The sequence below is a fragment of the Amblyomma americanum genome, chromosome 5, assembly GCF_052857255.1.
Source record: "Amblyomma americanum isolate KBUSLIRL-KWMA chromosome 5, ASM5285725v1, whole genome shotgun sequence".
Lineage (NCBI taxonomy): Eukaryota > Metazoa > Arthropoda > Arachnida > Ixodida > Ixodidae > Amblyomma > Amblyomma americanum.
Window position 1 is genome coordinate 80,519,417 of NC_135501.1, and position 72,089 is coordinate 80,591,505.

At 46.4% G+C, this 72,089-nt stretch overlaps 1 long non-coding RNA gene across 1 annotated transcript; it reads left to right on the forward strand.

Annotated features, from left to right (window-relative positions):
• The first annotated feature begins 1,082 nt into the window (after nucleotides 1-1,082).
• On the forward strand, nucleotides 1,083-41,592 carry LOC144134841 (uncharacterized). Its single transcript, XR_013315277.1, has 3 exons — nucleotides 1,083-1,163; nucleotides 20,124-20,278; nucleotides 41,288-41,592. It is a non-coding gene; the product is annotated as an uncharacterized LOC144134841 (long non-coding RNA).
• The last annotated feature ends 30,497 nt before the right edge of the window (nucleotides 41,593-72,089 follow it).

Sequence of the window (72,089 nt, forward strand, 5' to 3'; positions counted from 1 at the left end):
AGAAAGAACCGCAGCGGTGGCCTAGTGGTTTAGCATCCGCCTCGCATGCGGGAGGTGCGGGGTTCGATCCCCAGTGCCGCCGGGCACCCATCGGTGATACAATGGGTACAAGCTTTCCCTGGCCTGGTGCTCGGCTTAAGTAGTGTGAAATCCTTGGGAAATGGCCTATGATACCTTCTGCCATGGCACTATTTGGGCGCAGATGCCCTTGCGGCATAACAATTCAGTATCTTTATTATCATGTAACGTCTGCTTTGCTTTATTGGTACCAGATTTTCTTTTACGCACACAAATGCATGTTCAGTCTTTTTATGTTAACCATCAATGGACTGCTCGGTCCAAAGCAATGACTCTTCACCGCATACGAATACATTATATTGCCGGGAAAGAACTTATTCACTACAAGAAAGAAACCTTCGCCGAAGAAATAAACGAAAACAGCGTTCTTAAAAAACAACAGAACAAGTCGCCGAATTAAAAAAAAAGATGTGGCTGTGGCTCAATCCAGCTGAGTAAGGTTGTAAGGATTGAAAGACAACCGATGATCGCGCAGAGACGCTGGCAGCATCCACTGCCTTTTTCCACTTGAGATACTCTTGTTACCCGCCGCGGTGGCTCAGTGGTTAGGGCGCTCGGCTACTAATCCGGAGTTCCCGGGCTCGAACCCGACCGCGGCGGCTGCGTTTTTATGGAGGCAAAACGCTAAGGCGCCCGTGTGCTGTGCGATGTCAGTGCACGTTAAAATCCCCAGGTGGTCGAAATTATTCCGGAGCCCTCCACTACGGCACCTCTTCTTCCTTTCTTCTTTCACTTTCTCCTTTATCCCTTCCCTTACGGCGCGGTTCAGGTGTCCAACAATATATGAGACAGATACTGCGCCATTTCCTTTCCCCCAAAACCAATTATTATTATTATTATGCCCTTGTTGCCTGTGTCGTTGCTTCTCCAGACAAGCCTTCAGTTCTTCGTCGGTTTCACCAACTCCACGAGCCCGCTTTCGTGAGTTCTCTCTTGCCAACGTGGCCTCGTGACGCTCTCTGTCGTAGGGATCGCTAGAAGCAGCCCGGCGCCTCTAATGCTCTGTGGAAGAACTCGTCCCGGAGGCAGGTTCTGGCTCCACGTCTGCGGTGTCTAGGCGGCGAGCGCTGGCCTAGGAGCAAGCGGTAAGTCGCGTTGTATGACGACACAACCACATCTAAGGAGAGCCTTCAGTTAGGGTTCAAATTGAAGCGTCATTTGACCTTCAGCTTTGCTTGCGAGAAGCGGAGATTTTCGCTTTAAACCTACCAATCTCGGAGAGGAGCAGACACACTTCAAGAACGTGGACGATGGGGTGTTCGACGGAGGCTGAAGCCCCGTGTAAAGAAGCAATGCCAGCTCGAAGCAACGAATTGAACGGGAGAGAGTATGTATAGTCGTAGTGCAGTGAGTTCGTGCAGTCAAATTCTCAGTTGGGTTTATAAAGTTTAATGACAAATGATGCGCCAACCATCCTGTTTGTACGCGGCTGTTATAACGATCCGGTGAAAACAATACTTGCGGGAACTATCAAAACGAGTAGAGGAGCTGAATATTGAACGGCGACATATCGTTGCGCCTGTTCTGTATTGCGGATGGAGCCGGTCTCTGCACTTCGCTACACCATGTCTTCGTAGCCAGCGCGCAAGACTGCAGCGGTTAAACTAGAAAGGCGTGCTAAGTTAGCTGCAAAATATAATCGATGCTTAATTCATCTCCACTCATGACACAGCCCTAAAGGAGTGGCAGCCGTTTGTTAGCTAGGAATTGCGCAGTCATCCTAAAAAAAACTTGCCGTTCAGTTTATTCATTGGCTTTGGCATTAACAACTAGCTCCCTGGGTCAGTGGACGCCTCAATCCTGCTTTGAGGTATGTGGCGGTAGTGAGAGAGGGATATAGTGGTGGTAATAATAATAACAATAATTGGTTTTGGAGGAAAGGAAATGGCGCAATATCTGTCTCATATTTCATTGGACACCAGAACCGTGCCGAACAGGAAAAAATAAAGGAAGGAGTGAAAGAAGAAAGAGGTGCCATAGTGGTGTGCTCCGGGATAATTTCGACCACCTGGGGATCTTTAATACTCACCGCGGTGGCTCAGTAGTTACAGCGCTCGACTACTAATCCTGAGTTCCCGGGTTCGAATCGTACCGCGGCGGTTGCGTTTTTATGTAGGAAAAACACTAATGCGCCCGTGTGCTGTGCGATGTCAGTTTACGTTAAAGATACCCATGTGGTCGAAATTATTCGGGAGCCCTCCACTACGGCCCCTCTTTCTTCCTTTCTTCTTTCACTCCCTTCTTTTTCCCTTCCCTTACGGCGCAGTTCAGTGTCCAACGATATATGAGACATACTGCGCCATTTCCTTTCCTCCAAAACCAATTATTATTTTTATTAATTTATGGGTCAAAGTGAAGCGTCATTTGACCTTCGGCTTTGCTTGCGAGAAGCGTAGATTTTCGCTTTAATCCTATAAATCTCGGAGAGGAGCAGGTACACTTCAAGAACGCGGACGACGGTGCGTTCGAGGGAGGATGAAGCCCCGTGTAAAAAAGCAATGCCAGCTCGAAGCAACGAATTGAACTGGAGAGAGTGTCTATCGCCGTAATGCAATACGTTCGTGGTGTGGAATTTTCGCTTGCGTTCATAAAGTTTAATGACAAATGATGCGCCAACCGTCCTGTTTGTCCGCGGCTGGTATAACGATCCGGTGAAAACAACACTTGCGGGAACTATCAAAACGAGTAAAGGAGCTGAATATTGAGAGAGAAAAACATTTATTGAAATCTCAATGAGATTAGCGGCGGGCTGTCGTCTTCATCTTTGACGTCTGGCCTCTTCGCAAGGTCGGGCCGCTATTCCAGGGCTCCGCTGTCTTGCTGCTTCGCATGCGTGCTGCACAAGGCCCCTTTGGGCTGTGAAGTCGCTGCTGATGAGCAGACCCTCCCATTGCTCCGCACTCGGGGTTTTGGGTTTGTGGAATGCATAATTGCGTTTGCACTCCCATGTAATATGGTATAGCCTGGGGGTTGGCCCGCACCACGGGCATGTGTCCCTGAATTGTGTAGGGTACATTTTGTGTAGGATGTATAGTTTGAAGAATGTTCCTGTTTGCACTCTCCGCCAGTTCACTGCTTCTTGTGTTGTTAATGGGTTGTGTGGCGGAGGGTGCTTAAACCTCTGTCCTCTCTAGCAATTTAGGATCTCCCCTTATACTGGCTCCACTATGGTAGGGTTCTCCAGGGTCTCCAACACCTCAGCTTGGAACGTGATCTCGCAAACTAATTTATCCACCCTTGAGTTTCCCTCTATCCCCGTGTGTGCCAGTATCCAGAGTATCTTGTGGGTTAAGTTTTGGCTAGGGAGCCCTGTTTCGTGGAGGATTCTTAGGGCCGCCTTGCAGACTCCACCTTGCGCGTAGTTCCTGCATGTGGATTTCGAGTCTGTTAATATGATCAGTGATTTGTTTCTCCGATAGCCTTCGGCCGCCGCTAGTGCAACGGCGACTTCCTTCCCCTCTGCTACAGTGTGGCCCCGTAGGGTTGCGTATGTGATCGGTTTGCAAGCGTAATCCAGGACTGCTGCGGCGGCATTGATTATTCTTGTGCGTTTATCCCACAGATAAAGCGCTGCGTCCGTGTACACTGTGTTTTCTAGTTGAGCCAAATGGCGTTCCACATAATCTTGCCGCGCCTGTCTCCTAGCCGCGTGGAGATTCGGGTCCATGTTCTTTGGTATAGGAGAGACTTGGAGGGTTTTACGGATGTTGTCGGGGATATCGGGGGATTGATCAAAATGCCATTCCCTGTAGTAACCTAACCTCTTTAGGAGTGCTCGGCCGGCGGCTGACGTTCAGAATCTGGAATTCTGCGTCATGAGTTGTACTTCCGCTAGTTCGCTGAATGTGTTGCTGAGCCCCAGCTGCAGCAGCTTGTCGTTTGGCGTGTTTCTAGGCAGGTGTAGCGCCGTCTTGTATGCTTTTCTTAAGAGCGTGTCAGCTTCTTCTCTTTCTTGCTTGTTCATGGGGTGGTACGGGAGCGAGTAGGTGACTCTGCTGACCACCTGACGTCTGACCAGTTTTATCGTATCAGCTTCTTTCATTCTGTATCTTCTTTGGGGGACCCTGGTTGTCATACGACTCACCTGCTCCGTTGACTTTTGGAGCAGGCTGATCGTGTGGCTCCATTTATTACTTCCTTGGATCCACATGCCCAAGACTCGTATCATGTTTCTCTATGGTATGTTTTGTCCCTCGAGCTTCACTTCTAGCTCTGCTTGGGTGGGGCGTCTTCCAACTCTAAGGAGCTTGGATTTCTCCGTGGGGCAGGCTAGTCCCCTTTCTTTAACATAATCTTCCACGCAGCTTGCTGCTTCTTGTAGTTTCTCTTGTTTTTCTCCCAAGGAGCCTTGGTTGACCCAGACTGTAATATTATCTGCGTACATTGCGTGTTGTATACCTTCAATCTTGCTGAGTTTCTTGGCTAGACCAATCATCGCTATGTCAAATAATATGGGCGAGATGATGGAGCCTTGTGGCGTTCCTTTGCTCGGGGTAGTGAAGATATCGCTTCTCAAGTCCCCAAGTCCTACGGTGGCCATTCGGTTGGTCAGGAAGGCCCTCACGTAGTCATGTGTCCTTCTTGCGTAGTTGGCGTTATTCAGCCCTTCCATGATAGCTGCGTGGCTGACATGACATTGTCAAAGGCCCCCGCCACATCCACCTTAAACGGCTAGATCCGACGATGACCTTTTCAGAGTTCCTCGTGGAATACCTCGCCCTATTGCATGCGTTATCCGTAGACTACGTTTAAACGTGGCATTCACGCGCAAATACTTGCACTTAATAGGACAAGCGGACTACCCGCAATGTACCGCATGTGGCGTGCTAGAGACTATAGAATATGTTTTTGTGGCGTGCCCAGCGTATGCACGTGAAATACTCATACTTGCATCTGCTCTGAAGCCTATGGACACATCGCTCCTCTCTGAGGATTTGATCCTCGGCGCTTGGCCAGATTGTTTTAGAACTGTAAAGGCAACGCGAGCGTTCTCACGCTTTTTGAGCGACACGGACCTTGTCTCGCGTTTGTGATGTCAGAAAGTGTGCCTTTTTTAAAGTAGTTTTTCTTCTGCCTCCTCCCATCATCATCGTCCCCCATCGTGACCTTCTTTTATCTCCTCTTCCCGTCTCCCAGAGCAGAGTAGCAGGACAGATATTTATTTTTCAGGCCAACCTCTCTGCCCTTCCTATCAATAAACCCTCTCTCTTTTGTCAAAGGCCCCTTTGATGACGAGGGCCATGACTATGTTTTTGCCCGTTTTGGGTGCTGATTCGAGGACCGCCTCCTTGATCTCTAGGAGGACGTCTTGTGTCGATAGGTTTGTTCTGAAGCCAAACATGCTGTGCGGGTATAGCCTTTTGTTTTCTAGGTGTAGTTGGATCCGTTTCGTGATGATTTTCTCGTAGAGCTTCCCCAGGCATGAAGTGAGAGAGATGGGTCTGAGGTTCTCTATCTGCAGCCTCTTGCCCGGTTTAGGGATCATCACCACTACGGCGTGCTTCCACTCGTCTGGGATTCTTCCCTCTTTCCACTGTGTGTTGAGGTACGCTGTTAGTTGATACGTCGCCTCGTCGCTGAGGTTGCTTATCAAGAGTTTCTGATTCTGTCAGCTGCCGCTGCCGTGTTCTTGGTTATCGCCCTCATTGCCGCGGTGACTTCCTCGCGTGTTATGGGTCTGTCCATGTCGGGGTTCTCTATTCCTAGGTACTTTCCGTCGTAGCCTTCGGGTGCGTTCTTGCCGTAGCATTTTGTTCTTACCGCCTCGAGTAGTTGCTCGTCGTTACCCTCATATTGGTGTACGAGTCTTTGGATCGCCTTTTTGCTTTCGGCCTTAGTCTTTGTGGGATCCATAAGGGCTTTAAGTATGCGCCACGTTTTAGCCGTGCTGAGCGTTCCGTTCAGCGAGCTGCTGAACTGTTGCCACCCTTGTCTGGCTAGCTGTGCCGCCTACTCTTCCGCCTGAGTCGTGATTTCCGCAATTTTCTTCTTGAGCTTCTTATTCAGCTTCTGTTTTTTCCATCTTTTGGTGATCCCGCGTCTTGCCTCCCATAGCCCGAGTAGTAGCTTGTCCACCTCCGGCACTTGTTCCGTTCTATCTACTTCTTGCATGTGTATTTCTTGTATTTGCTTTAGCTGCTGGCACCACTCCTCTATCGTGGTGATTTCGCTTTGTAGCTGTCGGCTGTGTTGTCGAAATGCGTCCCAATCCATTAGGCGGGCCGTGCCGATCTTTCTCTTGACGTTTTCTGACTCTATCGTGGTTCTTAAGATACGGTGTTTGCTGCCTAAGTTTTCCAGTAAGTTCTCCCACTCGGCCTGCTTTGCTCATTAACAAATGTTAGGTCTGGACACGTGTCTGGGCTGACGCTGTTACCCTGCCTTGTTGGTTTGTTTTCATCTGTTAAGAGCTCGCAGCCTATCCCTTCTGCTGCGTTACATATATTCTGCGTTTTTCTCTCGGCTTTCTGGTATCCCCAGCTCGGGCTTTTGGCATTAAAGTTCCCTGCTACGATTAGGATGTTCGACTTGGCTAGCCTATTCACCTCAGCGAAAAGCTTAATGAAGTCGCCGTGCTTTTGTCTGGGTGGGGGGGGGGGGCTGTAGAGATTTACTACGAAGGTGCTTTTGGCTCTTCGTTTCTTCTTGGGAATTATTTCTGTTATCACGTGTTCTATCTTTGTACCCTCAATTTCTTTGTGTGCTATGGTTACTATCTTGTTACTGATGAGGGTTCCGGTGCGTCCGCTTTCCTGGCATGTGTACCCTTTTAGCATGGGTAAGTGTTGGTTTCATGAGGCGTGATAATGTCTGGTGGTGTGTCTTTCGTGTTGATGCACTGCTGTAGGAGCCCCTGCTTACGCCGGTAGCCCCTGCAGTTCCACTTCCACAGCTCTAGTTGGTTTTGTCCTGCCATGTTGTGTTGTTGTTATGTTTGTACTATGGGTTTCTGCTCCGAATCTCCTCTCGTTGTATAGCCTATCTCTGGCGTCGTTTATGGTTTTCGGCGTATTTTGATTTTTTTACATAGGTGCTGAAGCTTTGATCCTGCAGCGCTACTTTCTGTTGTGTTTGTTGTTTTTGGCTTTGCATTGTTGCCATAAAGCTCTTCATCTCATCTCTGAAACTTTGCTCTTGTGACTGTTGTGTGGGTTGCTCGGCTGGTGGCGGTAGTGATCTCTAGGTGAGCACCCTGCCTGCCTTTGCCACTGCATTTCCCTTATTAGGTCGTCTATTCTCTTCAGCTGCCTCGACTCTTCGCGGCATAATTCTAGCTCTTTTTTGAGCGCTTTGTTTTCCTCGGCTAGCTTCATCTCGTTATTTGTTTGCATGTTATTGTTGTTAGTGCTTTGCCCCGGGTGCGGAATAAGTGATTTGGGAGGGCCCGCTCCCCCGCTCACCTTAACGCCGCTCTTCTGCTGTTGCTGTGGTTGCCACTGCCGCTGGCGCGGGCCGCCGTTCTCCTTCCCCAGCGGTGGGTAGGACTCGTCCCTGCTGGCGATAATAAGAAATAATAATAATAAGTTTAATAGGATATGATGCGCCAACCATCCTGCTTGTACGCGGCTGTTATAACGATCCAATGAAAACAACACTTGCGGGAACTATCAAAGAGAGTAGAAGAGGAGCTGAATATTGAACGGCGACATAGCGTGTGCCTACCCTACATTGCGGATGGGGCCGAAGTGTCTGCACTTTGCTACACTGTGTCTTCGTAGCCAGCGCGCAAGTCTGCAGCGATTCAACTAGAAAGGCGTGCTAAGCTAGCTGCAAAACATAATCGATGCTTAAAACATCTAAACTCATGACTCAACACTAAAAGAGTGGCAGCTGTTTGTTAACTAGGAATTGTGTAGTCATCCTGAGGCTGTTGATTAGCTGAGTTAATACAGGATACAAAAAACGAAAACTGTCGGCGTTCAGTTTGTTCATAGGCTTTGGCGTTGAAAACGTCCCAGACTCTAAAGATTTTGAGGAAAGGAGGAACGCATGACTTTCTTCCTCGATCAGTGGTCGCCTCAATCATGCTTTGAGGTACGTGGCGGTAGTGAGCGAGAAATAAGGTGTTGGTAATGAAGATAAAAATAAATGGTTTTGGGTAAAAGGAAATGGCGCAATATCTGTCTCATATTTCATTGGACGCCAGAACCGCGCCGAAAGGGAGAGAAATAAAGGAGAGAGTGAAAGAAGAAAGAGGTGCTGTAGTGGAGGGCTCCGGGATAATTTCGACCACCTGGGGATATTTAATACCCTCCGCGGTGGCTAAGTTGTTAGAGCGCTCGACTACTGATCCGGAGAGTATTTTCAAGGTTTTTACGGATTCGTCATTTCACTGCATTTAGCAACGGGGTATATTTTGTAAAAGGTTTCAGGCGGCTGCGTTTTTATGGAGGCAAAACGCTAAGGCGCCCGTGTGCTGTGCGATGTCAGTTTACGTTAAAAATCCCCAAGTGGTCGAAAGTATTCTGGAGCCCACCACTACGGCACCTCTCTCATCCTTTCTTCTTTCACTCCCTCCTTTATCCCTGCCCTTACAGCGCGATACAGGCGTCCAACAATATATGAGACGAACATTATTAAAATTATATTTTTTTTTGGGGGGGGGGGAACGGAAATGGCGCAGTGTCTATCCCATATATCGGCGGGCACCTGAACCGAAGCCTTAAGGGAAGGTATAATGGAAGGGAGAAAAAGAAGAAAGGTAGAGAGAGGTGCCGTAGTGCAGGGCTCCGGAATAATTTCGACCACCTGGGGATCTTAAACGTGCACTGGCATCGCACAGCACACAGGCGCCTTTGTGTTTTTCCTCCATAACAACGCAGCCTCCGCGGTCGGGTTCGAACCCGGGAACTCCGAATCAATAGCCGAGCGCTCTAACCGCTTTTCGTTTCCTCAAAAAGCAATTTTCACAGTACGGAAAGAAACTAAATTTGTATGTATATTGATCGTTATGTCATTTGTGAAGACTGCGTGGTGACGTTTTTCAATGGCTGTAGACGGTCTCCCTTAGACAACGGTCTGTTGCAGGTTTTGTAGATAGACCTCTATACATCGTCTATAGACAATGGTGCCCAGCACTGCCAGACCATATACTTATGAAATATCAGTAGACTGTCCATAGCCTTACGTTTACTGGACCAGTAGACTTTTGTCTATAGAGAAATCCACATGAAGTGAACGGCCATAAGTCTCTCTGTAGACCCCGTCTATAGACTGTCTATTAACCAGTGTCTACTAGGCTTTCAGTAGTTTTGTGTATAGACTGTCTATAGACAAAAATCAATAGGAAGTGTCTGGTAGTAAGTCTACAGTTCGACTATAGACTGTCTGCTGTGCTGTGTCGCTTAGGCTTTCAGTAGACCCTCGTCTATAGACAAAAGTCTACTAAAAGTGTATCGCCATAAATCTATAGGCTGTGTATAGACTAGTTTAAAGAAAGTCTAGAGTCATTATGGAGTCACGTATAAAAACAGTGTTTGGACGGTCTAAAGAAATTTTTGTAAGGATAGGTCATGGCCAGTGTCTATATCTTTGCAATAATTTCTTGTAACGAGCGAAGTGCTTGCCAGATTTTTTTCAGCATTATCTTCAAGTGACGCTACGTGAAGCTCCACTAAAACAACAGATTGGAACACATTCTTCGTAAAAAACTTCAGTGATAATTTTCCGTAGATTTTCACTGCTAATACTCATAGCACCATCACGGTTTTCTAGAAGTATAGTACTTGCATTCGTGACACTCGATCTAATATCTTTTGTAGCGAAAGCTACATCACTGCAGCCGCTTCGCCTCTTCAGCATGGTCGCACTTTCGGCGTTGTCGCAACGCTCTGCGCGCCATCTAGCATGACCTCATTTAGCCTTTGCGCTCGTCGTGGAGCAGACGCCGCTCGCCTCGCCGGTTGTGCGCATGCACAGTAGAGGAAGAGGGGCTGTCGCAGTGTGTATATATCTACATCCGGTTCGGCGTAGCGGGAGGCGAGCCGCAGTTTGTTCGGCGTCGCGTCCGCGCCTCGTCATCGCTCGGAGCCCGCAAGAGAGGGCGACCAAACACATGAGGACCTACGAAATAGCTCTCCAGATGGGGTGGGGAGACATCGTTCGTAAAATCCCCTTAATTATCCCCTGTCCGTAGCTAATTGTCCCATTCAGCGGCAACGGGGACCTTATACGGGGGCATGCAAGGGGGACAATAGCAAGGGTACAGAAGGGGCACTGCTGCCTTCGCAGAAACGGGCCGCGGCTTTTGGCCCCACCAATCCCCACCTACGAGGTAATTCCAGCGCCGACGCTAAGATCTGGCCTCGCCAGATATCTGCATCTCCCTGCATCGCTTCGCTCCAAGCGCCGAATTTTCGCCTCCGGCGATGCCAGTAACCCACACGCTGACGCGGCGCCAAAGAAACGCTGCCTTGTGCTTCGGCCGTTATGGACAACGATGAGTCGGCTAGGCTGAAAAAAGCCAGACTTCGGCGTCGGAACGAAACAAGGACGAGACAGCGTGCCGAAGAGACTGAAGAAGAGCGTGTCAAACGTCTCGATAAGCGTCATATTGTCGACGCTGCTAGAAGAGCTCGCTGAACATAAGACAGCGAATCCTCGAAGGTAGAAGACGACGTGCCGAGTTTGGAGTCTGTGAAGAAAGTCAGACTTTGTCGTTGGAACGAAAGAAGCATAGACAGAGATTACCTAAGGAAATAATCAGTAGCAGTTAATCGCGTAACCATAGCGAAGCTTAAGCGTAGCCATGACCTTTACCTCTCGCTACCTACCGAGTTTAACGAAAGCTAAACAACAGCAACAGAATCCATTTCGGCGGCGAGGAATCTCGCGGTGCACTGCAAACGCTGTCTCATCGAACGGTACCCTGGCGACCCTAACCCTGTACCCTGCACAGCAATCTTGCATGAAACAAGCATTCTAGGAACACTAAAAACGCGCTCGGAACGGGAAATTTTCGAAGATATGTGCATTGATAAAGAAGGCTCAAAATGTGTCAGCACCCCATCTGTTTATCTATCAAAAAAAAAATTGTTGTTCTTGAAACGTGGCGTTGCTACTGCGCGTGTGTGAATATCAGCAATAGAGATGTCTTATCTTGAATGTTTTTTCGATTAAACGACAGTTGAAGACTAGCGTACGTTCTGTGTATTTGTGTTCTTGTCCCTTGTGTTCACTAAGCGCTAGAAAATATGAGTTCAATCCATTCAATAGACGGAGCCAGCATCATCAGTTTTTCTCTTCAGAGATTTCTGGCTCTTTCACCCCCCTCCTGTCGTTGAGATAAACACAGAGATTACCTCTCTTGTACTCACCTATCCCTGAGAGAGAGAGAAAAAATATACCGTGTTTAAAGTAGAGTTGACCACCGGACTGAGATGGGTTGATCTAGGGTCTCAAGAAAGAGATGTTGCTCGTTTTCGTCAAAAAATTCAGCGTGTACATCTGTATTCTATTTCTATTTGTACACTTAAGTTCATTTTATTAGAATAAAAAGAGTAAGTTCAAGATGTCCCGCGAAAAAAAAAATTGGCGGTGGAAAACGTTGCAAGAATCGACAAAGGTGCTCATGGTCACAGATTGTTCAAACATAAACGAGCACATTGCAGATAGCCAGCTCTAATCGCCACTAAGTCCCAGGTGACGTAAAAATGTTTGTGCAGGGGCCGACACGCTACACGAATACTCCAGTGACGTCCACTGCACATTGGTAAAAAATATTGCCCCAGGCGTCGAACATCCATACATGATAAGAGGCAATGTGTCAGCAACGGTAAAAAGAGCTACATATATGGGCCATTCCAGCAGATTGTGTGTGGACGCGAGCACATCCCTCACCTCTTTCGATTCATTAATTTCAATAATGATTGTGTGATGCAGAGAACATACATTAGGCGAAAACATTAGAATGCCAGATTGTCCCTGTCTTAAAATTCTTAAAGGAGCATCAAAACTCTTAATGGGATATAAATAACCTGCTCTCTTTTGCTTCTTCTTATCTGAATATAGAGGTAGGCTCCATGTGGAATCTACTTCTAAACCAGGGCTGTCTGTTTTATAAGGTCTACCGGCTATGCATTCTTCCATGTCGAAGTTTATAAAACCATAAGGTACTCAGCTCCCAAAATGAAGCTTCTTGTTTAGAAGACTACATCTAAAGCAAAAGTGACGCATGAAGATCAATGTAAAAGCACAATATTATCTCTTTCGGAAAACTCCCAGTGCCAGTTTTTCGTAACGCGGGTTACTGGAGGGTGCCTAATGCATTTTCAAACGAGGAAAATAAAAAAAGAAAGAACCGGATGTCGATATTATGGTCGAATATTAGGGGAAAGAAAGTGAAGGCCAACGACATCTTTTTCGATCGCACCGCTTTTTGAAACGGCTGCTTTCTGCTATATGAAACAAAAAGTCAGTGGCGAATACTGCACAAACAAAGAAATATTGCAAAAACAAAGAAGTATTTTCAACACATTGACGTAAATGGTGACAGGTGGGGTTTGAGCACTCCAGAATAAAAACATGTGCCTCATTTTGCAGTATCGTTCCCGCTCAGGGTCGCAGCCCAACAAAAAAAAGAGCTATAATTCTGCATCTGTGCTATATGGCACCTGGTCGAATTAAAAAAAAATGCACGCATATTATCTGCCAGTCCAAGCTTCATAAAGAGATCACCAGGAGCGCGAGGAGCACATCTATTTCAGGAGCTGCGAAAGGAAAAGTAAGTTCTCAGTGTGAACAAATCCTACCATCCTTAACTTGCTTTGGCTTACGACCGAAATGTCGAATAGCGCAGTCTTACTACTAGTATGCTTGTTTATTGAGCGTACTAATTTAATTTGATGACTTAAGTTTGCAGCCAATAATTTCTGTAAACGAAACCCACAGGTCTATTGCTAACCGCTGGAGAGAGACCGCAATTCTTGGGGTGAAAGAACAAAACTCTGACTGTCGCCTCCACAGGTATGCTCTCCAGCCGACGACAAATGGTAGAACTGTCGGCATCGTTTGCCGAACACGTGGTCTATAGACTTTTCTCCCCGACTGTACACTACTTCTGCACGCAGATTAGGAAGCGCAAGCCATGATGGCCTGTGCTAAAATTAAAGCTTCGTAACACAGGCCTTTGGCTCCGGAACCTTTAGGGGCTGGCGCTGAAGGAAGACGACAACCGCGGGACGCTCCGATGCTCGCTTGTGCACTGCAAATCTTAGACTGATCGCGGGACGTTTCGATAATTGCTTGTGACGTAGCGCCCTGCTGACCGTCCTTTACTACAGCTTACGCTTTTGTGCGGCGTATCGTATCATCAAAGTTCTTCACACTGTTGATTTCTCCTATGGTCCAAGGACTTAGTTTTTAACTGGAAGACAAAAATTTCTCTCGATATGTGTTTTTCCTGAGCCATTCAGCGCAATAAATCTTCCTGCAGACAGCCATTCTATTTATCGCTTTAGAATTAGGGCAAAAAAACCGATTGCTCTTACTAATACATTATCCGAAGCGCGCTTTATACATTTCGTAGCGCTCTCGTAATGGATACTCTCATCATTCCAACTTGCTGGTCGTTCTGGTAGCGGTACTTGCTTCGATGACAGTGTTTCCGCCCGTCAACGCACAAAACGTCCGGCAAAGATCCCAAGACTGCGATGCCAAGCAGGTAAGATCCCTACAGTTTGACATCGCTAGCTGATTAAGTATAACTTCCCGGGTTTGGCATCTCGCCGTCGTCTCGTCCACACGAGAGAGAGAGACTCTTTAATGAAGAAACAGAGAATTTAGCCGGCGTTTCAATATCGCTGGTATGCTACTCTGCGTAGGAAGGGGAATTTTGGGAGATAAAGACTGAAGGAGAGCAGCATGGAAGAGGTGGAAAAAAAACGAAGATAAAATGCAGCCATGAAATGGGTACTAAGGATGCAGTGGCGAGTATTGATGTAACCTATGGAATGATGGAGTGCATAGTCCGACGAATGGGCTGACGAAGTTCACTGCAAGAAGAATGCATGAAGGTAACCTGCAAGTGAATTTAGAGCTTATCGAGATGTCCAATGTCTTTTAAATATGTAAAAAGAAAGTTCGTTGCAAGTCTCTGTTGCCTGAAGCAGGCTAAGGGGCCTAAAATTTTGTCCATTGTTAGGGGTACTGGGCAGAGCTTCTGCATGCAATGTTCATAGTACGCATGCTCGTTAGCTTACGCAGGGCACCCAAGCAGGATATGTTCCACAGTTTCTTTCGAAGCACAGTTGTCACAATGCGGACTGTTCATTTGTCCAAAACGGTATCGCAGGCCATTTGTATATGCAGCATTCAGACGAAGTCGGTGATAAAGTGTCTCGAGTTGTCGAGGAATTCTGGGTGAGAGTCTTGATCTAAGATGTGGGTCGATTGAGTGAAGAAATTGGTACTGATGTGTCGGCAAACTCCAAAGCCGATACGTTTCTTCGTACGCAAAACTTTTAGCCATTTGGGACGCATCAGATTTCGTGAGAAAACTTCGAATGTATCTCTGATGTTGATGGCCCTTACGGGCCGCTTCATCTGCTTTTTCATTAGCCATAATGCCACAGTGAGCAGGTACCCACGGAAATGTTATGCAGTGGCCTGCGGCAAAAGCGAAATGATGGATATACCCAATGTCCAGGGAAACTGGCTGGTGATTCGTTTTCTTCAGCAGGTTGGCCAAGATCTGCAGAGATGCTTTTGAATCGGTGAAGATAACCCAACGGCCGGCGGTTCGGCGCAGGATGTAAGAAACAGCTTCCTTAATGCCGTGAAGCTCAGCTGGTGTAGAGGAGGTCTTCCGCTGCAGCCGGTAAGAAAGGGCATGGCCTGTTGAGGGCACATAAAGGCCACAAGAAGAAGTTTCTTTAGTATTTGAACCATCGGTGAAGATATGGGTGTGCTGCGTATATTCTTCGATTAAGTAGTCGAGAGTAGCTTGCAGAAGTGCTGCCTGTGGCATGCGGCTCTTTGCATTCACAAAGAGCCGCATGCCACAGGCAGCACACGCCTTCCTGCCATCCTTGCTTTATTCCAACGGAAACATTTTTTATGGCAAAGCCTCGTAAAAGACAAATAATGAAATTGCCTCTGCTTGCTCCGCTAATAACAGCAGGCTTAATCCAACAGTAGTCATAAATGAATCCACCGAAGATGCGGCTCGGGAGAATATTTTCAGCAGAATGTCAAGAATTTATGAACAAATATAATCAACGAAACTAATGAACCAAAACGCTGCCATTGATTAGGCCCGATCAAACAAACCTGTTCAACTACTGTAAAATCGTGCGTTTGTGCAGAAGGTAAGGAAAAGGAATTCAGATGTCGGAGTGGCGTAACGGCAGCTTACGGGCTCCGACTATCGAGACATCTAGCCCTTCAGTGACCGCTTTCCAGGTTCTTTTCCCAAGCCTGGTTCCCCACCCTGACCACACCGCTTTGTCTCGCAACGCATGTTTTTTTCTCGTCGTAGAGGCATACTTGGGGCATTACTCCAAAGTGCTCGAGGCACTGAAGGGAACCCATTTAAGGTGTTCAGGCTCACTGTGGCCAGTTTAAATAGACCTCGAGAATCTGATGGTGTTATTTCGCTACGCGAGGGATACACCGCGCTTACTCCAAGGTGCTCGATTAAGAGATAGAACCCCTTTCAAAATGTTCAGTCCCAAACTGGCCTGTTTAAGCACCGTCGCAAGATGTGTTCGCGCCACTTGTAATATACGGATTCATAGTTCCCTTTTGGACTTATCAGAGTTTGAACACCTGGATGTCAAAACGCACTATTAAATGAGCAGGGTATGTTGCTGAGCTAGCTGATTGGGTTCTGTCATTAAGGAATGTGAACAGCTAGAAGACGAAGGACATAGAAGAGAAGGACAAACAACTGCGCGGTTGTTTGTTCTTGTGGTATATGTCCGGCGTCCGCAAGCGCTGCACATTCCATAATGTCCGAACCCAAGCAGCTTGCTTAGCAACATACCCTGCTCAGTTGAAAGTGCGTTTTTAATACACGCATGGAAATTCACATCCGAAAATGTCGCCGTCCTAAAATGCATAAAAAATATCTTCTACTTGGAGTGAGCGGAGATAAAAAATTCACAACATATAAACAAAAAATGTGCACAACTACAACAATTGGCAAAAACAGTAATTAGAGTATAGTAACATTACATTAACATTAAAAAATTAATTTTGGAGTACGTAACTGTTTTGCTTCCATTAGCAATACCTAGAAACAGTTCGCGAAATCGAGTGCTTAAAGCGTTGAACAAAATAAAATAATAAGCCCTAATACTCAAAAGTTATTTCGTGATATTCTGTCGTTTTAGAAAAAAAAACAGGAGCAAATGCATTCAGTTCGAAATAATATTATTATATTTCTGAGGGCTACTCATTTTAATGGTAACTGAATAAAATATGGTCTCGATTAGGGACTTTATTTTCAATTTATGCAATATATTTCGACGCTTATCGTTATTCTAGAATTTCGTGTTACTATACGGTTTTTATTCAATTTCTAAAGAAAATCGGACGTGTTCGTTTTTAACAAATTCGATTTAATGTTTGCCATTATTCTGAATTCTTGAATTTCTGAAAATTTGCACAAGCAAATAAACAAAAAGCTTACTCGACAGGAAGTAGGAATTTGTGATAATAGAAAGTATTGAAGAAAACAGCGAGAAGGTTTATCCTCTTGTTCCTACTAGTCCCATTGTCGGCCAGATTAAAAATGTCTTTCATGGGGCGTCCACTGTCCTTAATCATGTTTGCTATATTATTAATGAAGAAGTATAAAAGCCAGGAATGATTAAAGCGCTACTTCTAACAGAACAACTTACATATAATTATCGAACACAGAGTCAGTTTGCAGAAACTTTTGTCTCGTTCTGCGAAAGTTGAAACGCGATTTGGAGGTGCGAGAGTCGAAAGTGATTTGGAGAAATCGCGAAATCAACTTTTTTCCCCTGTTGTGATATACACCATTTGCAGTAAAAAGGTACAGCATTTATGGCAAAACAAAGTTCAATTACTTTGTTTCTCCACATTTGTCCCTCATATATAAAAAAACATCATCCATCCTACTCTGAAAAACCATCCTATCTGCACGCATACGCATTTACCGAGTGCAACAGGTAAAAGTAACCGAGATTTTAAAAGGCAGAGTGTCTTCCCAAATGAAAAAAAATTCGCTGTTCAGAGTCGCGTGGATTAGTCTGCAATTTTTTGTTCACTTCATTTTGATCTCATAAAATGAGATCTAACGAAGCTCTAAAATTAATTTGGATTAGTCCAGCTATACCAGGATATACCAAGCAAAAGCGAGATTGAGGTCTCCAGTGGCCCACAGAGCCGGTTGTGCGCCTTTCCGTTCCTGAAAATGAACTGTCTTTGCAAAGTCAACGCCAATGAACTCTATGAACGCCGTTGGCTCACTCGTTTTGTTTGGATTTTGCGGAAAGGAAAAGACACAGTAATCGTCTCACATATCTCAGTGGACACCTGAATTGCGCCGTAAAGGAAGGGATAAAGAAGGGAGAGAAAGAGGAAAGAGAAAACTGAAAATCGAAAGTTGTATTTTGAGGAAAGGAGAGGAGCTGCGCAGCGGCGGAACACCTGTGGCTCGGTGCTACTAGTGGCGCACACGCACTAGTCACTAGGAAGAGAGGGATGGAGAGAAACTGCACCGTGCGTGACGTCACTTGCTTTTCACTTCAAAATGTTTTTGCTTTGACTCATGAGCTGGCAGCGCAATACACAGTGCTTTCAACAGTACCATTTGCCTGACTGCAGGCGCAGAAAGCAAGCTTATAAATTGGGCTAAGTGGTGCAGTACCTGTTTCACATCTCGGCGGACAACTTATTCGTGGTGTAAGGTAAGAGATAAAGGAGGGACTGAGAGAAGAGACGAAGAAAGAGGCGCAGTAGTTGATGTCCTCGGAATTAATTTAGACCACCTGGGGATCTTTAACGTGCATTCACATCGTACAGCACAAGCACGCCTGTGCGTTCCGCCTCCATCGAAATGCGGCCGCCGTGGTCGGGTTCGAAACCGGGTAATTCGGATCAGTAGCCGAGCGCCCTAACCACTGAGCCACCGTGGTAGCGATGGGACACTAACCTCTGTCGCGCTTTGAAGTACGTGGCGGTGGTGGTCACCTACGAAAAATTCGTGTTGAAAATTCAAAATTTTTTTTTTCTGGAAAAGAGATAGGGCAGTAAATGTGTCACTGCTCGGTGTACACCCGAACCGCGACGTAAGAAAAGGGAGGAAGGTGCGAGTGAAAGAAGAGACAAAGAGGTGCCGTTGTGGACGGCTCCGGAATATTTCAGGTTTGCTGCAGCTCTTCCCCAGCCAAGTCCGAGCTACTGTAATCCTGTAATTTTTCCGGAGCCGTCCACAACGGCACCTCTTTGTCTCTCACTCGCACCTTCCTCCCTTCCCCTACGGCGTGGTTCGGGTGTCCACCGAGATGAGAGAATTACTGCGGCATCTTTTTTTTCTAAAAAACCATTCTCATGGTCCGACTCCATCGGGCAACCACACGGCAGCCGTAGTCCACCACAACTTGCAAACCAATGGGCTCTCCTTCCGCGCCTTGAATGCTCACCAGGCTGATGAAGTCGCTATTACCCTCGCGGTCGTAGACCCCAATGAAAACGTTGTCATCTCAGACTCTATTTTCGCTTGCGAGAGTTGTGTCAAAGGCGAGGTTTGTCCTCTAGCATTTCACATACACTCTGCAACGCCGTTAAAGACTCCGCGTTCACGTCTAGGCGCATCGTGTGGGTGCCGGTCTACCAGGGTCTCCGTGTTAACGAAGCTGCGAATGCGGCTGCCCGTGCGCTTATCCTCCCGGCACATACTAGCGCCTCCTGCCCAACCGATGAGCCTAGCAGACCGCTTCTGCGGTTTCGAGAAATCGTCGACCATTACTAAGACAGGCATCACTGGTTTTCTCCACCGGAAAAGGGACTGTCGAAGGCAGACGAACGCATTTTGCGACAGCATCAGACGAACACCTACTGGTGTCCCACCATAGCTGCTCGCTATGCCCCGAAAGTAAATACTTTGTGCCTACACTGTCACGAGCTCTGTTCTCTATTCTACGTGGTGTGGGCCGGTCAATACAGTCCCCACTTCCCTCCCCACCCCACCCCCACTAAAGAGGCTTGGGAAATATTTCTCCTCGAGTGCTCGAGTGGGACACCACAAGCTGGCCTCGCACGCCGGACTTGCGAGGCGGTGGGATCTTGCGGCATCGCGGGCTATACGGACGCGCACCAAAAAATATCGGTATTCACAAACTATTTCAGATCGTCCTATTTCCTTAATAAAGGTTTGCTCTCTCACTAGAGGATTGCACTTCAGTGTGCTTATGATCGGAAATGCGAAATCCTTTCCCTGTCCTTTCTCCATTTTCATCTTTATGCTTCATTTTGTGTTTCTACTTCTGTTTGTTTTTAATTTCTTTAACTGTTGCTTAATGAAGTTCTGCATTTTTGTTTTATTTACGATAAAACTTGTCATTGCTAGTTCGCGCGGACAAAATCCGTCTACAACTGCCGTCCCCGCCACTCATAACCCAAGAAAGGCTTACGCCTTAATAATTTCCAGCACCTGTTGATCTTTAACTAGCACTGACATCACACAGCACTCGGGCGCCTTTCTTGTGTTTTGCATCCATCGAAACGCGGCCGAACCAGGAAACTCCTGCTTAGTAGCCGGGCGCGCTAACCACTGAGCCATTGCGGCGGGTCGCACGATATTTTATGCTAAACAATGCTAAACCGCCAACCATTTTTTATGCATGGTGAAAAAGCCGCGTAAATTTAGTATCCTTCCGGGATAATTTTTTCATCCATGCTCTAAAGGTATGTACACTGGTGGCAGTATTTTCCAGCAGTTTGAAGGCCACGAGACCAGGAGGGAAGGCGCTAGAACTGCTGCGCCACTTTGCTGGCAAACCTTCAATTAAACAAGCTGCAAAAATTATGCGCTCCCTGTGGTTGTCTTTATCAGTAAAATGTGCATATCTTCTCAGGTGCTGTCAAATTTCCCCGTGTTCAACGCGTACGTCACATCCGACCCGGAGCCCACGAAGTATTGTGAGAGGTACGACAGAACTTCCCTCTCTGACGACGGCACCACGGCGGAGTATGACATCGTTTACAGGGATGCCAACGGGGGCGACACGCCGTGAGTTTCCTTAAAAAAAGATAAAAAATTTTACATTAAGCATAATAATTGACAGTGGGGTATTTCACCAATTTCAGACAATACTCAAGGAGACAGAAGACGCTGGAAGTTGGCCGGCTGATTAGTGTAGAGAGCTGAAGCTGCGTGCTTAACGTGGTGGCATTTTGCAGAACATACAACGGACACAAAGAAAAGTGCATCATTCGTTAGTAAAGACTATAAAGCCGGCTTAATGAACACATAATAGCATATAATTAAGCTAAGGTACGTGTCACTGAATTTAATTTCCAGCTTCTTATACAGTGAAGCGCTCGGTTCATTTAACACGGAACAATACCGTCTTATCATATATGGTTGCATGCTTTCAGTCCTATACTTCACGTGAAAAAGCTTCAGCGTCCTCTCGCTCCTGATTCTGCGCGTCGTTTTACTTTGCGGTGGACAGCAGTTCTAATGTGAAATACGCTGCTACCCTTTTCGGTTCATGTGATCGACTGGAAAATAAAACAGCCTAGTCACAAAGCGAGACACAAAGAAAGGTATGGGAGGTTCTTGACTCTAAACAGCTTCATTTTGTTCGAAATTAAAGAAGAAAACATCACTAAAAATGGATCAGCTGGGACCTTAAGGGTGGAAGGCATCTACCTATGCAAAAGCAAGAATATGTCCTATTGATCTCTGCGTTAGTTGATAAACCCTAGGAATGTGAATAATAATGTTTTCTTGTTTCTTGAGGCATGTTAAAGTTTCACGAAAAAAACACCCACAATATAGGATGAAGACCATTACCATGACAGGACAGGACAGGAACTGCCATGTCTTAAGAATCACGCCATCAATTCCTGCAACATGTTCGCCTCTAGATGCAGTAGAACACGCGTCCTGTGCGTTTTTGGTCTTCACAGCACACCTCATTTGCGCTGTTAATCTACCATATATAAGGATAGACATAACTTGGCAATCTGAAACTGACGCCTAAATATTCAATCCATTGGTTCGCGTTTCTGGAGATGTCACAGTGCGTCACTACTTTTGTTTATCTGCTACCTTGGGTTCCACTCGATGGACTGGGTTTTCCATCAGGACACGCGATTCTTAACTCGACGAAGTTCAGCTCGCATGCGAAGAGAGAGCAGTAATGACAGCGTGGTCACAGAGTTCTCAGCAGAAGAGATGACGGCAGTGCGGCTGCACCTACTTTAAAACCGCATAATGAGCGGCCAGCGAGGGCGTCTTTATTTGGGACTCATCATTTAACAAAAGCTGTCTTCAAGACATTTTTTGTAGTTAACCCTTACTAAAAACAGGATATGTGTATTGAGTGGAGATAGGCAGACCATGTTGGTTGTTGTCCACTAAGGAAACATTCAACAAACGTAAAAATGCCCATATTTTGCATAATTGGCTGTAGGGGGGGTGGGTATGGTTAACATTTTAACCGCTCTAATGATTCTGATAGTAGTATGAGCAACAGTTAATTGTTATACCTTTGGAGCTGGATCAGAATTTCAGCTGTTACTTCTCGACCAGTAAAAATCTGTGAAATTTATAACCAGCTGAACGGCGCGTAAGGATAGGATAAATATATGCCTTTCAAAAACTTGTTATTCAATTCTCGCCAAACAGTCTCCGGAAAACCGATCGTAAAGAATAGAGAAAGGTATCTCTGTCTTCACGCAGTTTTTATAAATTATGTCTAGTAAGCTTCCTTTCAACATTCCATAACTGCTATTCAAAAATTTAGTTTTTATGGGAATAAAACTTCAATAAAAGTTGAAACACTGCAAACACTGTGTCATTCGACCAGCTTTTTATCTAGAAAGTGCCTTCATAGTCACGTCATCCGCTTTAGTACGAGCACGATAGTTTTCCAACTTAAGCAGCGTGATAAAAAAGGCGCACATTGAGAATATTGAGTAGAATTATTTTAAGAGCTTTTGCTCCGTTTAGCGGGTTTTTCACCGCAGCGAAGAGACCCTGCTGCGTAGGCAGGCCTTCAGCGTAGCTCAGTGGCAGCTCCTTAACGCTTTTTTATTTTTTTTAACGTTACTTTGTTTGCTCGAATAGAGAATAGAGAAGTTGTCAGTTCTCTTAAACTCTTTAAAAAAAGCTAATACATAACGCTACCAGCCTTTAGGCACTAGCAATGGGATGGACTGACGAACAAAGCCGTAAATTATGTTATAATCAAGATTTTCCGACAATACCAGGCTCTATATTATATTTTTTTAGTGGAAAAGAAGAACGCACGAATTGGAAGAGGGTGGTGTACCTTTCTTGATTCGTTATATTTTAAAGTTAAGAAGTTTATTTCCACCAGAAGTTGTACTTTAATCGGTATTTTCCCCACCTTTAGTTGTGGAGCACATCAACAGTGACACTGAAGGCTCTCTTGATGTATATATACTGCCTGGGGTGACTCAGTGACTTCGGAATTGGGCTGCTGCTCCCAACCAGAGGTTGAGGGATTGAATCTTGGCCTCGGCGGCCTCATCATGATGGCAGCGAAAGGCGAAAACGCCTATGCGCTGTCTAATGTCAGCTATAGGCCACGTTAAATACTCACAATTGAAAAAAACGTGGCATAAGAAAGCCACAACCCGTCCCATCTGTACAGGATCCACATATTAGAACTTAAAAATGGTGTAGTGCGCACCCGCCTCACCCCATTGTTAAGTGACACGTCTGTACGTGCGCTTTCCTCTTATGGTAACCTAGATCTCGTTAGAAAGATTAGCGCGAGTGGACGAGCAGATGCGACTGCCTTCGCATCGGTGCCTCATCAGCTGCCGCGCGTATTGCACACGAACGAGCATCGTTCGTCTGTAGATATCAGTGGGAAGCAAGGACACAGACCCGGCTCTTTACAGAGCGGGCCTGTAGGCGTCGCCATATGCGGTCATGCGGCATCGCCGTCATATCCAGACTTCCTGCCTTGCAGTTAGACTGCTCGCGGCGCACTTCTGTAAATGCGTCGTTTCGCCATTTGCAGAGTATATCGAGTTAGCCGATGGCGTAACAGCGTTGTGTGAACGCACAAGTGATGCTTTCAGTGTTGCAAAAGGCATCAGCTTTCGAATTCATTTAATCGTGGCGTTTTCATCGCAACGTTCATATTTGAGAAGAAACCTCCCGTGGGCCTTTTTCTAGCCCCTTAATACTGTTATCAATTCCTCCGGTGCTCTAAAATTCGCGGTCAAGGTCCGAAAATAGTGACGCCATGACTCTATGATAGCTAGCACTTAAGAACGCAGTGTTTTGCATCCAAGGATGTATTAGTAATGTTTCTGGTACTCAGCTCTGGTGAAACATCACAACTTCAAATACTGGCGTACGACGGTGCCCACTTACAGATCTGCTAACATTCTTAGGCGGATAAAAATACGGCTTTCAAAAGGAAATTATACACCTTCTTTAAAGCGCTTTTTCGTGCACTTCGGCGTTCTTTTGGCTACGTAGGCACAGCTGCTGTTCTCATGCGATGAGAAAATTATGAAGCTCTTCGATCCATACAGGACAGAACAAAATGCCTTTGAAAACGGCATGAGAATGCAGTGCAACATATAGTTATACATACCGGGTGTTTCACCTAAGGTTTAACAAAATTTTGAAAAATAGGCTTTTTGAGTTAAATGAATGCTTTTTACGGCACAGCACTGTCATCGGTATAAAACATCAGAATACAGCTAAGACGTGCTAACTACCATGCTGATTAACTGATATTGAATGGTTAACTTTTAAACTATTACTGTTAGGCTCCTGAATTATTGAGTGTCGTGTAGCCCATCGTATGAGTCAATATCTGTATGACTTTCTATAATTTCAAAACTGCACTTATCCTCGGTGCTGCGGCTCAACAAATCTTGGCTATTTCGAGCTAAAATACATGCATTTTAGAGACGCTTGCAGGCAAAGCAACCTCTGCAGTGCACATAACTCGCAGAAATAGCCAAAATTTGTTCTTCTACAGCACCGAGGCGGCCATGTTAACGACATTCTTAAAACTGATGTGGATATTACTTACGCTGGGCTACACGCCTCTCATTAAATAAGAATACTAGCACTAGTAGTTAATCGGCCTGCTAGTTAGCACGTCGTAGCTGTATTCTGTTGTACTAGACTGCGGACAATGCTATGCAAAAAAAAAGCTCTTGCAACTCAAATAGCCTGTGTTTAACAATGGTGGGTAGTCTTAGGTGAAACACTGTATAATGATACTCGAGTTACTGCCAGCCTGTTATTGTATCCCCTGTAGACGCTGCGGGATCAGGTAATTATAGTGGTTTTATTTCATTGTGCACTTCCTTTTCTTTTGCTCCCCAAAAGCGTTTATTAGCCAGATAAGAAAATAAAGCGTTTACCGTATCCAATGACCTATTGGAGTCGGTAAGCGAATCCATCTGTGTATTTCAAGGGGTGAGCGCATATTGTGACCACAAGAAGAAAATTGTTAAAATATTAACAATTTGAATAGACTTCATGAAACGTATTTCCTGTGCAATGATATCAGCTTTCCAGCTCGATGTTGCTTTTCGTGAGCTTCAAGGTCCACTGAGGAAAACGCATTGAATTACGGAAGAGAAAATCATAACGGCATTCAGGAGCCAGAAACGTAGTAGAACGGGTGAAGAAGCGTGCGTAAGTTTGTGATATCCTTGTTCAGGTCAAGACGAGCAGAAACGAACGTGGGCAGGCCATGCAATCCGGATATGAGCCGCTTGGAATAACGCAGTGGGTTACGACAGATGCCAAACGCAGACAGCAATGGCGGAGAACCGGGTGGACGGACGAGATTTAGCACAGTTCATGGAAGAGATAGCCGTAGATGTTTTCGCCGCAATTATAGCCAAAATTTGATGAAGACATTTATTCCGCTACGGACAATGGGATGATGAATCGAATGCGATGCGGCTGTGTACAGGACGGGCGTAAGGTTTCCACGGTTGTCCGAAGCAAAATAGAAAGCTGCCCCAGTCGGGCAATGTACTATCTAGACACTCACCACCAGTTGCACATGACGATGAGGGAAAAAGAAATTAGGCGCGTAAGCGAGGAGAACAGTGGTAAACATTTGCGGTTCCTCGTAAGGGTAGAGCAACCTTAGAGCCACGCGGCATAAACTTCCAGATATTTAACTTTAGCAAAACAGGGGAATATATCAGTAGTGTCCGAAAAGTGAAGAGTTTGCCAGCCTACAGTCATTTGACGTCTCCCTATGCACGCTTCCAAGTAACTGTGCTCTTCTCGCTGGTTGTATGATCGCTTGGGCTAAGTGAGTTAGTTAGTACTGAGCGCGGATTCTGCACTTGAGGACGCTGTAGGAGTGAGTTGGATATCTACCTACGATACAATGCTTCCTTCGCTGTTTTCCCTCGGATATTTCATTCGGTGACTGACGCGAAACCACAGTCTGACAAGTATAGATACAACCGCTATTGCCGCCGCAAATACGGATATTGGTGAACAAATGTGACCGCGGCAAAATGTGAAAACTTCAGATGTTGCTCCTACTTTGTATCTGCTTGACAAGTTTATATTTTCAAACTTCCGCAAATTTATTTATGTACAGTGCAACTTTCTGAAGTTGATTGTATTACTCTTTGGAAAGAGAACTGCCCCAGATCACAATGACATCTGAAAAGCATCGCATTCCTCGCTGTTCGCCACTTATATTGCAGTGACTTACCGGAAGCTACGCTATCAATTGTGCACAATGACTGGCATTTAAATCGTTTTACTTTAACAGTTAATTTTCGCATACCCTCGAGTTCGCGCCCAAGGAGCCGCTACTTAGGTTTTAAGCGCATTAAGACGGGGTTTCGCTACAGAAGTAGTGTAAGCTACACGGGCATGCCTCTGTTTTTGATGCCGCGGATTTCAAGGTATCCAAAATGCAATCTTCAGCTGCACCTAATAGTCAGGTGGTACCATTGATGCTCTGAAGATAGGGTAATGAAAATAATTTTCATGCATTTCCTATTTCTTTCCCAGGATCAGTAACACCTCCACTTTTGATGTCGCTAACAATACACTCATTTATGTCACTTACTGAAGCGGTGAGTGAAAAAGTGCGGAGTTGTTGACAGATGCCCCAATATATTGCCTCGCGCTCAGCAGGAGGAGGATTTTCGTACCACACAAGAGATTTATAAAATTAAAGGTCACTTATCATGTTTTGGCTGAAATTCATATAAAGCGAGGTATTCAGGAAAAAGTTATTCTAACCACCAATGATGAAATCTCTTTTTCTGAATGCAGCAATACCTGCTTCCTGTTTTATTGTTCAAATAACTTTAATGCTCTCGACCTAAAAACAGCTGACTAAAAATACACTTCCGCGGTGCAGCGAAAAGTTCAAAATTTTGCCCTTGACCGAACTGCACAGCCCCCTGGCCTGCAAAAAAAAAAACGCTGATGAGAACGTTTTCATAGCAAAGAATCGATATGTGGACACCACGTCCTAGCAATACAGTTACCGTTAGACTTTTGCTTCTTGTTAGGTCCGCAAATATCCCAGAACAGAGAATTTCGACAGCTGCGGAGGTGTGGAACTTATTCTTTAGATTTTGGGAGGAAACAACTGGGCAAAGATCGCATTTGAGTGCATTTGTACTCCATGTCTAGTGCTAGCATCCAGCACAACCATCAAGAAGACACCTAAAAGTTGTACCTAAACGGAGTAAAAATAATGACCGACGTCTCAAATTCCCAACTTCGAATCCCTTTTTTGATTCCAGAGCCATGTCGAAAGCAACAGGACGCCATTCGTCATTAGCGTTAAGAAAATATGACAGAGATTTAAGTTTTTCTCAGCAGTTACGATAGCAGCTTAGTTCTATACGAAGATTCCAGAAACTTTCCAGAAAGAAATAGAAGAAGATGATTCAGAGGCGACGCAGGGCGCGTAAATTCGCCCGCGCTAGGAGTCGCCCTCGGCCCTTTGTTCTCGCGCTCGGTGTCGACGGGGCGAAAGAAAAATCGTTAACGTCCCAGAACAGACGTTTCCTTCTAGTCAATAGGATGGCGAGACCGGAACGGGAGATGGGTTGAGCTTGTACGGGGAAGGAGGCAATTTGTACAAGGAACTCTATGCGTATGTGAACGCCTGCTTTGGCGCTAGTAAAAGACAGAAGCGGCGTTCGTCTATGAAAGGAAGTTGATCGTGCGCTGCGATTCAGCCCCAAGCCGCCGATTAAGCTTGCGTAAACCCGCCCGATGAGGAGCTCCCGGGGGACGCACCACTCTCGGCCAGCCACAGACCATCGATGCAGCGTGCGCCAGTCATCAGGACGACCACCGTTGGACACCTGCGGTCGCGTCGGACTGAAGTGCCCGGTGCGGTGAACAATTAGCATCCATTCATCCTAAATGCTCAGTCGGAAGCATCAAAGTGGCCCGTCTAAACGAAAGGCGAAGTTAGAAAGAGAAGAGCTTGAAAAGAAGCTACCATAGATGACAAAGTACCTACTGAATGGCGCTTCCGTGGAGCGGTATGATTGTTCAACCCAGAGTCCGTGTCAAACTCTCAATAGTACCGACTGTGCTTCCTTGGAAGACTTGACAACTACATCGCCACGGTTTCCTGGCAAGAAGCAAGGTTTATTCTTGTTGACAGCGCGTTAAAGCACAGGGGCAGAAGACAGAAGAAACACAGAGGACGACGTCACAGGCGCTGAACTTACATTTTTCAAGAATCACCGAAGCACTGCATATATACCCATGACAGAGACGCCACCCAGCGGCGAAAGTTTTATGCGCTCGTGGAAACAGAGATGATAAGGCAGGTGGGGCAAAATGACAAAGGCTAAAAAAACCGAAAAATTTTGAACAGAGCAGGAAAAAGCAGAGCAAGAAGATGCAAAATCTTTACCAAGTGATTTGAAAGAAACACTCCGACACGTGAAAAAAGGGGCGCAGATGACAGACAGAATTTTGAAGACGGTTCCCAAAAACATTGAACCAAAATATACGCGTAAATCAAAAATCAAACGTGGCGAAAAAAGAAAAGCATGGTTGCAAGCAAGAACCAACAATGAAAAAGCACAGTGGTGATTGGATAGGCAAACGAAAATTTAACGATACAGGTGAAGCCTACAATTAACGCGGCTAAACACAGAAGATAAAATGTACTGGATAGATAAAACTATAAAAAACTGGGAGGAGCATGAAAGATGAAGCCAACAAAAAACACGGCTAAAGCTAAAAGATGAGGTGCATAAAAACAATAAAAGGGAAAAGGAGTGAATAGTGGGAAAAAATGTTTAGTTCAACTCCTTTGTAAAACCATTACTACCTAAAACAGGCCCCGATAGAAAGATTAACTCTTTTTTCGACAATGAAACCGAGGGTGCACTTACACATTCACCCTCGTGCCTAGCAATCTCGGTTGCTTCCACTATTTCACGTGTCAACTTGTTCCTGTGCTTTTTTATCACAGTGGCTTTTTCGAACAAAGGATGGCATGGATTTTGTGGGTCACAGTTTCGGCAGTGGACGGGCAGATTCCTGAGTGAAGTACCAGATAAATCGTTCTTGTGTGCCCTCAGCCTATCATTGATACATCGGCCTGTTTGGCCGATGTATACCTTGCGACAGGACAAAGGAATTGAGTAAACGACGCCTTCCGCGCATGCCGTAGAGGGATCTCTGTGCCGAATGGCGCAACCTCTTTTTCTTTTCTCTTTTTCATTTACAATCCTACAGAGCTGCGAAAGGCGCTGAGGGGCGGAAAAAACAACGTCCACTCCTGCTTTGCTTCCAATATTTTTAAGGTTGTGTGAAATTTGGTGCATGTAGGGGATAACAGCAACCTTTTTATATTGCTTGCGCGCTTCAGCCGGAGCCCTCCTATTCTCGCGCTTGATAATTTTCAGAACTTTTTCTGCAACAGAACTAAGCGGTTGTGGCGGGTACCCTGAGTGCGTGAGCCTGCTTATCTGGTTTGTGAAGCTTTCCTGAAGTTTGTGCTCACATGACTTGTTCAAGGAATTAAGGAAGGAAGACTGGATAATACCTCTTTTCACCAGCTTCGAGTGAGCGGAGTCATAAGGTAGGATGGCCTTTTTGCCCCTCGGTTCAAATGCCCAGCACACGTGATTGGGCGTGAAGAAAATCCTTAGCTCCAGGAAGCGCAAAGAATCATTGTCCGGCAGTTCGTGTGTTAGTTCGAGTGGAGCTACAGTACCCATAAAAACACCAAACATTTGAGGCACTTCCTGAATAAAAGCTTCGTTGTCGCAGTCTAAAAGGACTAAGAAATCATCGACGGAGCGGAAAATTTTTTGAACGCTTGAATGCTCAAATTGGTTCCTGAGAGCTCTGTCATGCATGGCAAGAAAAAGATCGCTAAGCACGGGGGCAATGCATGATCCTATACAGATTCCTTGCTTTTGAATGAAACGTGACCCATTCCATTCAGTAACAGTTGATTTTAGGTATACAAAGAGCAATTCCAAGAACCCATCCACCGAAACACCACACTCATTCTGGAAGGTTACGGTGCTGTGATTGTCGATAGCTTCGCGAACGCATTTCATGAGGTCATTTTGAGGGATAGAATAAAACAAATCCTTGACGTCTATAGAAAATCCGCGAAAGACTTTACCTCTATTCGCATTCAAAAACCCAATGACTTGTTCCGTGTTCTTCACCAGAAAGGGATCATAAATAGAAAGTAATTTCAGGTTATCTTGCAAGTACTTAGCTACATCTTTCTGCCAATTATTTTTCTCCGAAACAATATCACGCAGAGGGCACCCTACCTTGTGTGTTTTGGCGGTGAAGAACATTTGCAAGCAAGTGTTATTGTTACCTTCTATTGAACGAGCCAGCTTTTCGAGATTCAATCTTTGGCAAAGTTTTTTAGCTACATTTCTTTGCTTGGTTGCTAAAGTGACCGGGCTATTTTTAAACGCTGACTGAATTACTTCGGCGGCCTTGGACAGGTACAATTGTTCAGGTAGAATCACAAACCCCCCCCCCCCCCTACTTGTCAGCAGTTAGCAGAGATAAATGGTTATCACTTCAATTCGAAATTGTTTTCTTTTATTGGAAACTTCTTTCCTTCAGACTTGCTTCGCATCAACACGTCAACGCCGTCCGCGATACATCTATCTGCTTCCCCCGAGGGGGCAAGCCTGGAGACTCGCCTGACCAAGGTGAGCAGTTCTGGCGCTGTCCTCTTAGGTTGCACAGCGAACTTTGGCCCATGACCAAGGAATCGCTGAAAATCCTCCGGAATTGACGTGACACCTTCAACGAGGTGCACCTGGTTCACGGCGCAGTTCTTCCTAGAAGGCACAAGTGCACGCAGACTCGGTAGGACTTGTTGCCACAGGAATTCAGTGGTCCGGTCGGCAAAGATAGAAGTTTCACGCCACTTCCTGGTAGAGTTGGGCGACGGCGAGGTGTAGAGCGTGAGCAGTCGTAGGTGTTCCCGGTGCAGACGAGCTTGATGTCTCCATTCCGAACGAGCGATCTTGCAAAGGCGGGCGGCATGGCCAGCAGTGGGCCGGAAGCCTAAAAACATCAGCAGCAGATCTGGGGGCAATATTTTGCGGCGAATGCAGAAACTGAACATTCTCGCTCTGCAAGTCGCTGCAGCAATAATGGGTACTAAATGGCAGGGCTCGGTGAGTGACGAGGAAAAAGAGCCCGCTGAACTAGAAATGAACTGGAATAGGACAAATTGCCGGGCTAGTTGGTAATGACCCATTCTTGTTGACAGCGCGTTAAAGCACAGGGACAGAAGAAACACAGAGGACGACGTCACAGGCGCTGAACTTCAACTTTATTCAAGAATCATCGAAACACTGCATATATACCCTTGACAGAGACGCCACCAAGCGGCGAAAGTTTTATGCGCTCGTGGAAACAGAGATGATAAGGCAGGTGGGGCAAAATGACAAAGGCTAAAAAAACCGCAAAATTTTGAACAGAGCAGGAAAAAGCAGAGCAAAAAGATGCAAAAAACTTTACCAAGTCTTTTGAAAGAAACACTCTGACACGTGAAAATAGTGGCGCAGATGACAGACAGAATTTTGAAGACGGTTCCCGAAAATATTGAACCAAAATATACGCGCAAAACAAAAATCAAACGTGGCGAACGTGGTACTTCAAACTTAGTACTTCACTCAGGAATCTACCCGTCCACTGCCGAAACTGTGACCCACAAAATCCATGACATCCTTTGTTCAAAAAAGCCACTGTGATAAAAAAGCACAGGAACAAGTTGACACGTGAAATAGTGGAAGCAACCGAGATTGCTAGGCACGAGGGTGAATGTGTAAGTGCACCCTCGGTTTCATTGTCGAAAAAAGAGTTAATCTTTCTATCGGGGCCTGTTTGAAATAGTAACGGTTTTACAAAGGAGTTAACAAAAAATTTTTTCCCACTATTCTCTCCTTTTCGCTTTTATTGTTTTTATGCACCTGATCTTTTAGCTTTAGCCGTGTTTTTTGTTGGCTTCATCTTTCATGCTCCTACCAGTTTTTTATCGTTTTATCTATCCAGTGCATTTTATCTTCTGTGTTTAGCCGCATTAATTGTAGGCTTCACCTGTATCGTTAAATTTTCGTTTGCCTATCCAATCACCACTGTGCTTTTTCATTGTTGGTTTTTGCTTGCCACTATGCTTTTTTTTTTCGCCACGTTTGATTTTTGTTTTACGCGTATATTTTGGTTCAATGTTTTCGGGAACCGTCTTCAAAATTCTGTCTGTCATCTGCGCCATTATTTTCACGTGTCGGAGTGTTTCTTTCAAATGACTTGGTAAAGTTTTTTGCATCTTCTTGCTCTGCTTTTTCCTGCTCTGTTCAAAATTTTTCGGTTCTTTTAGCCTTTGTCATTTTGCCCCACCTGCCTTATCATCTCTGTTTCCACGAGCGCATACAACATTCGCCGCTTGGTGGCGTGTCTGTCATGGGTGTCATGGGAGGAAACGGCTGAACACTTGATACTTTTCTGTAAAGGGCTTCACCCTACAGTGGAAGGCAGCGGGGCTGACTTACCCAAGGCATTGGGGTTTAGGGATAGTGAAGGGAAAGTGGATTTTAAGAGGTTAGAAGTAACCAAGCGAAGGTTATCTGATTGGTGGCTAAAAGCAAGACAGGAGTAAAATTTCACAAGACATGGCTAGGTGGCTTGAGCCACCGCCCGATGTAAAGGGTTCAGCCGTATCCATCCATCCATCCATCCTATATGCAGTGTTTCGATGATTCTTGAATAAAGTTGAAGTTCAGCGCCTGTGACGTCGTCCTCTGTGTTTCTTCTGTCCCTCTGCTTTAACGCGCTGTCAACAAGAATGGATCATTACCAACTAGCCCGGCAATTTGTCCTATTCAAGTTCATTTCTAGTTCAGCGGGCTCTTTTTCCTCGTCACTCACCGAGCCTTGCCATTTAGTACCCATTATTGCTGCAGCGACTTGCAGAGCGAGAATGTTCAGTTTCTGCATTCGCCGGAAAATATTGCCCCCAGGCTGCTGCTGATGTTTGGAGGCTTCCGGCCCACTGCTGGCCATGCCGCCCGCCTTTGCAAGATCGCTCGTTCGGAATGGAGACATCAAGCTCGTCTGCACCGGGAACACCTACGACTGCTCACGATCTACACCTCGCCGTCGCCCAACTCTACCAGGAAGTGGCGTGAAACTTCTATGTTTGCCGACCGGACCACTGAATTCCTGTGGCAACAAATCCTACCGAGTCTGCGTGCACTTGTGCCTTCTAGGAAGAACTGCGCCGTGAACCAGGCGCACCTCGTTGAATGTGTCACCTCAATCCCGGAGGATTTTCAGCGATCCCTTGGTCATTTGCCAAAGTTCGCTGTGCAACCTAAGAGGACAGCGCCAGTACTGCTCACCTTGGTCAGGCAAGTCTCCAGGCTTGCCCCCTCGGGGGAAGCAGATAGATGTATCGCGGACGGCGTTGACGTGTTGATGCGAAGCAAGTCTGAAGGAAAGAAGTTTCCAATAAAAAAAAACAATTTCGCATTGAAGTGATAACCATTTATTTCTGCTAACTGCTGACAACAAGGAGGGGGGGGGGGGGTTTGTGATTCTACCTTAATAATTGTACCTGTCCAAGGCCGCCGAAGCAATTCAGTCAGCGTTTAAAAATAGCCCGGTCACTTTAGCAACCAAGCAAAGAAATGTAGCTAAGAAACTTTGCCAAAGACTGAATCTCGAAAAGCTGGCTCGTTCAATAGAAGGTAACAATAACACTTGCTTGCAAATGTTCTTCACCGCCAAAACACACAAGGTAGGGTGCCCTCTGCGTGTTATTGTTTCGGAGAAAAATACCTGGCAGAAAGATGTAGCTAAGTACTTGCAAGATAACCTGAAATTGCTTTCCATTTATGATCCCTTTCTGGTGAAGAACACGGAACAAGTCATTGGGTTTTTGAATGCGAATAGAGGGAAAGTCTTTCGCGGATTTTCTATAGACGTCAAGGATTTGTTTTATTCTATCCCTCAAAATGACCTCATGAAATGCGTTCGCGAAGCTATCGACAATCACGGCGCCGTAACCTTCCAGAATGAGTGTGGTGTTTCGGTGGATGGGTTCTTGGAATTGCTCTTTGTATACCTAAAATCAACTGTTACTGAATGGAATGGGTCACGTTTCATTCAAAAGCAAGGAATCTGTATAGGATCATGCATTGCCCCCGTGCTTAGCGATCTTTTTCTTGCCATGCATGACAGAGCTCTCAGGAACCAATTTGAGCATTCAAGCGTTCAAAAAATTTTCCGCTTCGTCGATGATTTCTTAGTCCCTTTAGACTGCGACAACGAGGCTTTTATTCAGGAAGTGCCTCAAATTTTTAGTGTTTTTAAGGGTACTGTAGCTGCACTCGAACTAACACACGAACTGCCGGACAATGATTCCTTGCGTTTCCTGGTGCTAAGGATTTTCTTCAAGCACAATCACGTGTGCTGGGCATTTGAAACGAGGGGCAAAAAGGCCATCCTACCTTATGACTCCGCTCACTCGAGGCTGGTGAAAAGAGGTATTATCCAGCCTTCCTTTCTTAATTCCTTGAACAAGTCATGTGAGCACAGACTTCAGGAAAGCTTCACAAACCAGATAAGCAGGCTCACGCACTCAGGGTACCCGCCACAACTGCTTAGTTCTGTTGCAGAAAAAGTTCTGAAAATTATCAAGCGCGAGAACAGGATGGCTCCGGCTGAAGCGCGCAAGCAATATAAAAAGGTTGCTGTTATCCCCTACATGCACCAAATTTTTCACACAGCCTTAAAAAAATTGGAAGCAAAGCAGGAGTGGACGTCGTTTTTTCCGCCCCTCAGCGCCTTTCTCAGCTCTGTAGGATTGTAAATGAAAAAGAGAAAAGAAAAAGATTTTGCACCATTCGGCACAGAGATCCCTCTACGGCATGCGCTGAAGGCGTCGTTTACTCAATTCCTTTGTCCTGTCGCAAGGTATACATCGGCCAAACAGGCCGATGTATCAATGATAGGCTGAGGGCACACAAGAACGATTTATCTGGTACTTCACTCAGGAATCTGCCCGTCCACTGCCGAAACTGTGACCCACAAAATCCATGCCATCCTTTGTTCGAAAAAGCCACTGTGATAAAAAAGCACAGGAACAAGTTGACACGTGAAATAGTGGAAGCAACCGAGATTGCTAGGCACGAGGGTGAATGTGTAAGTGCACCCTCGGTTTCATTGTCGAAAAAAGAGTTAATCTTTCTATCGGGGCCTGTTTGAAGTAGTAATGGTTTTACAAAGGAGTTAAACAAAACTTTTTTTTCCCACTATTCACTCCTTTTCTCTTTTATTGTTTTTATGCACCTCATCTTATAGCTTTAGCCGTGTTTTTTGTTGGCTTCATCTTTCATGCTCCTCCCAGTTTTTATCGTTTTATCTATCCAGTGCATTTTATCTTCTGTGTTTAGCCGCGTTAATTGTAGGCTTCACCTGTATCGTTAAATTTTCGTTTGCCTATCCAATCACCACTGTGCTTTTTCATTGTTGGTTCTTGCTTGCCACTATGCTTTTCTTTTTTCGCCACGTTTGATTTTTGTTTTACGCGTATGTTTTGGTTCAATGTTTTCGGGAACCGTCTTCAAAATTCTGTCTGTCATCTGCGCCACTATTTTCACGTGTCGGAGTGTTTCTTTCAAATGACTTGGTAAAGTTTTTTGCATCTTCTTGCTCTGCTTTTCCTGCTCTGTTCAAAATTTTTCGGTTCTTTTAGCCTTTGTCATTTTGCCCCACATGCCTTATCATCTCTGTTTCCACGAGCGCATAAAACTTTCGCCGCTTGGTGGCGTCTGTGTCATGGGTATATATGCAGTGTTTCGATGATTCTTGAATAAAGTTGAAGTTCAGCGCCTGTGACGTCGTCCTCTGTGTTTCTTCTGTCCCTGTGCTTTAACGCGCTTTCAACAAGAATGGATCATTACCAACTAGCCCTGCAATTTGTCCTATTCAAGCAAGGTTTGACGGATCTTGGTTGTCTGGATCCTGTGAAAATGGTGACAAACCTCGGTCGTCCATATTTCTGAGCAACCGACGCTAACCGAGCCCTCTCCTGTTCCTGAGCCAGCAATGTCTATGCTACTCGGCCGGACCCCTGACACAGAGCTCCAGGTGGCCAGTACGCCACGCCCGATTTGTACTACTGCTGATCAACAGGTGCCAAACCTCCCCGATGAGCCTCCTTCTACTGACTAGCGCCAGGAATTAACACTCCAAGAACCGACTCACTTGTTTGTTGTTAGTTTGGCTTCAAATAATAATGTACTCACCAACAAAGTGTGCCTCAAGAGGACGAATGAGACGGGTTCTCGTGGCGGCAACAGCTAAGTACAGACTCCCCCCAGTAAGAGGTACGTTGCGAGATTCGCCGAAGTGACCCTGCTAAGTGGCCGGACGTTATTACTGACAGCTTTCGGTGTGTATGCCTTAAGAAAGGCCCATTGTATTTTCGAAATTGGGCAAAAGATTTTTTGTTTTCCGGAAAGGAATAGAAAACTCTGAACGCTATATGTCACCTCATCCTTTTGTGCAAAAGGCTGTAAATAGGGAGGCGTACGACCGACACTGGTTAATGTACTCGATGTCCAAAGGTTGCGTTTACTATTTCATGTGCAAACTATTTTAGATTTCAAGCATCCCCAGTGCTTTCACCACGCTCGGCTTTTCTTATTGGAAAAGAGCAGAAGAAAAGATTTGCCCTCATGAAAATAGCGTCGAGCACCGGAACAGCCTGGCAACATGGCTCGCCCGCTCTAACTCAAGCAGCACAAATGACAAGGAGCTGGTTAAGCATCTTGTCACTGAGACCGCTTACTGGACAGAGGTGTTGAAGGGCGTAGTCGTTGTAGTAAGCTGTTGTAGTAAGCTTCTTGCTTAGCGCAACCTAGCCTTTAGGGGCAGTGAGGAGATTTTTGGTTCACCGTGAAGTGGAAACGATATGAGTGTCCTTGAGGCCATTGACAAGTTTTATCTCTTTCTAAACAAGCACATCAAACGCTATGACACTATTTAAATGGGAAAGTGTACGAACGCTTTCTTGGATTTGTTCCAATCGAATCGCATGCCGGCTTGTATCTTTTCGATACCGTGATGTCTCTCTTGACGACCAGTGGCATCTCAATTTATGATTTTAGGGGTCAAGCTTATGATAATGCCAGTAATATGTCAGGAAAATACAAGAGACTACGAGCTCAAATCAAACACGAACGAATTGGCAGTCTACACCCCGTGTGCTGGTCATTCACTGAAGTTAGTTGGCGCGTGTAGCGTTGACAGTTACCTTAAGGAAGTGAAATTTTTCACTGTAATTCAGGCACTGTATGTGTTCTTTGCTGTCTCACCTAAGCGATGGAAGTATCGTTTGGGAAGCATGGGTGGAACTGGCCAGGAGCTTGTTTTAAAAAGTCTTTCTGGGACCAGGTCGTAAAGACACGCTCAATCTTGTAAGGCCATTCTGAAAAAATTCAATGCAGTCATGTGTTGCCTGAAGCTATATCGAAGAACGAGGAAGAAAACGGTAACACTAGAAACGAAGCGCACTCTCTCTTCAAGAAAATGACAAAACTAGAGACTGCATTCTTGGCAATTTTCTGGATTAAAATCTTGGATCGATTTGACAAAATGAGCGAAGTATTTCAGAAACCAGGCATAGACATTTCAACTGCTAGAAAGCGTTGTTAATTCTTTGCGACCTCTCTTTGATACCTTCGAAGAGAGAGCACGCAAGCTGAGTACCAATCAATGTTATCAGCACGAGTGCTTATCAGCATGAGCGATAGTGGGCTACAAGGTAGAAAAAAAGTTTATCGTAGAGACCTACAATGTTGTACTTGACAGTCTAGGCTCTGCTTTGCGAGTGCGAAAGGCTTCGTATACTGAACTCTGCGAAGGGTTTGGATTCTTAAAATTGCTCACAGAAGTTGGGAGCAAGGCCTCCATGGCATAGCAGGCAGACAAGCTGATTAAAAGCTACAAAAAGATTTGGACCAGCATTATTCACTCAAATCGTTCAGTTTGCGAACTTTCTGCACAACTCTTATTGCCAGGACACGAGTCAACTGGGAATAATGAAGTTGCTGCACGAAAGCCTAATGATATGTTTCCGAACGTTTCTATTGCTTAGCGAATGTACTTAAGCATACCATTGGCAAACTGTGAGACCGAACAATCGTTTTCCAAGTTGTCGCTGATAAAAAATTGCCCTCGCTTGAGCCTCCTTGACGCCAAGGTGAACTCACTTGCCATCATGTCTATTGAAAGTGACCTCCACTGCAATCTATCCTTCGAACAGACTATATCTGATTTTGCAAAAGCGAAGGCCCGAAAGAAGCCATTTTAAAAGAGGACTGTTTGCGCTATACATGAATAGTTCCCATAAGTTCATTGTGCCGCCTCCGAGCCTCCGCGTTGCCATTGAAGCGCTGAGCAATGTAATTCAAGATATGCAAATATTCGTTGTTCGTCTCTTGTTTGTTCTTGCGAAATTTAACGTGCTTATAAAGAACTGTATTTTTGTTGTTTTTGATCGTGCCCCGTTTATTTGGTGTCGTCCTTGCTTGTCTTGCCTTTAACGAAAAAGATTTCAACTAATGTTCTCCAATTACAGTTGGTAATTTTCACCTGTATTCAAGTGCATTTTTATGGTGTTTGTATTGCCTTAAGTATTATATGTATTAGATATTTGTAGAGTAACTTGTATATTGATTACAGTAGTCTGATGCTTGAATTTTAATAAAGAATGTTTTGGATACAACCATGCGTCTCCTCGCCGAATTAAAGTTAGTGATGCAAACAAAGCCTAGCTTCAGAACGATCGACATCTGAGCTGTGTTGTCTTTTCTACGTTCTTGTTTGTTTTGATTGCACTAAACGTTTTCTTAAAACCTAGCTTTTGCTGAAAACACAATACAGATTCATCAGAGTGAACATATTTGTTGGTGTTTAGAACAGCACAAGTTTCAAGAAAAGTTCGTTGTTTATTTATAATAATAACTATAATATTAATCCCGTTGATCGCACCTCCTTCTTTTTATTTTGGCGCAATTAAACTGAAACATGGCATATTTCCAGTAGCGTAGCAGGCGACAGAGGGAGGGAGTGGAGTCAGTATAAGGAAAGAGGCCAGCATGCGCATTAGTCCAGGGCCCCCATTTTTCTTAATCCTGCACTGGTTTTTGTAATAAACATGGTTTATGGTTTGGGGGGTTTAACATCCCAATGCGACGCAGGCTATGAGGGACGCCGCAGTAAAGGGCTCCGGAAATTTGACCTAATGGGGTTCTTTATCATGCGCTGAAATGCACAGTACACGGGACTCTAGAGTTTTTCCTCCACCGAAAATCGACCATCGTGGTCGGGATCGAGCCCGCGTCTTTCGGGACAGCAACCGAGTGCCATAAACACTGAGCCACCGCGGCGGCATTGCGATAAGGAGAAGCGGCAAGAAATGGCATCCCACTTTGGCGTAGATAGGCAATTGTTTTGGAGATAAAGGCACAAAGTTTTTGTCACTTCTGCCTCTCAGCCTATTATTGTTCTTTTTTTCCAGAGTACTATCTCTTCGACAGTCCTGACTCGGACATCTTTCAATACGATGAATGTCTCAAACAGAATGAAACTACTCTGGGGGCAACGTCACATTCTTGCGTGACCTCCAAAAGTGCCAGAAGGTCCCGCCGAAACCTAATGCGAAAGTTCTTGGAAGTAGTTACTGAACACGTTCATTTCTTGGAGTTGTGTATCGCCCACATTAAGCTACTGTCATGAGCGGCGGGCCTTTGGTTATACGTTGCTATGGTATTTCAGTAAGTATTTACTGTTATACTGAGCAGAGAAAAGACTCCGAGCCAAAACCTGCCTAGACGCATCACGTGAGCGCCAGCCTACCAGGGACTCCGTGGTTACGAAGCTGCGAATGCGGCTGACATCGCACAGCACACGGGTGCCTTAGCGTTTTTCCTGCATAAAAACGCAGCCGCCGCGGTAGGGTTTGATGCGGAGTTCCCGGGTTTGAACCCGACCGTGGCGGCTGCGTTTTTATGGAGGAAAAACGCTAAGGCGCCCGTGTGCTGTGCGATGTCAGTGCACGTTAAAGATCCCCAGCTGGTCAAAATTATTCCGGAGCCCTCCACTACGGCACCTATTCCTTTCTTCTTTCACTCCCTCCTTTATTCCTTCCCTTTAGGCACGGTTCAGCTGTCCAACGATATATGAGACAGATACTGCGCCATTTCCTTTCCCCAAAAAACCAATTATTATTATTATTATTATGCCCGAGCGTTTATCCTCCAGGCACCTACTACCGCCTGCTCGCCAAACGATGAGCCTAGCCGACCGCTTCTGCGGTTTCCAGAAATCGTCGACTATTAGAAAGACAGGAATCACCAGTTCCTCCCTCCAGCAAAGGGGCTGTCGAAGGCAGACGAACGCATTCGGCGACAGCTACAGACGCCCACCTACCGGTGTATCGCCATAGCTTCTCGCTATGCCCTGAAAGTGAATCATTTATGTTCACACTGTGATGAGCTCTCTTCTCTATCCCACATGGGGTGGGTCTGTCAACACAGACCCCACTTCTCTCCCCACCCCACCCCCACTAAAGAGGCTTGGGAGATCTTTCTCCTCGAGTGCTCGAGTGTGACACCACAAGCTGCCCTCGCACGCCGGGCTCGTGAGGCGGCGTGATCTTGGGGCATGCCGGGCTATACGGACGCGGTCCAAGAAGATATCGGTATTCACCAACTACGTCGGCTCATCCTCTCTATTTCCTTAATAAAGGTTTGTTCTCTCTCCAGAGAATTGCAGTTAAGTCTGCTTTACAGCGGAAATGCGAAAGTTTTTCCCTGTCTTACTTGTCCCTACAATTTTTATGTTATTTTCTGCGTCATTTAGTGTTTCTTCTTGCTGTTTGTTTTTCATTGCTTTTTAGCTGTTACTATTTTTGTTTCACTTTTGTTTTTCTTTTATTTCTATTTCTTGCCTTGTTTATTTCGTTACATATATGTTGCATGATAACTGTTACCTAATAAACTCTTGCATTTTTGTTTTATTTCATCATCCTCATCAACCTGACTAACTCCAATGCAGGGCAAAGGCCTCTCCTATGTCTCTCTAGTTAACCCTGTCCTTCGCCAGCCGCATCCGCACTATGCCTGCAAACTTCTTATCTCCTCTGCCCACCTAACCTGCTGCCGCCCCCTGCTACTCTTATTTTCTGTTACAATCCACTGTATTAACCTTAAGAACTAACGGTTATCTTGCCGTCGCTTTATATCCCGGCCTAAGCCCATTTCTTTCTCTTGATTTTGACTAGGATTTATTTCTTCTTGATTTCGACCATGTGACCAACGCCGTGACACTGTGGCAGAGAAGCGACGGCGTGGCGTTTCAGCCACGGCGTGGCGGCGCAGCCACAGGTTAGCGAAGCCGCCACGCTGAAGCTTGAAATACTACCGTAATGTAGCTATCGCTACACGAACACTAATTCTGTGATGTGTTCTGTGCGCATATCAGGTACGTGCCGCAGATAGGGGTTGCGGAACTCGCCGTGCGCTTGGCCCAGGAGCAGTGCGTCAGCAGCCGCGGCACGGGTTCCCCGCTGCAGCTGAAAGTTGTGATGCGTCCTTTCATTCTCAAGCTGCGCTTCCTGACCATGACCGCCGAGGACTGCATCAGGGGCCCGGTCACGTGGGGCATCATGGACGGCGACGAGGACCTATGCGTGCTGCGGAACATAGTGTCCAATGGGGCGCTGCCACTACCGCCGGGATTCTGCGAGTTGACGCAGCCCCGTTACTGACTGTGCTTATGTTCTCTGTAAAGCCCATGTTTAAGGGCCAAGATTGTTCAAAGGCTGCGCGGAATAAAAAAATTTGAAGTAATTTGACAACTACTGCAAAGAGCAAAAGTGTAAAGATACTAGACAGCGAAATGACAGAAGAACGTGTTTCAAAAGTGCTGACATTTCGGAAGGTTTGCCCTTAGAACTAGTGAAAACTTATTTTGTACAAACTGCTACAAAAAATAAACGCATTGGCTGCCTGTAGCTTCGTTTTCATGGACGTGATGTTGATATAGAGCTGTATTTTATCTCTGAGACAACAGACTTGAAGGTGAGCCATTAAAGAGGCCCACTGCGCATCTGAGCAAAAAAGCAATTTGCTTTGTGTGAACGCGGCGCCTGCGTTTTTATACAGGAAAAACGCTAAGGCGCCCGTGTGCTGTGCGATGTCAGTGCACGTTAAGATCCCCAAGGTGGTAGAAATTATTCTGGAGCCCTCCACTACGACCCCTACTTCTTCATTTCTTCTTTCACTCCCTCTCTTGTCCCTTCCCTTAAGGCACGGTTCAGGTGTCCAACGTTATATGAGACAGATACTGCGCCATTTCCTTTCCCCCAAAACCAATTATTATTTTTATTAATTTAGGGGTCAAAGTGATGCGTCAATTGACCTTCGGCTTTGCTTGCGGGATGCGTAGGTTTTCGCTTTAAACCTATAAATCTCGGAGAGGAGCAGGCACACTTCAAGAACGCGGACGACGGTGCGTTCGAGGGAGGCTGAAGCCCTGTGTCAGGAAGCAATGCCAGCTCGAAGCAACGAATTGAACTGGAAAGAGTATCTATCGCCGTAAAGCAGCGAGTTCGTGCTGTCGAATTCTTAGTTGCGTTCATAAAATTTAATGACAAATCATGTGCCAACCATCCTATTTGTACGCGACTGTTATAACGATCCGGTGAAATCAACACTTGCGGGAACTATCAAAGCGATAAAGGAGCTGAATATAGAACGGCGACATAGCCTGTGCCTACCGCACCCTGCGGATGGAGCCGAAATCTCTGCAGTTCGCTACACTATGTCTTCGTAGCCAGAGCGCAAATGCAGCGATTCAACAAGAACCCGCCGCGGTGGCTCAGTGGTTAGGGCGCTCGACTACTGATCCGGAGTTCCCGGGTTCGAACCCGACCGCGGCGGCTGCGTTTTTATGGAGGAAAAACGCTAAGGCGCCCGTGTGCTGTGCGATGTCAGTGCACGTTAAAGATCCCCAGGTGGTCGAAATTATTCCGGAGCCCTCCACTACGGCGCCTATTACTTCCTTTCTTCTTTCACTCCCTCCTTTATCCCTTTCCTTACGGCGCGGTTCAGGTGTCCAACGATATATGAGACAGATACTGCGCCATTTCCTTTCCCCCCAAAACCAATTATTATTATTATTATTCAACAAGAAAGGCGTGCTAAGCTAGCTGCAAAATACAATCGGCGGTTAATACATCTCAATTCATGACACAACACTAAAAGTGTGGCAGCTGCTTGTTAACCAGGAATTGTGTAGTCATCCTGAGGCTGTATATCAGCTCATTTAATAGAGGATACAAAAAGCGAAAACTGTCGGCGTTCAGTTTGTTCATACGCTTTGGCGTTGACAACGTTCCAGACTCAAAAGATTTTGAGGAAAGGAGGAACGCATGACTGTCTTCCTGGATTAGTGGACGCCTCAATCATGCTTTGAGGTACGCAGCGGCAGTGAGAGAGAGATATGGTGGTGGTAATAAAAATAAAAATAAAAGGTTTTGGGGGAAAGCAAATGGCACAATATCCTTGTCATATTTCATTGGACACCAGAACTGCGCCGAAAGGGAAAGGGTGTGAAGAAGGTAGTAAAAGAAGAAAGAAGTGCCGTAGTGGAGGGCTCCGGGATATATTCGGGCTCCGGGCTAATTTCGAACACCTGGGGATCTTTATTGCCCACCGCGGTGGATAAGTGGTTAATAATAATAACTGGTTTTTTGGGGAAAGGAAATGGCGCAGTATCTGTCTCATATATCGTTGGACACCTGAACCGCGCCGTAAGGGAAGGGATAAAGGAGGGAATGAAAGAAGAAAAGAAGAGGAGGTGCCGTAGTGGAGGGCTCCGGAATAATTTCGACCACCTGGGGATCTTTAACGTGCACTGACATCGCACAGCACACGGGCGCCTTAGCGTTTTTCCTCCATAAAAACACAGCCGCCGCGTCGGGTTCGAACCCGGGATCTCCGGATCAGTAGTCGAGCGCCCTAACCACTGAGCCACCGCGGCGAGGCGTGGCTAAGTGGTTAAAGCGGTCGACTACTGATCGGGAGAGTATTTTCAAGGTGTTTTTACAGATTCGTCATTGCACTGCATTTAGCAACGGGGTACATTTTGTAACAGGTTCTAGGCGGCTGCGTTTTTATGGAGGCAAAATGCTAAGGCGCCCGTGTGCTGTGCGATGTCAATTGACGTGTTAAAAATCCCCACGTGGTGGAAAGTATTCCAGAGCCCTCCACAACGGCACCTCTCTCATACTTTCTTTTTTGACTCCCTCCTTTATCCCTTCCTTTACAGCGTGGTACAGGTGTCCAACGATATATGAGACAAACTATATTAATAATTATAATTTGTGTTGGGGGAACGGAAATGGCGCAGTGTCTCTCTCATATATAGGCAGACACCTGAACCGCGCTGTAAGGGAAGGTATAATGGAAGGGAGTGAAAGAAGAAAGGAAGAGAGAGGTGCCGTAGTGGAGCACTCCGGGATAACTTCGACCACCTGGGTTTCTTTAATACCCTCCGCGGTGGCTCGGTGGTTTGAGCGCTCTATACTACTAATCCGGAGTTCCCGGGTTCAAACCCGACCGCGGCGGCTGCGTTTTTATGGAGGAAAAACGCTAAGGCGCCCGTGTGCTGTGCGATGTCAGTTTAGGTTAAAGATCCCCACGTGGTCGAAATTATTCTGGAGCCCTCCACTACGCACTTCTTTCTTCCTTTCTTCTTTCACTCCCCCCTATATTCCTTCCCTTACGGCGCGGTTCAGGTGTCTACCGATATATGACTCATACTGCGCCATTTAATTTCTCCCAGAACCAATTATTAGTTATATAAATTTAGGGGTCAAAGTGAAGCGTCATTTGAACTTCGGCTTTGCTTGCGAGAAACCAGGATTTTCACTTTAAACCGATAATTCTCGGAGAGGATCAGGTACACTTCAAGAACGCGGAGGACGGTGCGTTCGAGGGAGGCTGAAGCCCCGTGTAAGAAAGAAATGCCAGCTCGAAGCAACGAATTGAACGGGAGAGAGTATCTACCGCCGAAATGCAGTGAGTTCGTGCTGTGGAATTCTCAGTTGCGTTCATAAAGATTAATTACAAATGATGTGCCACCCCTCCTGTTTCTACGCGGCTGTTATAACGATCCAGTGCGAAGCGGAAACAATCAAAACAAGTAGAGGAGCTGAATATTGAACATCGACATGGTGCAGCGCCGGTATCTACTTCTGGATGGAGCCGAAGTCTCTGAACTTCGCTACCCCATGTCTTCGTAGCCAGCGCGTAAGACTGCAGCGATTGAACTAGAAAGTTGTGCTAAGCTTAGCTGCAAAATATAATCGATGCTTAATACATCTCCACTCATGACACAGCCCTAAAATAGCGGCAGCTGTTTATTAACTAGGAATTGCGTAGTCATCCTAAAAAAAATCGGCGTTCAGTTTGTTCATTGGCTTTGGCGTTTACAACTTTCTTGACTCTCATGACTTTGAGGAAAGGAGGAACGCATAACTGTCTTCCTGCGTCAGTGGACGCCTCAATCCTGCTTTGAGGTACGTGGCGGTAGTGAGAGAGAGATATACTGGAGGTAATAATAATAACAATAATTGGTTTTTGGGGAAAGGAAATAACGCAATATCTGTCTCATATTTCATTGGACACCAGAACCGCGCCGAAAGGGAAAAAATAGAGGGAGTGAGAGAAGGATGAAAGAGGTGCCGTAGTGGTGTGCTCCGGGATAATTTAGACCATCTGGGGATCTTTAACATCCACCGCGGTGGCTCAGTGGTTAGAGCACTCGACTACTAATCCGGAGTTCTCGGGTTTGAACCCTGCCGCGGCGACTGCGTTTTTATGGAGGAAAAACGCTAAGGCGCCCTTGTGCTGTGCGTTGTCAGTTTACGTTAAAGATCCCCACGTGGTCGAAATTATTCTCGAGCCCTCCACTACGCCACCGCTTTCTTCCTTTCTTCTTTCATTCCCTCCTTTATCCCTTCCCTTACGGCGCTGTTCAGGTGTCCAACGAGACATACTGCGCCATTTCCTTTCCCCCAAAACCAATTATTATTTCTGTTATTTAGGGGTCAAAGTGAAGCGTCCATTGACCTTCGGCTTTGCTTGCGGAAAGCGTAGATTTTCGCCTTAATCCAATAAATCTCGGAGAGGAGCAGGTACACTTCAAGAGCGCGGACGACGGTGCGTTTGAGGGAGGCTGAAGCCCCGTGTAAAGAAGCAACGCCAGCTCAAAGCAACGAATTGAACGGGAGAGAGTAACTATCACCGTAATGCAGTGACACGGCCGCTCAATGGCTACTCACTTGGTGCGTTGCCATTGAGCGGCCGTGGCAGCGAGTTCGTGCTGTGGAATTCTCCGTTGCGTTCAAAAAGTATATTTACAAATGATGCGCCAGCCATCCTGTTTGTACGCGCCTGCTATAACAATCCGGTGAAAAGAACACTTGCAGGAACTATCAAAACGAGTACAGGAGCTGAATATTGAACGCGATATAGTGTGCCTACCCTGCATAGCAGATGGAGCAAAAGTGTCTGCACTTCGCTACACTGTCTCTTCGTAGCCAGCACGGAAGTCTGCAGCGATTCAACTAGAAAGTGTGCTAAGTTAGCTGCAAAATATAATCGATGCTTAATATATCTAAACTCATGACACAACACTAAATGAGTGGCAGCTGTTTGTTTACCAGTAATTGTCTAGTCATCCTGAGGAAATTGATTAGCTCAGTTAATACAGGATACAAAAAGTGAAAACTGTCGGCGTTCAGTTTGTTTATAGGCTTTGGCCTTGACAACGTTCCGGACTCTAAAGATTTTGATGAAAAGAGGGACGCATGACTATCTTCCTGGATCAGTGGACACCTTAATCATGCTCTGAGGTACGTGGCGGTAGTGAGAGATATATGGTGGTGGTAATAAAAATAAAAATAAATGTTTTTGGGGGAAAACAAATGGCGCAATATCCTGGGCCACTGTATAAATGTCCGGACTCCGAAGAGTATCTGTTACGGGTCCAGTTAATAATAATTGGTTTTTTTGGGAGAAAGGAAATGGCGCAGTATCTGTCTCATTTATCGTTGGACATCTGAACCACGCCATAAGGGAAGGGATAAACGATGGAGTGAAAGAACAAAGGAAGAGAGAGGTGCCGTAGTGGCGGGCTCCGGAGTAATTTCGACCACCTGGGGATCTTTAACCTGCCCCGCCGCGGTGGCTCAGTGGTTAGGGCGCTCGACTACTGATCCGGAGTTCCCGGGTTCGAACCCGACCGCGGCGGCTGCGTTTTTATAGAGGAAAAGCGCTAAGGCGCCCGTGTGCTGTGCGATGTCAGTGCATGTTAAAGATCCCCAGGTGGTCAAAATTATTCCGGAGCCTTCCACTACGGCACCTATTCTTCCTTTCTTCTTTCACTCCCTCTCTTATCCCTTCCCTTACGGCGCGGTTCAGGTGTCCAAAGATATATGAGACAGATACTGCGCCATTTCCTTTCCCGAAAAACTAATTATTATTAGTATTATCTTTAACGTGCACTGACATCGCACAGCACACGGGCGCCTTATCGTTTTTCCTCCATAAAAACGCAGCCGCCGCGGCGGGTTCGAACCCGGGAACTCCGGCAGGACTTTTTTTTTTGGAAATGCGGTGGAGAGTTTGAAGGATACTTCACTCCCGCCACCAGTTGGCCTGATATTGCACTACCTCCGGGATCGGCCTTGCATCAAGCGCGTCTTTACTATCCTGTCTTTCTATCCGATCTTTCAACTCTCCTGCTATCTGCACGTGGTAGCGACTGTGGCCCTTCTTGAGCCAGTGAGCATGCCTGTGCACTTTCTTTTCTTTCTTCCTGGCAACTATCTATCTATCTATCTGTGCAACAGCGCGCTCCCACACTGCGTCATGTAGGCCATGTCGGGACTTGACGTCGGCAGCACGAGCCACCTCAGCAAGCATCGATGTCGCGTCAGCAGACGTGAGCAGGACCTCCCAGTTCTCCCAGCTCGGAATGGCATGCTGTTCTTGAGGGGTGCGGTGGCTTGGGCTGCCGACGTGAGCAGGACCTCCCAGTCCTCCCAGCTCGAGGTGGCGTGCTGTGCCAGCAGGGGAAGGTCAGCAGGGAAGCCGAAAAGCATGTGGGAGAGTGTGGCCTCAGGGTCGTCGCATAGGGAGCATGCAGGAGACGTGCCACAATAGCGGTATAACAGCTCAGGGGATGGTAGAGAGTGGGTCTTGAGGCCTCTCAAGAGGACCTCTTTTGAGTGGCCCTGCTACATGGTCGGCGTCCTTATTCCGGGACACCGCATGACGAGACCCCGTCTCGCGCCCATTTCACCAGAGTCTTTTGGGACTTAAGGAGCTTTCAAAGGGACCACCCGGGGCGCGACGTGTGGCAATTCGGCTCCGTGGAATGGCCATTCTTTCGGACGGAAAACGACAATGGACTGCTGAAAAAGTATTGTGTGTGTGCCGCGGACGTGGTAAGGATCCTGTGATTACTATTACCAAGACTGTAGGCGATGCTTGTAGGATTTTATCGCATCTTGTGTAGTCTACCACGCCGAAGGCCTCAATCAGCCAAAAGTTACGCCTAATGCTGAGGTGGCCTGAGCAATGGCCGAGGGCCACCAACGTCAGGCCCTAGACACTATGGCGTCACCATCACGATGGCAGTGAGCGTTGAGGGTACGGATGTCGATCCGGCAGAACTTCAAAGCTCGGATTTAGTAACGAAAGCATTGGAACGTGTCGCGGAGGTTCAGGAGCGCCAACAACGAGAACGCCCAGATAATAATAATAATAATAATAATAATAATAATAATTGGTTTTTTGGGGAAAGGAAATGGCGCAGTATTTGTCTCATATATATCGTTGGACACCTGAACCGCGCCGTAAGAGAAGGGATAAAGGAGGGAGTGAAAGAAGAAAGGAAGAGGTGCCGTAGTGGAGGGCTCCGGAATATTTTCCACCTCCTGGGGATCTTTAACGTGCACTGACATCGCACAGCACACGGGCGCCTTAGCGTTTTTCCTTCATAAAAACGCGTAAGAACGCCCAGATGGCGCCGCTAAAAAAGCGTCGTTCAGCGGTGGGGTACGGAAAGCCGGCATGGGGACGCCGGTCGGATGCAGTGGCAACAAGTAAGGCGTCTGCGGGTGACGCTCGTATAGAGGAGCGGGAACAAAGCAGGCGGAGGCGTGGGTGGCGTCGCACCTGCCGCGTCCTCCGAACGCGGATCATAAGATTATTATCAGGCCCAAAGAAGGCCTGACCCTAACAAAGCTTTCGGAGCCAGTGATTGGCGGAGTAATAAGGATGGCGGCTGGCATTCCATGGCGGAAATGCCAAGAGGAGGACAGGATCGTCGTGAAAGACAAGCAGGAAACACTGATATACAGCACGCCCAACGAGAACGATGCCAAAAAAATGTTGGGACTGAAGTCCATTAAGCTCGACAAGAAGAAGTACGAGGTGTCGACTTACACGGCGGAACCTGAAAGCTGTGGCAAGGAAGTGGTACGCTGTCTCGATCTGGGGCTGTCTGAGAAAGAATTGAAATTGGATTTCTCACCCCCAGCACAATCCTCCCATTCTTGGCGTGCAGGATGGGCGACGCTAACTCGGTGATCATTACTATTGGTCACGACTATGTGCCGAAATGGATGATCTGTTTCGGGGCGCCAATGCAGGCATTCTATACAAGAAGAGATATGAAGTATGCTACATGTGTGTTGAAGTGTGGTGACGTGTGAGACAGTCCGCATGCAGAGTGCAGAGGGTGTGGGGCAACCTTCGCGACGAAAGCCCACGAGTGTGTGCCGACACTGCCTAGGTGCCAACTGTATGGCTAGGATCACATCACCGGAGATAAGAGGTGCAAGGAACTCTTCCGAACAACTTATATAGTCAAGAAACGACAGAGGGAAATGAAGTTGGAATACGAAGAGAGAAAGAATGAAGAGCGCCACAAGGCTGATGCAGATAAACAAATGCGCAGCTGGAAAATCTGGTTTAGAGACCGTTCGAGGACTGATTCGGGGCATCGGAGCAAGTCGAGACAGCGCTCGGAATCTTTCTATTGACTTCCATCACAGGGAAAAGATAAACCTACCCCGAAGGAACCCCAGGGGCGTAGTGGCGGCATGCAGACGAAGACGAAGTCTACTGGAGCAAAGGTGGGTTGGGTAAATAAGGTCTCCCAGGATGCTAATGCAGAAATTATTAATGCTCTTTAAGAGTAAAACAAGATTTTACAAAAAAAATTGCAGAATTACGAAAAAAATTGATAACATTAAGAAACAGCTAGCAAATAAACCTTCAACGGAACCGGAAACATCCCGGACACCTAATCCTCCACCGTTAAAGAGGAAAAGTGCTAAGGAAACAGAGGTCGATGATCATCACGGAGTGAGAATTGTAGCTCTTGAAATGGAAACAAAGCCTTTGCACGGAATGCTTCAAACGGTACGTGAGCAGCTGAAACAGATGGGCACTGCTGTCGAGCAAATGAAGGTTTACTATAGGAACAGGCAGTTGCAATAGCTATGCTAAGAGTCTATGCTCAAACACAAAGGACCTGCGTGTCACTGTAAAATTAATAATAATAATTGGTTTTTGGCTGAAGGAAATGGCGCAGTATCTGTCTCATATATCGTTGGCCACCTGAACAGCGCCGTAAGGGAAGGGATAAGGGATGGAGTGAAAGAAGAAAGGAAGAGAGAGATGCCGTAGTGGAGGGCTCCGGAATAATTTCGACCACCTGGGGATCTTTAACGTGCGCTGACATCGCACAGCACACGGGCGCCTTAGCGTTTTTCCTCCATAAGAAAGCAGCTGCCGCGGTCGAGTTTGAACGCGGGAACTCCGGATCAGTAGTCGAGCGCCCTAACCACTGAACCACCGCGGCGGGTAACCGTAATAAGAAAGATCTGGAGTTAAACTGTAAAGGTTTCTCGCTAGAACGTGCGGTTCTGCAGCGCTTTCTCGCCAATGGCGATCTACCGCAGATTATTGCAACCAAGAAGTGCGAAAAAATACTAAATTAGCGGGTTACAAATCTTTTGCGGGTCGGGTATGCTACCCAAGTGACTAGCTTTGTAAAAAAGAAACACTTCAGCGCTGCAGCACGAGACGGGGAATGCGCATATCGATCATATTTTGGTCGAACTCATCCCTCGTAATCGCAACAACAATCTTTCCTTCCTGAACATGTATAGCTCACCCATCCAGCGCAAATCTGACTTTGGCGATCTTTTTATGAAGACTAAGGTTATTTCAAAAAGGATTCCTTCTTGATACTGGGCGATTTTAAGGCGCACCTTCCGGCAGGGGGATAAAAATTCACGCAGGTTAAAGGCAGAAGTCTTTGGCATAACATTCAACAATATTGGCTCATTCTTATTACGAACCCGATGAGGCCGACTAGGAAGAGAAATAGCGTAACCTTGGACACGACACCAGATGCAACCTTGGTCGGTAGTGGCATGCATCACTGCTACATGGTGCAACACCGGGAAAGACCTAAGTAGTGATCATAGGATACAAGAGATCATCGTTGAGAATGGCCCAACGGTCTTCAGTAAGAGGAGAGTTGAGACTGTACATTGGGATACTGTTATAATTATCAGGTCGGGATCGGGAATGATAAGCGATAATAACGATTGGAGCAAGACAGTTATTCAATATGTTCGGGACGCTGCCGAAGAGATTTAATTTGAAGGTGATCCGAAAGTCAGTGATAGGCATCTCGTGGGTTTATGGAAGAAAAAGAAATAGAGCAAAAGCGTGGAAGATGATCCACATTTATTGGAGGTTACGATAGCCGCGACTGGCTAGCAGGCGGAGCGGGCTGTTGATGTTGCTGGCCAGGCCGGTTGCCGAATGCGCTGTGTTGCGCGGGCGAAGCCTCGATCCCATCATCATCAGAGCCGCTGGCGATGCCAGCGCCGCTACAGGTGTCCCCCCCCCCCCACCTAACGCGATGCGCGATAAAAGACAATATAAAAACGGTATCTACCAAGTTTATTCAGGCGAGTGAAGTTCAGGTCCGAGTTCGTGAAGGCCGTCGTGCGGGAGAAACGAGCTCGGGTGCTTGAGCCTGACTGCTTCGCAAAGGGCGAGAGGAGCCAAAAGATGACGAGGATGACGCAAAAAACAGGCTCGAAAAGTCATCGAGGTACAGGAGGCGAGCTGCGCGTGCTTCAGTCATAAGGCCTACTGGCGGGGCCGGGAAAGGCCCCTCCAGTAGCTGTCCGGGAAAGACCAATACAGAAAACGCAGCCCCGTGGGGATTCACGGGAGATATGAGATGTGTGCTGGCCCACTCAGTGTAGGCGAAGGTATGGCAAGAAAACCACAGCCGTACAAGATAAGGGGATGCCTCGGCCGCTGGCGACGGTGAAACGATGGCGCGCGCCATTGGCCTTGTAATCTGCTCCGTGGGGCTCGGGCTGCCATGTAGGGAAGTAGTTGAAGCGTTCGACGGCGTGCACCGACTCCTTGGAAAAGTGAGCCCACTGTGGCGTTGGGGCTGCTTGCTGGGAACTGAGGGCACAAGTCCGTGACGTAGGGGTTGGAGTTGGAAGGAAGTAATAGTGCCGAGTACATTGGCGGTGTTGGATGGGGCATGCTGTAATGCGTTGGAAGCATGACACCTCCTTGGATGGCTATCTTGTCTGTCGCGAAGGTACAGTCACTTGTGAAGGCGCCAGTATGGCAGGTATCCGAGCCAGGCGGTTCAGGTGGAGTGTGATGAGCGACAATTCTCTGGTGGGGCTTGCATGCGCGCCTCGCGATAAGAAGAGTTGGGCTCATTCTGGTTAGGCTAGAGGTAGCAAGCGAACATGCGACTAGAAGCGAGTTGGGGCCCGGGTCGAGAGAGGGTTCTTCTGGTGATGGTCCAAGCGCCACATCTGGCAAGCAGGGATGGGCAGGAGGCGCCCTGGGATGGGAGCTCGCAGCTGGATGGCCGCCCGTAGAGGCTGCTGGAGCAAAATTAGGAGAGAGCGCGGTGTAGTATGAGGCAGCTGGTTGAGAAGGTTGGCAGGAGACCGACGCGTGCATGCGTGGCACATTTACCGTGGGTAAGGCACAATCAGTGGCGGCGATAGTGGACAGACCGGTTTGGGGAGCGGCTGTGGTGTGGTAGTGTTAGCTGGCAGAGGGAAATCCGAAGCAGCTCGGTGAGGGAGTCTGGCTAAGGGTAGTTCGTGGAGTGGCGCTGCAGCTTCTGAATCGGGAACTGGAGCGCAGGAAGGTTTCGGGAGCTCCAAGCCCAAGTACGCCGTCAGGCCTTTCTTGAAGTCAGCGTAAATGTCTGGGCCAGGAGGCGGCAACCGCAGCTTTGCTAGGAGACTGGGTTCGAGTTCACGGCTGGCGTGCTGATAGCGCAGCAGCTGGTTGGACACATGGTGGAAGTGAAAGTGCGAGACCAGCAGCGCCAGCAACAAAACGGGGTCCCTGGCATAAAACGCGGGTAGACCGGGCAGCCGAGGAATGAGGGAGCGCTGATTCTGCTGAAAGAACTCACCGGATGCGATGATAGGCGCGTACATGACGCAGAGAAGAAGCTGCCGTAAGCCGGGTGCGAACAGCGGGCGTGCAGCGGCAAGGCCACGTGGTGGGACAGGATGAGAGGAGCGCAGAGCCGGTGGGAGCGGCGTTGCGTGCGTCGAAGCTATCGTCCAAAGTCACAAGATGAGGAAGGTGATCCACGTTTATTAGAGGTCCCGGTAGCCACGGGTGGTGAGCCGGCGGTGTGGCCTGTCGATGTTGCTAGCCTGGCCGGTTGCCGAATGCGTTCTCTGAATACTGGCTGCGCCGGAACGTGGAAACTTCTCCGACATCTATTAGCTCCAGAGAAAACAATATCGGAGGCTCGACAGGAGCTTTAATAGCTGGTGCATAAATATGCAGGTCGGACAAAGGAACTTATAACCGAGGTTATTGATCACTACCTTAGGTGTTCTGGAGTCCTTGACTACGCGGGCTCGGTAAACCCGGTATCGGACAGTCCCATCACTGTCGGGAAAGTGATGGCTGAACTCAACAACCTAAGAATCAAAACGACAGCCGGGTCGGAGAGAATCAACAACAGGATGCTCAGGAATCTTGACGACGGTTCCATTTGGAATCTTACAACCTGTATGCAAGAATGCTGGGGCAAGGTAGAGATACCGCAAGCATAGAAAGCTGCGAGCCTGGTCTTCATTGCGAAGCCAGGGAAGCTAGGCTTTGAGCATGTCAAACCCATTTCGTTAACATCTTGGGTTGGAAAATTGATGAAGCACCTAATTCAATCTGGACTGAATAGAGTTATGGAGGATCAAAATCATTATCCTGATGCCGGCGTTTCTCTAAGCCTGTGTCGCTTTAGGACGTTAAACCCCCACAAACACTTTATCCTGATACATTGATATTCTTCAGATCAAACCTATCGGCATGTGATGCCATTTTACGGCTTAAGGAGCAGGTAATTGATAAAAATACTGTTGATACTGGGATTATTCTGGCACTGGACGTTTACGAAGCTTTTGATAGTGCAACAAACGTAGCCATACTTCAGAACCTTAGCACGCTAAAAGTTGGAGTCGCTACATATAACTACGTAAGGGACTTTCAAATCTGACTGTTACCATCAGCCTGGGTGGAAAATCACTCTAAAACATTAGATTGGGGAATAGAGGGACGCCGCAAAGGTCCGTTCTCTCTCCAACCCTGTTAAATATAGCGAAGATTCGGCTCCCAGGGCAGCTGAACGGAATCACAAATTTGCATCACACCATATTTACCGACGATTTGACGCGGTGGTTGAGCAGGAATAGCGATGGACGATTGAAAGCAAACTTCAGAGAGCCATGGGCATAATAGAGAAATATCTCGAGCCGATTGAGTTAAAATGCTAGGCAGGAAAATCAGAAGCTCTTTTTATTTCATCTAAAAAAAGGAAAAGACACATTCCCCCTTGAAAAAGCTGTGAAATTACTTTGCGAGTAAGTGGGAATTCCATTCCGGTGGTAGACAGTATTCAAGTCCTAGGGCCGCGCATGCAAAGAAATTTGTAAAAACAAAGAAACTATCATGAGACTTGAAGCGAGTACCAGTGAGACGTGCTGGCTACTCAAGCGCATTTCTAACAAGCATGCGGGGACGAAGGAGGCCAATCTTTTGAGATCGGTTCAAGATTTCGTCATAAGCCGAGTTCTATACGTTGCCCCCTATATCCAACTGGACAAAGCAAAAAAGAACAAAATTGAAATCATAATCATAAAAGGGATCAAAACAGCACTAGGTCTTCCTCCGAACACTTCGACGGTTAAACTTCTAAACCCAGGTGTCTCCAAAAATCTGAATGAGCTTATGGAAGCCGCCGCCCTGTCCCAGCATCAAAGGCTTTTAAAAACCAAAAACTGGGAGGAAAATCATTGAGCGTCTGGGGTTCGAACCCTAGAAGTGTTGAAAGCGGACAGATTACATACCTAGAGCAACCAGGGATAGCCTCACAATTCCACCGCTGCCAAAGAATGTCAATCCGGTATTTCACCAAGGCAGACGCAAATATCGGGCTGTGGCCCTACAGAGCAAATTTAGAGGTAGATCCGATGTGCTCTACACGGACGCTGTCAAATACGATCGCAAGGCAGCACAAACAGCGGTAGTGTTTCGTCAGAGTGGAGACCCTGTCTCGTGCTGCACCGTTAAAACACAAGTGCAACAGATGCAGGAGTTGCCATTGCTATAGCAGTAATACAAAACGGTACAAGGGTGATAGAGAGTGACTCTAAGGCAGCCATTAAGAACTATGATATGGGCAGAATCTCTACTGAAACCACCAAAATTTTGAGAGAAGGGCAAGTACCATCAGAGCTAATCTCAAGGATCTTGTCTCTGGCTCACTAGGGCCTGTTTGGGAACAAGAAGCCGAACGCGACCGCCCGATGGCTCACTTTGCAGTCGATCGCCGCCGATTCGCCACCTCCACACGAGGAACAGGTCCCATCGGGCGACGAACTCAAAGCATTCCATGAAATAATTTCTCATTATAAGCTCAGTCGTAAGACCTATTCAGCAGCAAATAAACAGCTCAGTAGGAAAGAGGAATTATTGTGGCGGAAATCGCATACCAGGGTGATTCCGAACCCTCAACTGTACAGGAAATGGCATCCGGAAGTATATAATCCATGATGTGCGCACTGCAATAGCATTGCAGATCTAGTCCACTTGGTCTGGAGCTGCCCTTTTTATAAAGACCTGAATAAAATTGCACAATCCGCCGAGTCCGAAGGGATGCCGGCCGGCGGTTTGGGAAATGAATGGCGGTTTAGGCTATAGCCTTCTTCCCCTTCACTTTTCACGGGTGCAAATTAAAGTTACTTCTCTCTCACTTGTGGGACTCAAGCGAGGAGCAGTTGATGAGGGTAGTCTCCCGTGTCTCTCGGGAAGGGATAGGGGAAGGGGTAGATGGGGATTTTGAGTACATGCCCAAACCATCCTGAAGATATCACAGGTCTCCCCGCAGTGCGGGCATCGCCCATCCGTGCTAGGGTCGTAATGTTTGATGATTGCAGGACAGGGGCCGTGAAAAGGCGGTGGTTGTCGGTATAATCTGTTATGACTCCCCTGATCCGCAGCAGTGACTGCTTTGTCTCCGAGGCAGATGAGCTGAAATGAGGAGCCCGGTAAGGATGCCCTCGGTCAGCCGCGTCATCGGCCTCATTATCGCGTAAGCCCTGGTGGCCAGGAGCCAAATGATTCTTTTCGGTGTTCGATCAGCGGCAGTCCGTCTTAAATACACGCGACTAAGGGGCAGATCTCTCCTGCCAAGTAATGATCACAAGCTTTTCGGGAGTCTGTGATGATTATTCTCGAATTGGCGTTGGCGGCAGCAAGAGCTATCGCTACTTCCTCAGCTCGCAATGAATTCTGGGCTCGGAAGGAGAATCCGTCAACGTTCATTTCCTGGTAAAAGACAGCGGTCGAGTAAAATACAGTGGGTGATCGCCTTGCTAACGTCTAGGAAGTATACACCAGGTCGGGAGCCGTGCTGTCTCAATTTTTCTCATTTTTTTTTACGGCAGACAAGGAAAGGATATAAAAAATTTCAAGGGCATAATCACGACGAAGGATCAAAATTCTTAGAAAATTTGGCTGCCGTGATTTTGATTGGCATTGTCATAAAGAACAGGAGTTTTAATTGCTCTTGTGACGGTAAACTTGTTGTAGTTGAGAAAATCACTGGCCTGGACGCACCTCTCGCCATGTGTTTGGAACTTCGATTATGCAGACGTCTTCTTGGGCCCACCTTCTTCTATCATCAGAAGAGTAATAGAACATCTCTATGCATTAATATCGGCAGCATATGTATACGAAACCAATCCACGGCTTTATTTTGGATTTTTTATTATATCAAGGCAGCAGCCTTGCAAGGTTCGTGGAAAGAATCCTGTGCAAGCTGAAGCTTAAGCGGCACCTCAACCTCAGGGGCAGTAGGAAGAGACACTAAGGAAGGTGGTGTGCATCCGGTATATGCACGGTGTCTCACATCGTCTGAAGAAGATTGCTGCGCGGCGGAATATGCAGGTGGTGTTCTCCGCCGAACATAAAGTTGAGAAAGTACGCGCTGCTGTGCTAAGGAAGCTGAATCCTGGCTCTCTTAGAAAAAACAATCGGCAGTGCTCAGTTGAAAAAGGAGAAACTTTCATAAACTGGAAAAAAGACGTCGTGTATATGGTACCTTTCGCTTGTGGAAAGGTATATTACGGCCAGGCGGACAGGTGAGTAAGCATCCAACTGAAAGAGCACGAGAATTCTAATATTCAGGGGCACTTTGTTAACCTAAAGAGCGGCGAGAGGAAAGCGTTTAGCGCGGTGTTGGTGCTTGTGTTACTAACTGACGTGAGATTAAGATGTTGATCAAGTACACTACTGTTTGTGAATTTTAAATGTTGGAGACACTGGAGGGCGTTTGGGAGGCATCCATCTGATTGGATGCCTTCCCGCAAACGCTCTCTACGTCCTAAACAAGGAGCAATACATAAGCGTTGGCAGCAAGCTGCGTTGTAGAGCGCGATCGGCTGCTGATCGGGAAGATGTTGGTTCGAATCCAATCGTGCTCAAACATTTTTTTTGTTATCGAATTGAAGAGCGTAACGGACTGAACGATGGTATGTTGTCTCTTCCGTTGTCGTGACTTCCGGTTGGCGGTATAGCGGACGAACAGGACCTCGACCGGGAGTATGAGCCATAAAAGGCTCTCGCCTTAAAACCCCCTTCTTCCCACCTAGTGGAGCATTGCAGTTATTGCAAAGATCAAAATGACAACCCTTACCGGACTGACATTCATAACAAAGAGATCCATTACTACAGCAGCAACTAGTTAAGCAGTGAAATCTTCGAAGCTTATTGCATCGCTAAGAACACGGACACGAATGTGGCGATACCATCCGTGGCTTTACAGGAAAATGAGATGGCCTTCCTCGATGAGAGGCTTCCATCCGCAGTGTTCTCTTCGATGCGTTTGTTGTTTTGTTTGGTTTCGTGCGTTTTTCATCTTATATAGTTCACATATTTTTCTAATAAAATTTAGTTGCTAGTCAGCGCCCGCGTGTTCTTCTCTATCCGAAGTCCGTTATCCGTTTTATGCTACTCCACCATCTGGACTACTATCCTTTTTATTGCTCTTTGTAGAGAAGGTCTCGATTCTTGATAAGTCTTAGTTATTGGACACCGGGTTCACCGAGTAGCAGATGAGTTGTTAAAGGTACACCCCTTGAAAGGGCTTTGGGCAAGTGATGTAAGCACTTCAGCACCACATAACTGTGATTTATAAAATGCCTTTTTTTCTCAATAAGAAAATCAGTTAAAAGGTAACGTTCGGCTGTGTCGTCTTCTAATTTTTTCTTTCTTCTCATTCTTGCTGTACGGCCCTCAACCAATGCTTGCCAAGTTTCCCAGGTATCCGTACTTCTTAATATGAAGATTGGAATCAAGTTCAGCTTCCTCCTGCGTTCGTCACTGCGAACAAAGTTCGATGCTGTTTGTTTTCTGAAACCTGGCTTTCCACACAGGATGAATCTATTTATCTTGATGGTTATAAGTACAATGGTTTGACGAGGCTTCATAGAATAGGCGGTGGTGTCGCAATATATGTGAAAGACTGCTACAGGCCTACTGTAATTGAAGAGTTTTCGATCAGAACTCCCAATTATGAGTGCCTTTCAATGTCCTTGTCACACGTTATTATTGTTGCAATGTACCGACCACCCATGGTTGATTAGCAGACTTTTTTCAATTTTTCGAGTGCCTGGTTGACTATCTAGCTCCTACTAAACTTCTTTTCATACTTATGGGTGATGTCATTATAAATCTTATGCCTACAGATTGATTGCAATGCATGCGAATTTAAGAGTATCTTGTCAAGGCAGGTAACTGGGGTGCATGAGACTGCACTGAGAGCGCTACATCAGAGTTTTAACCAAGTTAATACCTTTTTTTATTATTTGAGCCTAAAAAACAAAGAATGGTTTGAGGTTAAGCATTACTAAACATAAAATAAGTGCGAAGACCCGGCTTTTTCAGCCCCGCCACGTACCTGAAAACGCTGCTTAGGTGTCCACAGATCCAGGAGCCAGTTATGCGCCTTCCCTTTCCTCAAAATCAACGAAGTCTAAACCTTTCTGGCCACGGCGGCCACGTTTAGATGGAGGCGAAACGAAAAGGCGCCCGTCTGCGGTGCGATGTCATTGTACATTTAAGATCCCCAGGCAAAATTATTTAAAAGCTTCTGTTTCAATTAATATAAAAGGCTGTCATACAGACATCAGTATTAGCAGTATGTATTAAGTGTAGAGGTAGATTGCCCCGGAATTAATGGCCTTAGTTACAATATTTTATACAAACCGCTGAGAATTTGTCATGTGGATTTACTTAAATAAAGCTGGCGCGATGACTCAGTGATTATTGTGTTTGTATGGTGACCAGAAAGATCAAGGTTCAATACTGGTTTCGGCGTTAATATTTTGATAGAGGAGAAATGCTAGAGGCCCGTGTACTATACAATAAAAGTGCACGGTAAAAAATTATTGTGGATTAGCTCAGCTAATCCAGAATATACAAAGCGAAAGCGAGATTGAGGTCTCCCCTCACCCACGGGCTGGTTGTGCGCATTTCCTTTCGTGAAAATGAATGACCTTTGCAAAGTTTTCAACGCCAAGGAACTCTGTGAACGCCGTCGGCTCACTTGTATTTGGTTTTTGAGGAAAGCAAATGGCACAGTATCAGTATCACATATCTCGGTTGACTCCCGAACCAGCCGTAAAGGAAGGCCTAAAGGAGAGAGGGAAAGAAGAAAGAGGGAAAGTCGCGGCTCTGCGCAGCGGCGGAAAAGCAATGGCTCGGTGCTACTAGTGGCGCATGGGCAGTAGTGACTAGGGAGCGAGAGAGAGAGAGAGAAACGAAAGGTCAGGCGACCGGAGTCGGCGGCGGCCACCTGCGCCGTGCGTGACGGCACTCATACTCCGACGTACGCCGGCTCGCGCGAAGCGAGGTGTTGACTAGCGTAGTGAAGCTTTTCGCTTCAAAACCGCAGATGGTCGATGTTATGCGCAGCTTTTCACTATGGCGTCTCTTATAGTCTGAGACACCTTGTGTCTTTGAACCACATAAAGCCAAACTAAAACGTCCAGGTTACTTTTCTAGAATGGTATAGCCAGGATATAATCCTTGCGATGAAAAGCGCATGTCCAGAGATGGATTTGGAATTTTTTCAGTTTCTCTTATATTTCCTTTACGCTGTGCAGGTCACCATGCCAGTATAAATGACTGCATGCAAAAGGTCGCAAGAATGCTTCTGAGGAAACTAGCCGGATCGTTACTTTCTGTATTTATAAGTATAAATGTGGTGCATTTTTAAGGTGCACGTATTGCATATTCCTAGCTTGGTTACCCTGCAAAATGACTCAGTTGTGAGGTGCTTGTCTATTGAGCCGGAGTACACCGGTCCGAAGCCGACTGTGTCGGCCGGGTGTCGATGGAGTCGAAACGAAAATGCGCCCGTGGGCGATGTCAGTGCGCGTTAAAGGTCCCCAGGTGCTTGCAATTTTACCGAAGACCTCCACTACGGCACCTCTTTTTTCCTTTCTCTTTTCACTTCGCCTTTTTTTCTTCCCTTACGGCGCGGTTTGTGTGCCCACGGGGATATATGAGACAGTTGCTGCACCATTTCATTTCCGCAAAAGGCAATTTTTAAAGTATAGAAAAAATAAATTTGTAAGTATATTGATCGGTATGTCATTTTGTGAAGACTGCGTGATAACCTTTTTCGACGGTTGTAGACGGTCTGCCTTAGACAATGGTCTGTTGGAGGTTTTGCAGATAGGCATCTCTATATCATCTATAGACTACGGTGCCCAGCACTGCCAGGCTATATACTTATCGAATGTTAGTAGACTGTCCATAGCCTTATGCCTACTGGACCAGTAGACTTTTGTCTATAGACAGAAATCTACATGAAGTGTACGGCCATATGTATTTCTCTAGAACCTGTCTATAGACTGTTTATAGACCTGTGTCTACTAGACTCAATATTTTTGTGTATAGACTCTCCGTAAACAAAAATTGTTAGGAAGTGTCTGGTCGTAAATCTACAGTTCGTCTGTAGACGGTCTGCAAACCTGTGTCGATTAGACTTTCCGTAGACACTTGTCTATAGACAAAAGTCTACAAAAAAGTATGGCAATAAATCTATAGGCTGTTTATAGACTAATCTATAGAAATTCTTTAGTCTTTATGGAATCAGCTCTACAAGCAGTCTGTGGATTGTCTAAATAAATTTTTGTACGTGTAGGTCATGGTCAGTGTCTATATCGTTGGAATAATTCCTTGTAACGAGCGAAGTGCATGCCACATTTTTTCTGCATTATCTTCAAGTGACGCTACCTGAGGCTCAAATGAAATAGCAGATTGGAACACTTTCTTCGTAAATAACATCAGTGACTACTTTTCGTACATTTTTACTGCAAATACTCATATCACCATCTTGGATTCCTGGAAGTATAGTACTTGCATTCGTAACTCTCCATCTATTATCGTTTGTAGCGAAAGCTACATTACGGCAGCTCCTTCGACTCTTCAGCATGGTCGCACTGTCGGCGTGGTGGCACCGCTCGGCGCGTCATCTGGCATGAAGTCACTACGCCATTGCGCTCGTCATGGAGCAGACGATACATGCCTCGCCAGTTGTGAGCATACGTAGTAGAGGGAAAGGGGCTGTCGCAGTGTATATATATGTACATACGGTTCGGCGTAGGGTGAATCGAGCCGCAGCGTTTGTTCGGCGTCGCGTCAGCGTCCCGCCTACCGGCGTCGTCGCTCGGAGCCTGCAGCAGAGGGCGACCAGTCATATCAGGATATACGAACTGGCGTCTCAAGATGGGGGTGGGGAGACATTGTTCGTAAAGCCACTCAATTATCCCCTGTCCATAGCTAATCTTTCCATTCAGCGGCGACGGAGACCTTATGCTGGGGCATGCAAGGGGAACAGTAGCAAGAGCAGAGAAGGGGCACTGCTGCCTTCGCAGAAACGGGCCGCGGCTTTTGGCCCCACCAGTTCCCACCTACGAGGTATTTTCGGCCCCGACGCTCAGATCTGGCCTCACCAGATATGTGAGTCTCCCAGCGTCGCCTCGCTCCAAGCGCCGAATTTTCGCCTCCGGCGACGCCAGTAGCCCACACTCTGAAGCGGCGCTGCAGAAACGTTGCCTTGCGCTTCGGCCGTTATGGAGAACGATGAGTCGGCTAGGATGAAAGAAGCCAGACTTTGCGTCGGAAAGAAACAAGGACGAGAGAGCGTGCCGAAGAGACCGAAGAAGAGCGTGTCAAAAGTCTCGATAAGCGTCTTAATGACGACGCGGCTAGACGAGCGGGCTTAGCCTCCTACAGTAAATCCGCGACGGTAGAAGACGACGTGCCGAGTTTAGCGTCTATGAAGGACGCCAGACTTCAGTGTCGGAACGAAACAAGCATAGACAGAGATTACCCAAGGAAATCATCAGTACCATTAAATTGCTTAACAACAGCGAAGCCTAAGCGTAGTCATGGCCTATAGCTCTCGCTACTTACCGAGTTTAACCAAAGCTATATCACAGCCAATTTTTTTTAGGTCTACGCTGCTGTCGGGAATTTGGTGACTGTTTTCGGTAGGTTCTGTGCAAGTGTAGCGAACCGTTCTTCCTTGCAAACTAGCGTGAAGATGTCCACCTTTCTCCTATCCCGCAACACAGTATGAATGCACCAAAATGAAGGATCTTTCACCGGGTGATGTATATGAATTTTCTCAAAATGTTGAAAGCAGGAACCTTGTGTTTTATACAATATAATTATTTTATAGCCATTTTTATAAAAACATTCGTTACATTTTTGAAATCGTGAGGATCCTGGCTTTATGCACATTGCCCACAAACTGTGATTATTTTGACACAAAAAGTGAGAATATGTCATTTGTCAAATTCGTCCTTCACGCCCATGAATGAGCTAAACGCTACCAAAGCAGTAGAACGCTTTTTGTGGTCATGGCACGCCAAGCCAATCAATGTAGAAGACTACTTTCTAACTTGAAGGCCGGTGGTGATCGTACTAGGTGTTGCCTCACACTGCTTTTTCTTGGCTCTCCCGTGCCTCATGTGGTTCCTGGAGATTTCCACGACCTGCCGGCCTACCAGTCTCCGAGGGGTGAGAAGATGCAAAGAAGCTTGCTAGAAACAGGCTGATCGCCTTTTATATAACTGAAAAGAAGTGTTGTTTCTCATTGGCGCTTCCACAGATTATTCAGCCACCACCCTCAGTAACCGGCGGGATCAGTTGAATGTTCAGGACTTCTGGCCTTTTTAAAGCGCTAGCACTTAAAGTGGCCATTCCCCGCATTTGACCTGCATGTGTTTCTGGCAGGCTGCCCACTTGCCCACCTTTTTGTCGACAACCTGTACAGGTGGCTAAAATGTGCACCTGCAACCTTCTCGCCGGAAGAAGCATACTGCCCACCGTGGTAAGTCGCGGTTAAATTAAGGATTCACCACGAGGGTTTGCTCAGGAAGCGCGAACTCGGCCTAAGAAACCCATCCGATTTCAGTACCCGCCATTGCAGGGCAGTTGCACATCGCTAAACCGCTCTACCACAGCGCCAGGAAGAGTATGAGGACTCCCAGTGATTTATGAATGTTAAGTACAGAAACACCAATTCTGTATATGCGGACATTAACCGATTACCGCGATCCGAACATCAATATTCGTTAACAACGGATGTGAACACGAGAAACGTTTTCTGGCGGGCTAGTTGGAGATTGAAGTTGATTTTCGAACTGTGAACAGAACCACAGAGCTGTGTGTGTGTGTGTGTGTGTGTGTGTGTGTGTGTGTGTGTGTGTGTGTGTGTGTGTGTGTGTGTGTGTGTGTGTGTGTGTGTGTGTGTGTGTGTGTGTGTGTGTGTGTGTGTGTGTGTGTGTGTGTGTGTGTGTGTGTGTGTGTGTGTGTGTGTGTGTGTGTGTGTGTGTGTGTGTGTGTGTGTGTGTGTGTGTGTGTGTGTGTGTGTGTGTGTGTGTGTCGAACACAAGGTTCGAAGTGACCACCGAACTCTTGCTGCGCTTAATCGGAATGATGCCTAACTAGGCGAATCAACCGCATCTTCCTCCTCCGCTGGCACCAAAGCGGTGTCGTTACCTTACATGCACGTAGTCCTTCGTACATATAGGTAGCCAAAACTGTACAGCAGGCAGATCAGTACCCGTCCTCGCTTCGTTCATTCAGCCCCCACTGCTTCTACCACTACCCTATGTATGCAAATCTAATCACCTTTGCCATGGCGGCGACAGGATACCAAAGGTGAGGGGACCGATCATCCTTCCAGCCTTGCTGCTGGTAAGAGGTCTTTCAGCGAAGTTATCGCGCCTTCTCGCTATCGCCCATCCCATTCAATATACGGCGCAAGGATCATCCGTTTGCGTCTTTAGAGATTCCTGGCTCGTTCAGCCCTCTTCTGTCGTTGAGCTATACACATAGATTACCTCCCGTGTACTCAACTATCCCTGAGGCAGAAAAAAATATACTGTGTAAAGGACAGTGATTCCTGGTTGACCACTGGGCTAAAATGGGTGGATCTACGGTCCCAAGAAAGAGACGTTGCTCCGTTTCGTCAACAAATCTAGCACCTACATCTTCGTTTAAACAGCGAAAAAGACGCAGACGTAGAAAGGACACACAAGACTCACACAGCGCTATTTGATTCGCACATGTCGCGCATAAAGGCATCTGCATATATACATGTAAATTTCATGAATAAACACAGTTGAGAGTAAGCGCTATTCGTGTCTTTTTTTTCTTTCTTCATCCGCGTCTTTCGAGCTGTTTAAACCAAGTATGTACCACCAACTAGCCCGAACATCTACTCTTGTAGCCTATATCTGTATTTTATTTCTTTCGTATACATAAGTTAATTTTATTGGAATAAAAAGTGTACGTTGAAGATGCGCCGCAAAGGAAGAAATTTAGCTGCGGAAAAATTTGCAAGAACCGACAAAGGTGTTCATGGTCACAAATTGTATAAACATAAGCGAGCAGATTGCAGGTAGCCAGCTTTGATCGTCTCTAAGTCCCAGGTCACGTAAAAATGTTTGTGCAGTGGCTGAGATGCTACACGAATACTCCAGTGACGTCCACTGCACATTGCTAAAAAATATTGTACCAGGCGTCGAACATCCATACATGACAAATGGCAATGTGCAGCAACGGTAAAAAGAGCTACATAAAGGGCCATTCTAGCAGGTTGTGTGCGAACGCGAGAACATCCCTCACCTCGTTCGATTCATTTATTGCTATAATGACTCTGCGGTGCAGAAAACACTCTTGAGGTGTAAACGGTAGAAAGCCATATTGTCCCTGTCTTAAAAGTCTTAAAGGAGCATCTAAACCCTTAATGGGATATAAATAACCTCCTGTCCTTTGCCTCTTCTTACGTAAATATAAAGGTAAGCTCCATGTGCGAATCTGCTTGTATGCCAGAGATGTCTGTTCTCTAAGGTCTACAGCCCACGCACTTTTCCATGAGAAAGTTTATAAAACGATAAGGAACAAAGCTCTCAAAATGAAGCTTCTTGATTAGAAGTCTACATCTGAAGCAAAAGTGAAGCATGAACATCAATGAAAAAGCACGATAATATGTCTTTCAAAAAACTTCCAGTGCCAGTAATTCGCAACGCGGTTTACTGGTGGGTGCCTAATGCATTTTCAAAGGTGGAAAATACAAAAGAAAGAACCGGATGTCGATAATATGTTCGAATATTAAGAGAAAGAGAGAGAAGGCCAACGACATCTTTTTTCGATTGCACCGCTCTTTGAAACGGCTGCTTTCTGCTATATGAGAAAAGAAGTCAAAGGCGAATACTCCAAAAACAAGAAATATTTTTAACACATGGACGTAAATGATGGCAGGTACGCTTTGAGCACTCCAGAATAAAAAGCATGTGCCTCATTTTGCAGTATTGTTTCCCATAGGATCGCAGTCTAACCAAAAAAGAAGAGCTATAATTCTTCTTTCTGTGATATATGGCAACTGACCGAATTAAAATATTGCATGCATAATATCTGCCAGTCCAAGATTCATAAAGAGATCACCAGGAGCATACGGAACACATCTATTTCAGGAGCTGTGAAAGGAAAAGTAAGTTCTCGCTGCGAACAAATCCTAACATTCATAACTTGCTTTGGCTTACGACCGAAATGTTGAACAGCGCAATCTTACTACTAGTGTGCTTGTTAAATGAGCGTACCAATCAAGTTTGATGTCTTAAGTTTGTGCCCAATAATTTCTGTAAACGAAACTCACAGGTCTATTGCTAACCGCTGGGGAGAGACCGCTATTCTTGGGGTGAAAGAACAAAACTTTGGCTGTCGCCTCCATAGGTATCCTCTCCAGCCGACGACTAATGGTAGAACTATCGGCATCGTTTGCCGAACACGTGGTCTATACACTTTTCTCTCCGACTGTACACTACTTGTGCATGCAGCCTAAGAAATGCAAGCCATGATGGCCTGTGTTAAAATCAAAGCTTCGTAACACAGGCCTATGGCACCGGAACCTTTAGGGGCTGGCGCTGAAGGAAGAAGACAACAACCGCGGGACGCTCCGATGCTCGCGCGTGCTCTGGAAAACTAAGACTGAACGGAGGACGTTTCGTTAATTGCTCGCGACGTTGTGCCCTGCAGGACGTCCTTTACTACAGCTTACTCTTACGTGCGCGGTATCATATCTTCAAAATACTTCACACTGCTTGTTTCTGCTACGGTCCAACGACTTAGTTTTTAACTGGACGACAAAAATTTCTCCCGATATGTGTTTTTCCTGAGCCATTGAGCGCAATAAATTTTTCACCGGACAGCCATTCCATTTATCGTTTTAGAATTAGGGGAAAAAAAACCGATTGCTCTCCCAATACCTTATCCGAAGCGTGCTTCTTTATTCGATTGGTAGCGCTCTCGTAATGAACTCGTCTCAGCATTTCAACTTGCTGGTCGTTCTGGTAGCGGTACTTGCTTCGATGACAGTGGTTCCGCCCGTCAACGCACAAGACTGCCGGCAAAGCTCCCAAGACTGCGATGCAAAAAGCAGGTAAGATCCCTTCGATCTGCCATCGCTATCTGATTAAGTATAACTTCCCGGGTTTGACACCTCGCCGTCGTCTCGTCCACACGCCTTCCTGCCATCCTTGCTTTATTCCAACGGAGGCATTTTTTACGGCGAAGCCTCGTAAAAGACAAATAATGAAATTGCCTCTGCTTGCACTGCTAATAACCGCAGGCTTAAACCAACAGTAGTCACAGATGATTCCGCCGAAGATGCGGCTTGGGAGAATATTTTCAGCTGAAGGTGAAGAACTAATTAACGAAACTAATCAACAAAACTAATGAACGAAAACACGGCCATTGATCAGGCCCTCGGAAACAACCCTGCTCAACTCCTGTGAAATCGCGTGTTTGTAAACAATGTAAGAAAAAGGAATTCAGATGTCGGAGCGGCATATTGGTAGCTTACCGGCTCCGACCATCGATACAACCAGCCCTTCAGAGACCGCTTTCCTGGTTCTCCTTTTCACAAGCCAGTTTCCCTACCCTGAAAAGACAGCGCTGTCTCGCAACCCATGTTTTCTCTCGTCATAGAGGCATACTTGAGACATTACTCCAAAGTGCTCGAGGCACTGATGGCAACCCATTCAAGGTGTTCAGTTTCGATGTGGCCAGTTTAAACAGACCTCGAGAATCTGATGGTGATATTGCGGTGCGCGGGGTATACTCCGCGCTTCCTTCAAGGTCATCGAGTTAATGATAGAACCCCTTTCAAACTGTTCAGTCCCAACCTGGCCTGTTTAAGGATTCTCGCAAGATCTTTTGGGGCCACTTATAATATACGGATTCAGGGTTTCGTTTTGGACTTATCAGTGTGTGGAAACCTGGATGTCAAAACACGCTATTATCTGAGCAGGGTATGTTGCTGAGCTAGGTGATTGGGTTCTGTCATTATGGAATGTGTAGAGCTTGAAGACGACGGGCATAGACGAGAAGGACAAACAACAGCGCGATTGTGTTGTCTTGTCGTATATGTCCGTCGTCCGCAAGTGCTGCACACTCCATAATGACAGAACCCAATCAGCTAGCTTAGCAGGATGGCCTGATCAGCTAAAAGTGCGTTTTTAATACAGGCATGGAAATTCACATCCCAAAAAGTTGCCGTCCTAAAATGCATAAACAATATCTTCTACATGAAGTTAGCGGTGATATAAAATTCAAAAAAAAGAAAAACGTGCACAACTGCAACAATTAGCAAAAACAGTAATTAGAGCATATTGACATTACATCAACATTACAAAATTTATTTAGGAGTACATAACTGTTTTGCTTGCATTAGCAATACCTAGAAACACTACGCGAAATGGGGTGCTTAAAGCGTTGAACTTAATAAAATAATTAGCCATACTTAATAGCGAGTTATGTCGCGATATTGTGTCGTTCTATAAAAAACAGAAGCTAATGCATTCAGTTCAAATTATCCTTATTATTATATCCCTGAGGGCTATTCATTTTAGCGGTAGCTGAATGAAATATGTTCTCTAGTAAGGACTGAATTCTCATATTATGCAATATAAATCGACACTTATTGTTTTCTAGGATTTCGTGTTACTAAACGGTTTTAAGACAAATTTAAAAGAAAATCAGATGGGTTCGTTTTTTAAAAATTCAATTTATTATTTGCCATTATTCTGAATTCATGACTTTATGAAAATTTTCACAAGCAAATAAACAAAAAGCTTAGTTGACAGGAAGTAAGAATTCACTGTAATGGAAAGCATCGATGAAAACAGCGAGAAACTTTATCCTCTCGTTCCTACTAGTCCCATCTTCGCCCTGTAAAAAAATGGGTTTCTTGGAGCATATACTGTTTTTATTCATGTTTGCGATATATTTAATGAAAAAGTACAAAAGGCAAGTACAAAAGTTTAACGCGCTACTTTTAACAGAACAGCTTACGTATAATTATCTAACACAAAGTCAGTTTCCAGAAAATTTAGTTTCGTTCTGCCAGAGTCCAAAGGCGATTTGGAGAAATTGCGAAATCGACGTTTTTCATCTGTTATGATACACACCTTTTCGTGTAAAAAGGTGCAGCATTTATGGCAAAAGAAAGTTCAATAAGCTTGTTCGTACATATTTGTCCCTCATATATAAAAATATCCGTCCTATTCTGCAAAACCATCCTCAGCTGCATGCATACATATTTACCGAGTGTAACAGGTAAAAGTAACCCAGCTTTTAAAAGGCCGAGTGTCTGCCCCAATGAAATAAAATGGCTGTTCAGAGTCGCGTGTCCTAGTCTGCAATTTTTTGTTCCCTTCATTTTTATCTCATCAAATGATATCTAAAGAACCGCTAAAAACTAATGTGGATTAGCCCAGCTGATCCAGGATATTAAAAGCGAAAGCGAGATTGAGGGCTCCAATGGCCCACGAAGCCGGTTGTGCACCTTTCCTTTCCTGAAAATGAACGGTCTTTGCTAAGTTGTCAACGCCAATGAACTCTATGAATGCCGTTGGCTCACTTGTTTTGTTTGGCTTTTGAGGAAAGAAAATTACACAGTAACCGTCTCACATATCTCGGTGGACACCCGAACCACGCCGTAAAGGAAGGGATAAAGAAGGGAAAGAAAGAGGAAAGAAAGAACTGAAAGTCGAGAGTTGTATTTTGAGGAAAGGCGCGGAGCTGCGCAGCGCCGGAACATCTGTGGCTCTGTGCTACTAGTGGCGCATGCGCACTACTCACTAGGAAACGAAAGAGAGAATCTGCGCCGTGCGTGACATCACTTGTGCTCCGACATACGCCGGCTCGCGCGAAGCGCGATGCTGGCTAGCGTAGTAAAGCTTTTCGCTTCAAAACGCTTTTCTTTTCACTCCTGAGCTGCCAGCACATTACCAAGTGGGATAAAAGGTACCATTTGCCTGACTGCAGGCGCAGAAAGCATGCTTGTAAAGTGGGCTAAGTGGTGCAGTATGTTTCACATCTCAGCGGACAACTTTTCGTGGTGTAAGGTAAGGGATAAATGAGGGACAGAGAAGAGACGAAGAAAGTGCCGCAGTAATGGAAGTCTTCAGAATTAATTTCCACCACCTGGGGATCCTAAACGTGCACTCACATCGCACAGAACAAGCACGCCTGTGCGTTTCGCCTCCATCGAAATGCTGCCGCCACGGTCGGGTTCGAACGCGGGTACTTCGAATCAGTAGCCGAGCGCCATAACCACTGAGCCACCGCGGCGGGGATGGGCCACCAACCTGTTTCGCGCTTTGAAGTACGAGGCGGTTGTGGCCACCTGCGGGAAATTAATAATAATAATTGGTTTTGGGGGAAAAGAAATGGTGCAGTATCTCTCTTATATATCGTTGGACACCTGAACCGCGCCGTAAGGGAAGGAATAAAGGAGGGAGCGAAAGAAGAAAGGAAGAAGAGGTGCCGTAGTGGAGGGCTCCGGAATAATTTCGACCACCTGGGGATCTTTAACGTGCACTGACATCGGACAGCACACGGGCGCCTTATCGTTTTTCCTCCATAAAAACGCGGCTGCCGCGGTCGGCTTCGAGCCCGACCTGCGGAAAATTCGTGTTGTAATTGGAAATTGGTTTTGAGGAAAGAAGATAGGGCTGCAAATGTCTCACTTCTCGGTGTACACCCGAACCGCGCCATAGGAAAAGGGAGGAAGGTGCGAGTGAAAGAAGAGAGACAAAGAGGTGCCGTTGTGGATGGATCCGGAAAATTTACAGTGTTGCTTCAGCTCTGTCCCAGCCAAGTACAACCTACTGTAATCCTGTATTTTTTCCGGAGCCGTCCACAACGGCACCTCTTTGTCTCTCTTCTTTCACACGCACTTTCCTCCCTTCCCTTACGGCGTGGTTCGGGTGTCTATCGAGATGAAAGTTACTGCCCCATCTTCTTTCCTATAAAAGCAATTCTCATGGTCCGACTCCATCGGGCCACCACACGGCAGCCTTAGTCCACCACAACTTGCAAACCAATGGGCTCGCCTTCTGCGCCGAGAATGCCCACCAGGCTGAAGAAGACGCTATCGCCCTCGTGATGGTAGACCCCGAATGAAAAGTTTGTCATCTCAGACTTCGTTTCGCTTGCGAGAGTTGTGTCAATGGCGATGTATATCCTCTAGCATTTGACATGCACTCTACAACGCCATTAAAGACTCCGCACCCACGCATCGTGTGCGCGCCGGCCCACCAGGGTCTCCGTGGTAACGAAGCTGCGATTGCTGCTGCCCGAGCGCTTATCCTCCGGGAACTACTACCGCCTCCTGCCCAATCGATGAGCCTTGCAGACCACTTCTGCGGTTTCGAGAAATCGTCGCCCATTACTAAGACCAGCATCACCAGTTCTCTCCACCGGCAAAGGGACTGTCGAAGGCAGACGAACGCATTGTGCGACAGCACCAGACGAACATCTACTGGTGTCCCACCATGGCTGCTAGCTTTGACCCGAAAGTGAATCCCTTGTGCCCAAACTGTGATGAGCTCTGTTCTCTATCCCACGTAGTGTGGGCCTGTCAATACAGTCTCCACTTCCCTTACCAACCAACCTCCATGAAAGAGGCTTCGGAGATCTTTCTCCTCGAGTGCTCGAGTGGGACACATCAAGCTGGCCTCGCACGCCGG